The sequence below is a fragment of the Eleutherodactylus coqui genome, unplaced genomic scaffold, assembly GCF_035609145.1.
Source record: "Eleutherodactylus coqui strain aEleCoq1 unplaced genomic scaffold, aEleCoq1.hap1 HAP1_SCAFFOLD_27, whole genome shotgun sequence".
Taxonomy (NCBI): domain Eukaryota; kingdom Metazoa; phylum Chordata; class Amphibia; order Anura; family Eleutherodactylidae; genus Eleutherodactylus; species Eleutherodactylus coqui.
In genome coordinates this window covers 82969-153549 of record NW_027102368.1, presented here as the reverse complement: position 1 = coordinate 153549, position 70581 = coordinate 82969, and the positions used below count along the sequence as shown (strand labels likewise).

General features: G+C 49.8%; 6 protein-coding genes and 1 long non-coding RNA gene across 7 annotated transcripts; 3 read left to right on the top strand and 4 right to left on the bottom strand.

The window, feature by feature from the left end:
• The first annotated feature begins 17329 nt into the window (after nucleotides 1-17329).
• Nucleotides 17330-19782, top strand: LOC136602462 (uncharacterized). Its single transcript, XR_010789514.1, has 3 exons — nucleotides 17330-17420; nucleotides 19256-19436; nucleotides 19519-19782. It is a non-coding gene; the product is annotated as an uncharacterized lncRNA (long non-coding RNA).
• Nucleotides 19783-40985: 21203 nt separating this feature from the next.
• Nucleotides 40986-41344, top strand: LOC136602456 (histone H4). Its single transcript, XM_066588885.1, has one exon. It carries the CDS (start codon nucleotides 40986-40988, stop codon nucleotides 41295-41297), a length of 312 nt encoding a protein of 103 aa, XP_066444982.1. The 3' UTR covers nucleotides 41298-41344.
• A 1056-nt stretch (nucleotides 41345-42400) lies between these two features.
• LOC136602447 (histone H2A type 1-like) lies at nucleotides 42401-42841 on the bottom strand. The gene has a single exon (XM_066588877.1). It carries the CDS (start codon nucleotides 42839-42841, stop codon nucleotides 42449-42451), a length of 393 nt encoding a protein of 130 aa, XP_066444974.1. The 3' UTR covers nucleotides 42401-42448.
• A 332-nt stretch (nucleotides 42842-43173) lies between these two features.
• LOC136602446 (histone H2B 1.1-like) lies at nucleotides 43174-43591 on the top strand. Its single transcript, XM_066588876.1, has one exon. It carries the CDS (start codon nucleotides 43185-43187, stop codon nucleotides 43563-43565), a length of 381 nt encoding a protein of 126 aa, XP_066444973.1. The 5' UTR covers nucleotides 43174-43184; the 3' UTR covers nucleotides 43566-43591.
• Nucleotides 43592-45414: 1823 nt separating this feature from the next.
• On the bottom strand, nucleotides 45415-45740 carry LOC136602458 (histone H4). Its single transcript, XM_066588887.1, has one exon. It carries the CDS (start codon nucleotides 45738-45740, stop codon nucleotides 45429-45431), a length of 312 nt encoding a protein of 103 aa, XP_066444984.1. The 3' UTR covers nucleotides 45415-45428.
• A 616-nt stretch (nucleotides 45741-46356) lies between these two features.
• On the bottom strand, nucleotides 46357-46793 carry LOC136602444 (histone H3). The gene has a single exon (XM_066588875.1). The coding sequence runs from the start codon at nucleotides 46791-46793 to the stop codon at nucleotides 46383-46385; it is 411 nt and encodes a 136-aa protein (XP_066444972.1). The 3' UTR covers nucleotides 46357-46382.
• Nucleotides 46794-47429: 636 nt separating this feature from the next.
• On the bottom strand, nucleotides 47430-48086 carry LOC136602473 (histone H1B-like). Its single transcript, XM_066588899.1, has one exon. It carries the CDS (start codon nucleotides 48084-48086, stop codon nucleotides 47430-47432), a length of 657 nt encoding a protein of 218 aa, XP_066444996.1.
• Between the last annotated feature and the right edge of the window lie 22495 nt (nucleotides 48087-70581).

Below are 70581 nucleotides of genomic sequence, written 5' to 3'. Positions count from 1 at the left end.
GTTACAGGTGCGATTGGGTGGGGTTAGAGGTGTGATTGGGTGGGTTTACAGATGAGATTGGGTGTGTTTAGAGATGTGATTGAGTGGGGCTACAGGTCAGATTGGGTAGGGTTAGAGGTGAGATTGAGTAGGGTTACATGTGAGATTGGGTGTGATTAAAGATATGATTGGGTGGGGTTACAAGTGAGATTGGGTGAAGTTAGAGGTGGGATTACGTGGTGTTACAGTTGGAATTGGGTGGGGTTAGAGGTGGAATTGGGTGGAGTTACAGGGGAGACTGGGTGAGATTATAGGTGGGATAGCATGGGTTTACAGGTGTGATTGGGTGTGGTAAGAGGTAAGATTGGGTGGGGCTACAGGTGAGATTGGGTGGGGTTAGAGGTGCGATTGGGCAGGGATAGATGTGAGATTGGGTGGGATTGGAGGTGTGATTGGGTGGGGTTACCGGTGATATTGCGTGAGGTTAGAGGTGTGATTGGGTGGGGTTACAGTTGGAATTGGCTGGGGTGGGAGTTGCGATTGGGTGGGGTTAGAGATGCAATTGGGTGGAGTTACAGTTGAGATTGGGTGGGGTTAGAGGTGCGACTGCATGGGTTTACAGGTGAGATTGGGTGTGGTTAGAGGTGAGATTGGGTGGGGCTACAGGTGAGATTGGGTGGGTTTAGATGTGCGATTGGGTGGGGTTATATGTGAGATTGGGTGGGATTGGAGGTGCGATTGGGTGGGGTTACAGGTGGAATTGGGTGAGGTTAGAGCTGTGATAAAATGGGATTACAGTTGCAATTGGGAGGCGTTAAAGGTGCGATTGGGTAGGGTTACAGGTGCGACTAGTTGGGATTATAGGTGTGATTGGGTGGCTTTACAGGTGAGATTGGGTGTGGTTAGAGGTAAGATAGGCTGGGGCTACAGGTGAGATTGGGTAGGGTTACATGTGAGATTCGGTGGCCTTACAGGTGCGATTGGGTCGGGTTACAGGTGAGATTGGGTGTGTTGAGATTGGGTGGGGCTACAGGTGAGATTGGATGGGGTTAGATGTGCGATTGGTTGGGGTTACATATGCGATTGTGTGGCTTTACAGGTGAGATTGGGTGGGGTTACAGTTGGAATTGGGTGGGGTTACAGGTGCTAATTGGTAGGATTGGAGGTGTGATTGGGTGGGGTTACAGTGGAGATTGAGTGGAATTAGAGGAGCGATTGGGTGGGGTTACAGGTGAGATAGCGTCGGTTTAGAGGTGCAATTGGGTCAGGTTATAGGTGCGATTGGTTGGGGTTCCAGGTGAGATTGGATGGGGTTACAGGTGCAATTGGGTGGGGTGACATGTGAGATTAGGTAAAATTAGAGGTGCGATTGAGTGGGGTAAAGATGAGACTGGGTCAGATTAGAGGTGCGATTGGGTGGGATTAGAGGTGCGATTGGGTGGGATTACGGGTGAGAATGGGTGAGGTTAAAGGTGCGATTGATTGGGGTTAAACGAGCGATTGGGTAGGGTTACAGGTGACATTGGGTGGGATTAGAGGTGCAATTAGGTGGGGTTACAGGTGCAATTGAGTGGGGTTACAGGTCAGATTGGGTGAGGTTACAGGTGCGATTAGGTGGGATTACAGGTGAGATTGGGTGGCGTTAGTGGTGCCGTCCTGTGGGATTAAAGGTGTGATTGGGTGTGGTACAGATGTGATTGGGTGGGAATAGATGGGAATGATTGGGTAGCGTTACAGGTCATATTGCGTGATGTTAGAGGTGTGATTGGGTGGGGTTACAGTTGGAATTGTCTGGGGTTGAAGTTGCAATTGGGTTGGGTTAGAGATGCAATTGGGTGGGGTTACAGGTGAGATTGGGTAGGGTTAGAGGTGCGACTGCGTGGGTTTACATGTGAGATTAAATGGGGGTAGAGGTGCGATTGAGTGGGATTGGGTGGGTTTACAGATGAAATTGGTTGTGGTTAGAGGTAGGATTAGGTGGGGCCACAGGTAAGATTGGGTGGGGTTAGAGTTGCGATTAGGTAGAATACATGTGACATTGGGTGGGATTGGTGGTGCAATTGGGTGGGGTTACAGGTAGAATTGGGTTAGGTTAGAGGTGTGATAAGATGGGGTTACAGTTGGAATTGGGTGGGGTTTGAGGTGGGATTGGGTAGGGTTACAGGGGAGACTGGGTGGAATTATAGGTGTGAATGGGTGGGTTTACAGATAAGATTGGGTGTGGTTAGAGGTAAGATTGGGTGGGGCTACAGGTGAGATTGGGTAGGGTTAGAAGTGCGATTGGGTAGGGTTTCATGTGAGATTGGGTGGCCTTACTGGTGCGATTTGGTGGGGTTACAGGTGAGATTGAGTGTGGTTAGAGGTGAGATTGGGTGGGGCTACAGGTGAGATTGGGTAGGGTTACATGTGCGATTGGATGGGGTTACAGCTGAGATTGGGTGGGTTTAGAGGTGAGATTGGGTGGGGTTACTGGTGCGATTTGGTTGGATTAAAGGTGTGATTAAGTGGGATAACAGGGGAGATTGAGTAAGATTAGAGGTGCTAATGGGTGGGGTTACGGGTGAGATAGCATTGGGTTAGAGGTGCAATTGGGTAGGATTATAGGTGCGATTTTGTGGGGTTACAGGTGAGATTGGGTGTGGTTAGAGGTGAGATTGGGTGGGGCTACAGGTGAGATTGGGTGGGGTTAGATGTGCGATTGCGGGGGTTATATTTGAGATTGGGTGGGTTTAGAGGTGTGATTAGGTAGGGTTACATGTGAGATTGGGTGCGGTTACAGGTGCGATCGGGTGGGTTTACAGGTGAGATTGGGTGGGGTTTCAGTTGTTATTCGGTGGGGTTACAGGTGTGATTTGGTAGGATTAGAGGTGTAATAGGGTGGGGTTACAGGGGAGATTGAGTGGGATTAGAGGTGCGATTGGGTGGGGTTAGAGGTGCGATTGGGTGGGGTTAGAGGTGCGATTGGCTAGGTTCCAGGTGAGATTGGATGGGGTTACAGGTGCGATTGGCTGGGGTTACATGTGAATCTGGGTGGGATTAGAGGTGCGATTAAGTGGGGTAAAGATGAGACTGGGTGGGATTAGAGATGCGCTTGGGTGGGATTACAAGTGAGATTGGGTGAGGTTAGAGATGAAATTGGGTGGGGTTACAGGAGCGATTGGGTAGGGTTACAGGTGAGACTGGGTAGAGTAAAGATGAGGCTGGGTGGGATTAAAGGTGCAATTAGGTGGGGTTACAGTTGGAATTCGGTGGGGTTACAGGTGCTAATTGGTAGGATTGGAGGTGTGATTGGGTGGGATTACAGTGGAGATTGAGTGGAATTAGAGGAGCGATTGGGTGGGGTTACAGGTGAGATAGCGTCGGTTTAGAGGTGCAATTGGGTCAGGTGAGAATGGGTGAGGTTAAAGGTGCGATTGATTGGGGTTAAACGAGCGATTGGGTAGGGTTACAGGTGACATTGGGTGGGATTAGAGGTGCAATTAGGTGGGGTTACAGGTGCAATTGAGTGGGGTTACAGGTCAGATTGGGTGAGGTTACAGGTGCGATTAGGTGGGATTACAGGTGAGATTGGGTGGGGTTAGTGGTGCCGTCCTGTGGGATTAGAGGTGTGATTGGGTGTGGTACAGATGTGATTGGGTGGGAATAGATGGGAATGATTGGGTAGCGTTACAGGTCATATTGCGTGATGTTAGAGGTGTGATTGGGTGGGGTTACAGTTGGAATTGTCTGGGGTTGAAGTTGCAATTGGGTTGGGTTAGAGGTGCAATTGGGTGGGGTTACAGGTGAGATTGGGTAGGGTTAGAGGTGCGACTGCGTGGGTTTACATGTGAGATTAAATGGGGGTAGAGGTGCGATTGAATGGGATTGGGTGGGTTTACAGATGAAATTGGTTGTGGTTAGAGGTAGGATTAGGTGGGGCCACAGGTAAGATTGGGTGGGGTTAGAGTTGCGATTAGGTAGAATACATGTGACATTGGGTGGGATTGGAGGTGCAATTGGGTGGGGTTACAGGTGAAATTGGGTTAGGTTAGAGGTGTGATAAGATGGGGTTACAGTTGGAATTGGGTGGGGTTTGAGGTGGGATTGGGTAGGGTTACAGGGGAGACTGGGTGGAATTATAGGTGTGAATGGGTGGGTTTACAGATAAGATTGGGTGTGGTTAGAGGTAAGATTGGGTGGGGCTACAGGTGAGATTGGGTAGGGTTAGAAGTGCGATTGGGTAGGGTTTCATGTGAGATTGGGTGGCCTTACTGGTGCGATTTGGTGGGGTTACAGGTGAGATTGAGTGTGGTTAGAGGTGAGATTGGGTGGGGCTACAGGTGAGATTGGGTAGGGTTACATGTGCGATTGGATGGGGTTACAGCTGAGATTGGGTGGGTTTAGAGGTGAGATTGGGTGGGGTTACTGGTGCGATTTGGTTGGATTAAAGGTGTGAGTAAGTGGGATAACAGGGGAGATTGAGTGGGATTAGAGGTGCTAATGGGTGGGGTTACAGGTGAGATAGCATTGGGTTAGAGGTGCAATTGGGTGGGATTATAGGTGCGATTTTGTGGGGTTACAGGTGAGATTGGGTGTGGTTAGAGGTGAGATTGGGCTACAGGTGAGATTGGGTGGGGTTAGATGTGCGATTGGGGGGGTTATATTTGAGATTGGGTGGGTTTAGAGGTGTGATTAGGTAGGGTTACATGTGCGATTGGGTGCCGTTACAGGTGCGATCGGGTGGGTTTACAGGTGAGATTGGGTGGGTTTAGAGGTAAGATTGGGTGGGGTTTCAGTTGTTATTCGGTGGGGTTACAGGTGTGATTTGGTAGGATTAGAGGTGTGATAGGGTGGGGTTACAGGGGAGATTGAGTGGGATTAGAGGTGCGATTGGGTGGGGTTAGAGGTGCGATTGGGTGGGGTTAGAGGTGCGATTGGCTAGGTTCCAGGTGAGATTGGATGGGGTTACAGGTGCGATTGGCTGGGGTTACATGTGAGATTGGGTGGGATTAGAGGTGCGATTAAGTGGGGTAAAGATGAGACTGGGTGGGATTAGAGATGCGCTTGGGTGGGATTACAAGTGAGATTGGGTGAGGTTAGAGATGAAATTGGGTAGGGTTACAGGAGCGATTGGGTAGGGTTACAGGTGAGACTGGGTAGGGTAAAAATGAGGCTGGGTGGGATTAAAGGTGCGATTAGGTGGGGTTACAGGTGCGATTGGGTGTGGTTACAGGTGAGATTAGGTGGGATTAGAGGTGTGATTAGGTGTGGTACAGATGTAATTGGGTGGGATTAGATGGGAGATTGGGTGGATAACAGTTGCAATTGGGTGGGGTTACAGGTGCGATTGGGTAGGGTTACAAGTGAGATTGGGTGGGGTTAGAGGTGCTATTGGGTGGGGTTTCCAATTCGATTGGGTGGGGTTGGAGTTGTGATTGGGTGGGGTTACAGGTGATATTGCGTGAGGTTAGAGGTGCGATTGGGTGGGGTTACAGCTGGAATTGGGTGGGGTTGGAGGTGCAATTGGGTGGTGTTACAGGCGCGATTGGGTAGGATTACAAGTGAGATTGGGTGGGGTTAGAGGTGCTATTGGGTGGGGTTTCAAATGCGATTGGGTGGGGTTGGAGTTGTGATTGGGTGGGGTTACAGGTGATATTGCGTGAGGTTAGAGGTGCGATTGGGTGGGGTTACAGTTGGAATTGGGTGGGGTTAGAGGTGTGATTGGGCGCTAGGTTACAGGTGAGATTGGGTGGGGTTTCAGGTGCAATTGGGTGGGGTTACAAGTGCAATTGGGTGGGGTTACAGGTGAGATTGGGTGAGGTTAGAGGAGCGATTAGGTGGTGTTACAGTTGAAATTGGGTGGGGTTAGAGGTGCAATTGGGAGGGGTTACAGGGGGGACTGGGTGGGATTATAGGTGGGATTATAGGTGGGTTTTGGGTGGGTTTACAGGTGTGATTGGGTGTGGTTAAAGGTAAGATTGGGTGGGGCTGCAGGTGAGATTGGGTTGGGTTAGAGGTGCGATTAGGTAGAGTTAAATGTGAGATTGGGCGGGATTGGAGTTGTGATTGGGTGGGGTTACAGGTGATATTGCGTGAGGTTAGAGGCGCGATTGGGTGGGGTTACAGTTGGAATTGGCTGGGGTTGGAGTTTCAATTGGGTGGGGTTACATGTGAGATTGGGTGGGTTTAGATGTGTGATTAGGTATGGTTACATGTGAGATTGGGTGCGTTTACAGGTGCGATTGGGTGAATTTACAGATGAGATTGGGTGGGTTTAGAGGTGAGATTGGTTGGGATTACAGTTGGAATTGGGTGGAGTTACAGGTGAGATTTGGTAGGATTAGAGGTGTGATTGGGTGGGGTTACAGGGGAGATTGAGTGGGATTAGAGGTGCGATTGGGTGGGGTTACAGGTGCGATTGGATGGGGTTACAGGTGCAATTGGGTGGGTTACATGTGAGATTGGCTGGGATTAGAGGTGCGATTGAGTGGGGTAAAGATGAGACTGGGTGGGATTAGAGGTGCAATTGGGTGGGATTACGGGTGAGATTGGGTGAGGTTAGAGGTGAAATTGGGTGGGGTTACAGAAGCGATTGGGTAGGGTTACAGGTGAGATTGGTTGGGGTAAAGATGAGACTGGGTGGGATTAGAGGTGCGATTAGGTGGGGTTACAGGTGAGATTGGATGCTGTTACAGATGCGATTGGGTGGGGTTACTGGTGAGATTGGGTGGGGTTAGAGGTGCGATTGGGTGGGGTTATATGTGCGGTTCTTTGGGATTAGAGGTGTGATCAGGTGTGGTACAGATGTTATTTGGTGGGGTTAGAGGTGCAATTGTGTGGGCTTACATTTGAGATTGGGTGGGGTTACAGGTGCGATTGGGTGGAGTTAGAGGTGTGATTGGGTTGGTTTACAGGTCAGATTGGGTGTGTTTAGAGGTAAGATTGGGTCAGGCTACAGGTGAGATTGGGTGGGGTTAGAGGTGCGATTAAGCAGGGTTACATGTGAGATTGGCAAGGATAGAAGATGCGATTGGGTGGGGTTACAGGGGAGATTGGATGAAGTTAGAGGACCGATTAGGTGGTGTTACAGTAGGAATTGGGTGGGTTTAGAGGTGCAATTGGAAGGAGTTACAGGGGAGACTGGGTGGGATTGGGTGGGTTTACAGGTGTGATTGGGTGTGGTTAGAGGTAAGATTGGGTGGGGCTACAGGTGAGATTGAGTTGGGTTAGAGGTGCGATTAGGTAGGGTTACATGTGAGATTGGATGGGATTGGAGTTGTGATTGGGTGTTGTTACAGGTGATATTGCGTGAGGTTAGAGGTGCGATTGGGTGAGGTTAGAGTTGGAATTGGCTGGGGTTGGAGTTGCAATTGGGTGGGGTTAGAGGTGAGATTGGGTGGGGATACAGGTGCGACTGGGTGGGGTTACATGTGAGATTGGGTGGGTTTAGATGTGTGATTAGGTAGGGTTACATGTGAGATTGGGTGCGGTTACAGGTGCGATTGGGTGGGTTTACAGGGGAGATTGCATGGGTTTAGAGGTGAGATTGGGTGGAGTTACAGTTGGAATTGGGTGGGGTTACAGATGCGATTTGGTAGGATTAGAGGTGTGATTGGGTGGGGTTACAGGGGAGATTGAGTGGGATTAGAGGTGCGATTGGGTGGGGTTAGAGGTGCACTTGGATGGGGTTACAGGTGAGATTGGGTGAGGTTAGAGGTGCGGTTAGAGTTGCAATTGACGGGGTTCCAGGTGAGATTGGATGGGGTTACAGGTGCGATTGGGTGGGGTTACATGTGAGATTGGGTGGGATTAGAGCTGCGATTGAGTGGGGTAAAAATGAGACTGGGTGGGATTAGAGGTGCAATTGGGTGGCATTACAGGTGAGATTGGTTGAGGTTAGAGGTGAAATTGGGTGGGGTTACAGGAGCGTTTGGGTGGGGTTACAGGTGAGACTGGGTGGGTTTAGAGGTGCGATTAGGTAGGGTTACATGTGAGATTGGGTGGGATTGGAGGTGCGATTGGGTGGGGTTACAGGTGGAATCGGGTGAGGTTAGAGGTTTGATAAGAAGGGATTACAGTTGGAATTGGGTGGGCTTAGAGGTGCGATTGGGTAGGGTTACAGGGGCGGCTGGGTGGGATTATAGGTGTGATTGTGTGGGATTACAGGTGAGATTTGGTGTGGTTAGAGGTAAGATATGGTGGGGCTACAGGTGAGATTGGGTAGGGTTACATGTGAGATTGGGTGGCCTTACAGCTGCGATTGGGTGGAGTTACAGGTGAGATAGGGTGTGGTGAGAGGTGAGATTGGGTGGGGCCACAGCTGCGTTTGGGTGGGGTTCGATGTGCGATTGGGTGGGGTTATATGTGAGATTTGGTGGGTTTAGAAGTGGGATTAGGTAGGGTTACAAGTGAGATTGGTTGCGGTTACAGGTGCGATTGGGTGGGTTTACAGGTGAGATAGGGTGGGGTTACAGTTGGAATTGGGTGGGGTTACTGGTGCGATTTGGTATGATTAGAGGTGTGATTGGATGGGGTTACAGGGGTGAGTGAGTGGGATTAGAGGTGCGATTGGGTGGGGTTACAGGTGAGATAGCGTTAGGTTAAAGATGCAATTGGGTAGGATTAGATGTGCGATTGGGTGGCGTTAGAGGTGTGATTGGGTGTGGTTACAGGTGAGATTGAGTAAGGTTAGAGGTGCGATTTGGTGGGGTTGGAGGTGCGATTGTCTGGGGTTCCAGGTGACATTGGATGGGGTTAGAGGTGCGATTGGGTGGGGTTATATGTGAGATTGGGTAAGATTAGAGGTGCGATTGAGTGGCGTAAAGATGAGACTGTGTGGGATTAGAGGTGCGACTGGGTAGGGTTACAGGTGAGATAGGGTGGGATTAGAAGTGCAATTAGGTGGGGATACAGGTGAGATTGGTAGGGGTTAGAGGTACAATTAGGTGGGGTTACAGTTAATATTGGATGCGGTTACAGGTGAGATTGGGTGGGGTTAGTGCTGCGGTTCTGTGGGATTAGAGGTGGGATTGGATGTGGTACAGATGTGATTGGGTGGGATTAGATGGGAGATTGGGTGGATAACAGGTGCAATTGGGTGGGGTTACAGGAGCGATTGGGTAGGGTTACAGGTGAGATTGGGTGGGGTTATAGGTGCGATCGAGTGGGGTTACAAGTGCGATAGCGTTTGGATAGAGGTGCGATTGGATGGGGTTACAGGTGCAATTGGATGGGCTTAGAGGTACGATTGGGTGGGGTTACATGTGAGATTGTGTAGGATTACAGGGGCGACTGAGTGGCATTATAGGTGTTATTGCGTGGGTTTACAGGTAAAATTGGGTGGGGCTACAGGTGAGATTGGGTAGGGTTAGAGGTGCGATTGGAAAGGGTTACATGTGAGATTGGTTGGGATTGGGTAGGGTTACATGTGAGATTGGGTGGGGTTTGAGGTGTGATTGTGTGGTATTACAGGTGAGATTGGGTACGGTTACATGTGAGATTGGGTAAGATTAGTGGTGCGATTGAGTGGGGTAAAGATGAGACTGGGTGGGATTAGAGGTGCGACTGGGTGAGATTACAGGTGAGATTGGGTTAAGTTAGAGGTGAAATTGGGTGGGGTTACAGGAGCGATTGGGTAGGGTTACAGGTGAGATTGGGTGGGATTAGAAGTGCAATTAGGTGGCATTAGAGGTGCGATTGGGTGGGGTTACAGGTGAGATTGGGTGAAGTTAGAGGTACACATAGGTGGGGTTACAGTTGAGATTGGATGCGGTTACAGATGTGATTGGGTGGGGTTAGTAGTGTGATTGGATGGGGTTAGAGGTGCGGTTCTGTGGGATTAGAGGTGTTATTGAGTGTGGTACAGATGTATTTGGGTGGGATTAGATGGGAGATTGGGTGGATAACAGCTGCAATTGGGTGGGGTTACAGGAGCGATTGGGTAGGGTTACAGGTGAGATTGGGTGGGGTTAAAGGTGCGATTGAGTGGGGTTACAAGTGTGATAGGGTTGGGATAGAGGTGTGATTGGATGGGATTACACACAAGATTGGGTAGGGTTACAGGGGTGACTGAGTGGAATTATAGGGGTTTTGCGTGAGTTTACAGGTAAAATTGGGTGGGGCTACAGGTCAGATTGGGTAGGGTTAGAGGTGAGATTTGAAAGGGTTACATGTGAGATTGGGTTCGATTGGGTAGGGTTACATGTGAGATTGAGTGGGGTTGGAGGTTTGATTGGGTGGGGTTACAGGTGATTTTGGGTGAGGCTAGAGGTGTGATTGGGTTACAGTTGGAATTGCCTGGGGTTGGAGTTGCGGTTGGGTGGGATTACATGTGAGATTGGGGGGGATAGAGGTGTGATTGCGTGGGTTTACAGATGAGATTGGGTGTGTTTAGAGGTAAGATACGGTGGGGATACAGGTAAGATTGGGTGGGGTTAGAGGTGCAATTGGGTAGGGTTACATGTGAGATTGAGTGGGATTGGAGGTGCGATTAGGTGGGATTACAGGTGGAATTGGGTGAGATTAGAGGTGTGATAAAATGGGGTTACAGTTGGAATTGGGTGAGGTTAGAGGTGCGATTGGGTAGGGTTACAGGGAAGACTGAGTGGGATTACAGGTGTGATTGTTTGGGTTTGCAGGTGAGATTGGGTCTGGTTAGAGGTAAGATTGGAAAGTGTTACATGTGAGATTGGGCGGCCTTACAGGTGCGATTGGGTGGGGTTAGAGGTAAGATATGGTGGGGCTACAGGTGAGATTGGGTAGGGTTACATGTGAGATTGGGTAGGGTTAGCGGTGCAATTGGGTGGGGTTTCAGGGAAGACTGGGTAAGATTATAGGTGGGATTGGTGGGTTTACAGGTGTGATTGGGTGTGGTTAGAGGTAAGATTGGATGGGGCTACAGGTGAGATTGGGTGGGGTTAGAGGTACGATTGGGTAGGGTTACATGTGAGATTGGGTGGGATTGGAGGTGTGATTGGATGGGGTTACAGGTGATATTGTGTGAGGTTAGAGGTGCAATTGGGTGGGGTTACAGTTGGAATTGGCTGGGGTTAGAGTTGCGATTGGGTGGTGTTAGAGTTGTGATTTGGTAGGGTTACAGGTGAGATTGGGTGTGGTTAGAGGTAAGATTGGGTGGAGCTACAGGTGAGATTGGGCGGGGTTACACGTGCGATTGAGTGGGGTTACATGCGAAATTGGTTGGGTGGGTTTAGAGGTATGATTAGGTAGGGCTATATGTGAGATTGGGTGCGGTTACATGTGCGATTTTTGTGTATTTACAGGTGAGATTGGGTGGGTTTAAAAGGTGTTATTGGGTGGGGTAACAGTTGGAATTGGGTGGGGTTACAGGGGAGACTGGGTGGGATTACAGGTGGGATTGGGTGGGGTTACATGTGAAATTGGGTGGGATTAGAGGTGCGATTAGGTTGGGTTACAGGTGAGATTTGGTGGGATTGGAGGTGCGATTGTGTGGGATTACAGGTCAGATTGTGTGAAGTAAGAGATGCAATTGGGTGGGGTTACAGGGGAGACTGGGTGGGATAATAGGTGGGATTGGGTGGGGTTACAGGGGTGATTGGGTGTGGTTGGAGGTATTAGAGGGGAGAAAGGGTGATATTAGAGGTGTGGTTGGCTGGGATTACAAGTGAGATTGGTTGGGGTTAGAGTTGCAATTGGGTGGGGTTACAGGTGCGATTTGGAGTGGTTAGAAGCAATAGTGCGAATGATTAGAAGTTATATTGCGTGGGGTTAGAGGTGCGATTGAATGGGGTTACAGTTGCAATTGGGAGTGGTTAGAAGTAATATTGCAAATGATTAGAGGTTATATTGCGTGGGGTTAGAGGTGCGATTGCGTGGGGTTAGAGGTGTGATTGGGTGGGGTTACAGTTGCGATTGGGTGGGGTTAGACATGCGCTTGGGTGGGGTTACATGTGAGATTAGCTGGGATTGGAGGTGTGATTGGGTGGGGTTACAGGTGAGATTGAGTGGGATTAGAGGTGCAATTGGGTGTGGTTACATGTGAGATTAACTGGGATTGGAGGTGCGATTGGGTGGGGATAGAGGTGCGATTGGATGGGGTTGCATGTGAGAATGGGTGGGGTTACAGGTGCAATTGGGTAGGTTTAGAGGTGCGATTGGATGAAGTTAGAGGTGCAATTGGATGAAGTTAGAGGTGCAATTGGGTGGGGTTACAGGTGAGATTGGGTGGGCCTAGAGGCGCGATTTGGTGAGGTTACAGATAAGATTGGGTGGGGTTACAGGTATGTTTTAAGACTAAAACGTTTTCATGAAGACATTAATTCTTTTTTTTTAGACCCGCTTTCACACAGGTGACAATTGCGCAATTTACTTGTGACGCGACAGCGCTGCAAATCGCATGTATGTGAATCCCATGCTTTCCAATGGGTTCTTTCACGTTAGCGATGTTTTGTAGGCTGCTACATTGTGAGAAAAGAAATGCATGATGCAAAAATTGTTTTGATGATTTACGATGTTTTGTAGCCCAGGTTTGCCTATAAAGCATTTCTTTCTGTTTCATTGCACCGATCAAAAAAGTAGTTTTCGTTTGGTACCTGGCACTTGTCTTCAGGCAAATCTTCCTGGTTAGAAGTTCAAATTCTCTGCCACCAGGAGACTCTGGCTGTGATTGGTTCTTGAGTTCCGCTGCTCAGCCCATTAGGGCCAGCGCTCGAAGAACCAATCACAGCCATTGTGATTGCCCCAGCTGCAGCGGAAGAGCGAATGTCCATGCCGCTTCAAAACCAGCAACACAGGGTTTTGAAGCGGTCTGGTCACTCGCTCTTCCGCTGTGGCTGGGGCTCTCGGAGAGCGCGTCCGCAGCGTAATAAAAAAAAATGAACATGCTGCTGCTTGTGAATCCGGGCCGCAGCGCCGACTTCTGTTGGCTTTGCCGCGACAGATTGGTCGTCCCATATGGACGAGATTTCTGAGAAATCTCATCCACATGGCTGGCTAACTCCAGGATTAGCGGCCGCAAGCGGATATGCAGCGGAGAAATTCCGGACGGAATTTCCGCAGCAAATCCTCCCTGTGTGAACCCAGCCCTATGGGAGCACTCTGGCCTTCGGACCGTTGTCCTCCAGCTACAACTTACGATTTTTATGAACTATTTCAGCTTTTAGGGCTTATTTACACAAGCACATTTGTGCTGTGTATTAAGTGTGCAAAATTTGCACGCCATAGACAGTAAATAGAACCCATTCATTTCAATGGGTTCGTTCACTTGGGCGTATTTTGCTCATGCTTTCAGTTTGTGCAAAAAAATATGCAGCACGTTCTATTTTGTTGTGTATTGCACACGAGAATATCACAGAGCAAACTGAATCGCCCATTGAATTCAACGGGGGCCACGCTTGTGGGGTTTTTTTGCATGTGCGCGCAATGAATACAGTGAAATACGCACACATGCACTTAAAAACACCCAAATGTGCGCGTATTATGTCCGTGTGAAGTCAACCTGATGATCTATAATTTATAATATCAGATTCCACAGAGGGGGCAGCTAAGAAGTCTCCGTAATTTATTAAAGCCCTATCACAGAGGGGACTTAGAATAAAATAATAAACTCTATTGAATAATTTATGTAAAAATATTACACACTAGGGCCCAACAAATAACAAATGACAGAAATGACAGAAAGGCGGCACATCCAATTATTTTAGGACACACATTAGTCGGTCACGTATGGTTTCCAACCGCTTGAAGATATACGTGGAATAATCACTATATTGAAAGAGTATCATGCGGTTAGGTTGGTTGGGGATCTCAGAGTTGCACCGTATGCCGATCTTTCTGATACTGATCCCAAAAAGAAAGAGTGATATATTGGAAATAAAGATCCCTTAGGGGACAGAGATTTAGTTATTATCTGTCTACCCAAAACCACTTAGGTTCTGTTTTATCGGTGGGTCTTGTATGATCAATATTAGACCAAAAGTGATGGGTCATTGAAACCACGGAGTTCAATTCCAAGAGCGCAGAGCACTTTATGTGATAACTCTTGGGTGGATATACTCCTCCAAATAGATCTGCTGCAGTGTTTTGTTTAAGAAAGAGCTTATTCTGCAATTTCGCGATGTCTTTGCTCTGACCGGCAGATCTATATTGGAATAGTTAGGTCACTAACAGCTAGTGGACAGCTGATTGGTCTATAATATTTATTGGTGCTCAGTCAATAGTCCTAAACTTGGTACTCAGTCAATGGCACTAAACTTAGTCAATAGTACTAAACTCGACGCGTTTCCCCACTACATTGAGTGGATCCTCAGGAGAATTTCAGTACTTGAGACTTAGAAAAGATTTTTAAGGAGTATGTGTAACTAGAGCTTAATCGAAAAGAGTGTGCGCAGATAAAGCTTGATCATGTGTATGTCAAGATAGTGTATGTCCTAAAAGGGGGACAGAATACGTTTCCGATTGTAGGGAACCAGAAGTAGAAATTAGACAGAGACCCCGAAGAGTGCACAAGTACTGAGCTAATGTCACAGTTTATCTGTTCTCACAGGGCTTTTAGTGTGGTGAATGGACCCAGAGAGCTAGGTATATCCTGAACTAGTTCTCCAGTCTCACAGCTCTATCAGGTCTGTCTAGATCAGGGGTGTCAAACTCATTTTCACCGAGGGCCACGTCAGGCTTATAGTGACCTTCAAAGGGCCGATTGTAAGACAGTATAGTGAGGTCCTGTTCACACCAGCGTATTTGCGTACAAAATATGCATTGAATAGAAGCCATTGATTTCAATGAGTCATTCACATGAATATAGATTTTCACAAAGCATGACCTATTATGTTACATACTACGCACCGCAATAGGCCATTAAAGTGAATAGGCCGCGGAAATACATGGTGAATGCGCAGGAAACCTGTGTATTCACTGCTTATTTGCGCGCTCTTTCAGTGGGCCCATCTGCAGTTTTTTTTTTTCTCTATTGCGGAAATATGCAGTGTATTTGTACGACCGAAACACTATTACGCCCTCGTGAACGAGCCCTAATGGTGACACCCTCACCCCCCTCTCCCCCCTATAGTGGTCGCAGTAGTCATAGTGACTCTCATAGTAGCCCCAGTAGTAACAGGGTACCCCCACAGTAATAGTAACCCCCCATAGTAATAAATCCCCGTCAGTAATATTAACCCCATAACAATATTAACCCCAACCCATATACTTCCTCCTTGCTGTCAGCACCGCTCCCCCTCTGCTCGCGCTGAGCCTGGATGCACACTAACGTCAGTGTGTAGCCTGGCACACTTCCTCCCTGAGTCCTCTCCTGCGGAACTGAGGAGCAGAGGACTCAGGGGAGGAGGATCCCGGCTGCACACTGGTAATCACTACAGTGGTGAGCGTCTGTCGGCACGCCGCGAGCCACATAAAATGAGGCAGCGGTCCTTGTGTTTGATACCTGTGCCTTAAAGGCACTGTTTTTTTTTTTTTGCTTCTTCTCCAACTTAGGACAAATCTTAACTCTTATTTTTCCAACAATGTGGCTGTCTGAGGGCTTATTTTTGTGGGGCAAGTTCTATTTTTCAATTCTACTATTTTTAATGTATCATTCACATTAATGTAAACATTTATATATGGTGTAAAATGGAAGAAGACACAATTTTTAATATCTTTGTTGGGAGGGAATTCTTTTTACAGTGTACACACAGCGGCAAAAATGACATGATAACTTTATTCCGTGGGTCAGTAGGATTACGACGATACCAAATTCATACATATATCATTTTATTTTTTTTATTTTTTTTTGTGGGATGAACTGCAGATTCTATTGATACCATTTTGGAGTTCATACGACTTTTTGATCACTTCATTAAGTTTCTACTTGGAGATGGGATGACCAATAGAAGTGCAATTTTGCCTTTTTTTATTTATTAGTATTTAAATGTTTATTATGTTCACCATGTAGTGTTGATGTGAGGAGAGAGAACCGACCCCAACTTATTAAAAAAAAAAAGCAGGTACCCATTCACAATACAGGTGTTTTTCTATGCGGCCATCCGACTCTAGGATCACCGCACAGAGGTGCTTGATTGTGACACCCATGCGTATGTGGGGTGTATCTAGGCTAAGCCTTTTCTGGAGTAACTGCCTGCCAAAGAGTCTGTGGGGGGACTCCTTACCCCCCCTCCTCCTCTGGACTGTACTGATCCTGTGTATCCTCCCTACCTCTGAGCTATAGCCTGTCAGTACGTCAAGTGACTTGTACCTGTAATACCTGTTCAAGTCTTTTTTCAGGTAAAAGTTATACTGGGCCTTAACTGTTCCTAAGGACCCGAGGTTATATATCTATCTCTGTGTTTATTACTCCGCTGCATAGAATAATGGTATGTGGGAAAGGTTGCATCACAAGTGATATCTACTACAACACCCACACACACCACTATCATCCCCTTTATTGGCACTCCCAGCCAAAGGAGTATGGAAGCCTGGCATGCAATCTACACTGGCCTTGGCAGCATGTCATCCCTCTGGGACCAGAGCATGGCGAGTGACACGTCAGCACTTAACCTTCCCAGGTCTTCACGTTAGCCAGGTGCCCAGGGCCACCCCTCTGGAGTGTTGCATAATCCCATCACTGCGGGGCCATTCGGGACCCCTAATGCCGATTGGGTCATTTGAATTCTGCTGTCAAAAGTGGTGTGACTGCTGCTTGCAGTTGTTGTGGATGGTGTCAGAGGCAGTTGGCCCTCGCTGTGTATGGAGCAGGATCGGCTCACCATCCATACAAACCCCGCCGCTGCTGGGCGTATATGTATGCCATTTAGTGTCAAGGAGTTAAGGTGGTCATACACGTTCAATAGCTTTCTCCCCTCCTGTAGACCCTGATCACCCCCTGCTCCTATACCCAGGGCCATCTCTCTTGCGTAGAGCCTGGTTCATAACTCAATGTGTTCCCTCATCAGGCCGATCACATCTCTATCTCTAGTTCGCCCTCCTTTCATGGCAGAATCAGTAACTTCTTGTCGCCTTTTCTCCCTGCAGATAATTTACGTGGCTCGGAACCCTAAGGATGTATTTGTGTCATATTATCACTTTTATCTCATGTCCTATGTGCACCCAGATCCGGGGACGCTTGAAGAATATCTAGAAGATCCTAAAAGGAACAGGTACAAGTAATGTATCCTCTCATTATGCTGGTAGCATAAGGGTTAACTCCTATAGGGGTCTGCAGTAGGGGAACTGGACTGCAGCCTTCTCTGGTGCAAGGAAATGCTTCCTCTACCAAACACATACCAGTTACTAAACCGGTGGTCTGCAGCCTGTGAGACCCCCGCTGTTATAGAATTACGACACTCAGCAGGCACCTTCTAGATGTCCTGTCCATGCTCATACTTGTCCTTTCTCCCATAGTTGCCTTTGGGCCATGGAGTGACCATGTGAAGTGCTGGTGGAAGATCAGACAGCAGAAGGACGTCCTCTACCTGTTCTACGAGGACCTGTTAGAGGTAGCAATAGATATTTACTCATCCTAGGTATCCATTGTGGATTAGATCCGAGTGCAGAGCACCCTGGAAATGACCAAGATAATGTTCACTTTATATTAGACAGACGGGGGTTAGCCAAATCAGTAGCTATATTGTGCACACCAGGGGCCGATTACGGTTACCAAGGGTCTTGGCCTGTCTGGAAACTGTGGACCCCAAGGAGTCTAAAGTTCTATAATAATCTGATATTTACTACAGAGACAATACCAAAACCAAGCTCATTCCATAGATACGATAACAGAACCAAGATATCTACATACCAACATCTTAACAAGAAAAAGAGGACCCACCATGATCACATAGTATCACCATATAGTAACTAATACCACCATAGTGTTACTAAAGTAAGACCACTGCAAAGATCAGTACTGCTAATAGTGAAACTATATAAGAGCCAAATAATACCGCCATACTGTTACTGAGAAAAATACTATATAAAGACCAATATTCCCGCTATATAGTGGTAGATATCTGCTCTAGACAGGCTCTCTGCAGACCATATCAGTAATTACAGTACCGTTACCTCTAATGATAACAGGTTATGTCCTCTCTGACTGGAGTTGTTCACTTTCCCTTTTCTTCTCCATCCGACCCAGAATACCAAGATGACTTTACCAATTCCCCATAATGTCCCCTCAGTGGCCCTGCTTCCTAGTAGTGTCCCTTCTAAGGCCCAGCTTCCTATTAATGCCCAAATTTGTAATATTGCCCCATCTATGGCCCTAATTCCTAGTTGTCCCCACTGTGGCCCCAGTTACTACTAGTGTCCCCTCTGTGGCCCCATCTGCTTATAGTGCCCCTTCTTTGATTCTGCTTACTAAAGTGCCCAGCCGCCACCCAATACAGGCTTCAGCCTAACAATCCCACATGCGTTGCGCTGTCTGTTGCTTGATGCTGAGCGCTCTATGTAGAGTTTAACATGTCTCCTCTCTCCCGTCTCCTGCAGTCAGTACAGTGACCCAGGAAGCAGCAATGTTATAGCACCCCTGCTGCACAGTATGAAGGTACATTTAGTCACCGAGTAACCTTTGGTTTCATAGAATTGCACAGTCCCTGTTAGTAGTGATGGGCCGGCCGCTAACGAGCCGGCTCCTGTAAGTAAACGATGGGGGGGGGGAGTAGGACTTCATGGAGCGGTGCCACACACCCATAGATGCCGCTCTAAGCCCACATAACCTGCAATGATGACAGTTTTTTTCGCTTTTTGCTGAGCCAGATCATTTGGCTCAGTTCAACAAGAAGACGCTCGCTGTTCAACTAGTCCCAACTGGGGTCGTTACTGCGCAGAAGAGAATTTCAAGTTATCCACTAACGACATGATAGGGAATAACTGATTAATGGGAGTCTCACCTCTGAGACCCCCGCCAATCTTGAGAACAGGACTCCCATGTCCTGCTCTCCTGTCCTTATGGGGATCGCTTCTCTCCCCGCAGTGACGTCACTCTGAATGCAGCATTGGCTGCTCATGTGCGGTCAGTACTCCATTCACTTCAATGGGGCTGATGGAAATACCCAAGCGAGAAGTGAATGTATCACTGGTATACTTATATGACCAGCGCTTCATTCAGTCTCTTCCTTACTGGGGGGTGCAGTAACATCGCACTGAGGAGGATGGGGGACATGAGACCCATCGATCAGCAAGTTACACTTTGCCCTGTGGATAGGGAATAACTTGAAATTCTTGTACAGCTCCTTTAATGATACTCTACAAATTCTGTGCAACTTTCTTACCCTTGACGTACCCTTGGATGAGGGGTTGAGGCGGTTTTCTAAACTTCTCCATCTGCTTGGTACAGGACTCAAAACGTGAGATCAGGAAGGTGATGAAGTACATGGGGAAGTATCTACCTGAGGATGTTCTGGAGAAGATCCACCAGCGTACAACCTTCTAGACCATGAAGGAAAACCACATGGCCAACTACAGCTCCATCCCGACCCATGTTATGGACCACGAGGTCTCTCCTTTCATGAGGAAAGGTACCGTCTATTTCCGCGTTACTATTAACTACTGATAGCGTGTTTCTTATGGTCACTAAATCCTGCACTTCTGCCTTTCTAGGAATTTACGGCGACTGGAAGAACCATCTCACTGTGGCTCACAATGAATTACTTGATGCCTGTTATAAGAGGGAGATGTCTGACACCGACCTGACCTTCCGCTTCTAGGTCTGAGTCAATGACCTGCTGACCCTTCCATTCCCAGTCTCTGCCCGCATTGCACATGGACAGACATCCTAAAGAATACTATTACTGCCCCATGACTTCTTATCACCTTTTCTTCTGTATTTACCCCGTTCCAAAAATAAAGACATTTCATGATTTATAGCAGTGAAGGAATACGTCTTCTGGCAGGTAAATGGCAGCCAATTTGTGTACGGGTCATTGCTTAAAGTCTAGGCTGGGGGCGAGGAGGTAACAGCGCTGTCGGGCTTTCGGCACCTTAATGACCCCCACACCTGATTAGGTCTGTAGTGGAGATTACCTTCATCATTAATACACGCACTAGCTGTCTGATGCTGCGTGCGATGTGCACCGTATAGCTTTTTTACTCCTTCTCCTGGCTCCAGTGCTCGGAGTACAGCGAGTACCGGGGAGAGGAGGAGTAACGAAGCTATTCGTGTAACATTGCCAGACTGCTATTGTGTGTATTAATGATGAAGGCAATCTCTACCATGGATCAGATACCAGTTCTGGGGTGATAAAGGGAGTTCTGTTACTAGATGGGGCCACACAGAGGGTCCAATTATTAGGTGGGGCCACTAAGGGTGAATCTATGTAGAGGGATCCCTTTTACTAGATGGGCCTACACAGAGGGGCCAATTATTAGGTGGGGCCACTAAGGGTGGATCTATGTAGAGGGATCCCTTTTACTAGATGGGCCTACACAGAGGGTCCAATTAGTAGGCGGGACCACAGAGGGTGTCTCATTATAAAGGTGGGTCTACATAGTGGGATCTCTATTACCAAGTGGGGCCACATAGGGGATCCCTATTCCCGAGTGTCAGGAAAATACTGAATGTATGAATATTTAGATTCAATTTCATTTTAATTCCTTCAGTCAGGAGTATACAGTGTGTGATTCTTTCAGACATGACTTCTGAACCATCATTGTTCTGGACCGAGAGCCAAGGCAGATAGTCGTGTCTGGGGAGAGGTATTTATTGGTGTATGCACACACCAGAATCAACACGTTGAGTGTGTAGTTTGAGATATATCTTGTCTTGGGTAGAGAGACGTACAATGGATGGGGGTAAGTGGTGAGTCCCTATTACCTAGTGGGGCCATGCATAGGGGGGTAGTCCCTATTACCCAGTAGGGCCATGCATATGGTGAAGGGGGGTCCCTGTTATCGAGTGGGGCAATACATTGGGGGGGGGGAGACCCTATTACCAAGTGGGGCCATGCATATGGGAGGGGAAACCCTATTACCGAGTGGGGCCATGCATATGGGAGGGGAAACCCTATTACTGAGTGGGGCAATGCATATGGGAGGGGAGACCATATCACTGAGTAGGGCCATGCGTGGAGGGAGTCCCTATTACGAGTTGGGCTATGCATGGGGGCAGGGAAGTCCCTATTACCGAGTGGGGGCATGCATGGGGGGGTGTCCCTATCACCTAGTGGGGCCTACATATAGGGGAGGGAGGGGAGTCCCTATTACCGAGTGGGGCTATGCATATGGGGGGGGGGGATGTAAGTCCCTATTACCGAGTTGGGTCATTCAGGGGGTAAGGGGGAAGTCCCTATTATCTAGTGGGGCCATGCATATGGGGGAGAGGGGGGAGGGAGTTCCTTTTACCAAGTTGGGTTATGCATATGGGGGTGGGGGAGTCCCTAATAATGAGTTGGGTCATTTATGAGGGGTAAGGGGGGTGTCCCTATTACCGAGTGGAGCAATGCATATGGGAGAGTCCCTATTACCGAGTGGGGCCATGCATATGGGGGGTGGGGGTGGGGGTGAAGAGTCCCTATTACAGAGTTGGGTCATTAATGGGTGGTAAGGGGGGGGAGTCCCTATTACTGAATGGAGCCATGCATATGGGGTATCCGTATTACCAAGTGGGGCCATGCATATGAGGGGGGTCCCACACATTTGTTACCTCTAAAGCAGTATCCTAGGGTGTCCGTGTATATGAGGTAATTGTCACATCCATAAAAGGGACTGAGTCTTTATTGAGCCCATGTAAGAAAAGACAACGTTTCGGTTGCTAACTGCTTTGTTAAGCCAATATGTGGTTTATTTACATTGGCGGGAGTCCCTGTTATCTAGTGAGGCCATGCATGTGGAGGATGGGTGAATCCCTATTACTGAGTGGGGAAATGCATATGGGAGGGGTCCCTATTACCTAGTGGGGCGATGCATATAGGGATGGGGAAGGGGGGGGGGGGAGAAAGACCCTATTACTGAGTTTGGTCATTTGAGGGAAGGGGGGGGGGGAGTTCCTATTACCAAGTGGGGCCATGAATATTGGGGGGGGGGGGAATCCCTATTACCGAGTGGGGTCATTTATGGGGGGGTAAGGAGGGAGTCCCTATTACTGAGTGGGCCATGCGTGGGGGGGGGGGGGGGGGTTCCTATTACAGAGTGGGGCCATGCATATGGGAGTGTCATAATTACCCAGTAGGGGCATGCATATGGGGAGAGGGAGTCCCTATTACGGAGTTGGGTCATTCATGGGGGGTAAGGTGAAAGTCCCTATTCTCTATAGAGAGAAGAAAACCGTATATGGACGATTCCAAGCTGAAATGTCACCTGTGATCACTGGAGGTAACTGCACTGTAATGACTATCACTGTAGAGAGCTGTTAATTGAGTACATTATATGGTGACTGCATTATTTATAGGTAAACTAGAACAGATCCGCTGTACCTAAGCCTGCCACATTATAAGGTGGTTATATAGGGTGAGTTTAATATGTTCTTCTTTCCTGTAGTTCAAAATCAGCGCATATACATATTTATTCCCCTACCTCATGTTTTGAACAGATGACACGAAGAGTTAAAAGGTATAGAGCAGCCCTATAAAAGGGTCCTAAGCCCCTCCCCCTTTGTGTATTTTAAAAGAAGGTACCAGAAGCATTAACTAAAAAAAACTTGATTGGGAGGGAAGTTAAGTGCTGCTGTTTGGACTACAGCAACAAAGGCCAGCATAATAAATTCTACCATCTGAAACAGCAGCTCATATATATATATATATATATATATATATATATATATATTAGTGTGTATGTATATTATAGCACAATTTCTTAAGGGTGGGAAATACCAAAAATTTTATATTGAAGGTCCAACGGAAGATTCTTCCCTTGCTGAGAAGTCTAGTCTATAATGGCAAATGGAGGTATTAAGAGTTCTCCACCATGTCACCCGGCAGATGCTTTCAGTTGGAACTTGAGCACCTCCTGCTCATAAAGTTGCTGTTGGTCTAGTAGAATGAACCTGAATTCCATCAGCGGGAAATATTCCTTTCTGCTATAACAAGATCTGGTAGCCACCATCAAGCTATGGTTAATTTTTTGGGCCACTATTGAGCACAAAAGATGATCTGTCCTCCAGAAGTCTTCTGTCCGGGCCAGATAGATCCTTAGACTTCTGCTTACATCCAATGTCTAGTGTGATTGTTCTCAGTAAGAGAAACCAGGCAATCTTGTAGATATGATACCTTTTAATGGCTAACAAAAATACATGATGTTACAGCAGGCTTTCGGATGGTTCTGTTATCCACACTTCATCAGGCTAACATGAAACTGGTTTGGATGGCACACAATTATAACACACAGATGCGGAGGTGAGGGGGAGGGGTGGGAGATACACCTTTTGATCTAAATAAATGTTCACAAACAGAAATTTGAGACTTAAGGCTGACTTGGACACCGATTTTCCCTCAAATCGCTCAAAGCCGTCTTTTGAGCGATAATCGTTCGGTCTAACTGCACTGAGATTGTGCAGTTTTCGTTAACTGATTGCTGATCCTTCAGCAACAACTTATCAGTGATTCACAGTGGGATACAGCTGATACTATTGTTTCAGCTGTATCCCGCTACCTGAAGACAGGCGAGGTATGAAGAACACAGCTGTCCAGCTGCCTTCTTCATACCCCGCTCGGAGCGCTCAGCTGTATAACAGCTCGGCGCTCCAAGCAGAGAACAGCTGGATGCAGAAGACAAGCGATCCGGCTTGTCTTCTGCATCCCCTGCTTGAAGCGCAAGGTGATCGCTCAACGTTTTTTGGTTTTAGTTTATCGCTCAATCTAAACAAAGACACAGATGCTTAATTAGTCCACTGAGCTGCAGAATGTGACAGTTTTATGATGCCTCTTATTTTTACTTGAACTGCACATGGAAAGATGGTAATACTAGCTCTGTAGCACCACCTATTGGATGGCAACATTCCTACAATAAATTTCAGAATTTTTATTAGAAAAACAAAACACAGACAATGGTTGTGAAGAGGACAAAGTCTTGACTTTCTTCAGACCTTTCATATTCTCCACTTATGCAAGAATCCCGGGCTGAGGTTCATTCCATTCTTGAGGGTATCAGACATTGCCATAAATTTATACCCCCAAATTATTCTGTGACGCTGTGACTTGAAGGTGCCCTCTGAACGCCAGGGGGATGACTGCTCCAGTGAGACTGGGACGGGGAGCGCAGGGCAGGCTAGACAGGTTCTAGTGGTGGGGGACTCAATTATTAGGGGGACAGAGAGGGCAATCTGCCATAAAGACCGGGATCGTCGAACGGTGTGTTGTCTTCCTGGCGATCGAGTTCGACACATCGCGGATCGGATTGACAGATTACTGGGAGGGGCTGGTGAGGATCCAGCAGTCATGGTGCACATTGGCACCAATGAACAAGTTAGAGGTCAATGGAGGGCCCTCAAAAATGATTTCAGGGACTTAGGGTCCAAGCTCAGGGCAAGGACCTCCAGGGTAGTTTTCTCGGAAATACTACCTGTACCTAAAGCCACACTAGAAAGGCAGCAGGAACTTAGGGAGGTAAACAAGTGGCTCCAGAGTTGGTGTAAGAAGGAGGGATTTGGGTTCCTGGAGAACTGGGCTGACTTTGCTGTCGGCTACAGGCTCTACCGTAGGGACGGGCTGCATCTTAATGGGGAGGGTGCAGCTGTGCTGGGGGAAAAGATGGCTAGAAGGCTGGAGGAATGTTTAAACTAGGGACTGGGGGGGGAGGGCAAAATGAGAAATAGTGGGGTAGCCAGTGTAACTAGCGATCCGGGTCCAAGCAAAGGGAATGGGGGTCGAGCAGGGGGTGGGGTTAGTACAGTTAGAACTGATAGATCAGCCATAAGTATGAATAGCAACAAAACTAATTTAAAAAACAAAAAAAATGATATAAATTGTATGACCACGAATGCACGAAGTCTGATCGGTAAAGTGGGTGAGCTTGAAGCGAGAATGACTGATGAAAACTATGATATAGTCGGAATTACTGAAACATGGCTTGATGATAAGTGCGATTGGGCGGTGAATTTGCAGGGGTACAATCTCTTCAGAAGAGACCGAAGGAACCAGAAAGGGGGAGGGGTATGTCTGTACGTCAAATCAAACTTGAAGCCGAGGCTACGGGAGGATATAGGGGTAGGAGAAGAACAGGTGGAATATCTGTGGGTAGAAATACAGGGAGGAAAAAATAACAAAATCCTGATAGGGGTCTTCTATAGACCACCAAAAGCAACAGAAGAAACTGAAAACTTACTACTAAGGCAGATAGAAGAGGTGTCAAAGCGAAACGAAGTAATTATCGTGGGGGACTTTAATTATCTATATATATAAAATTGAATGTATGTCTGTCTGCGTGCGTGTCTGCGTGTCTGTTTGTCCTTTATGCGCTACTACACCATTCATCCGATCGCCATGAAACTTTGGGAAGTTGTTAAGTACACTCCTGGGAAGATTATAGGCATAGTACAAATATCCTACGATAAATGGCGCGCGAGCGTCGTCGAAAGTTACGCCCCCCCCCCCCCCCCCACGTAGATCGAATAAGTAAGCCACCTGCTATTGTGATGTCATCACTGATGTTATCAACATCGGACGCCCTTGAACATGCCCCAACATGTTCTCATAAGCTGCATTGTGATGTCATTAAGGCTCTATTATGACACGTACAGCTTGGAACCACTAGAGCACGCCAGCCAATTACCATTGGAGTTGGAAGTGGGTAAACAAGTACTAGGATATCTTCCTAAGAAGCCACAGCAGCCGGATAAATTGTATGTTCCACCCAACGGCTATTTTATTCAGCCCGCAAGGGGGAAGCAGCGGCCTACAAAATCTAATTTTCTCATTTCCTGATGTCATAGATAGATAGATAGATAGACTGTATGCAATAACCCTGATAGATAGATAGATAGATAGATAGATAGATAGATAGATAGACTGTATGCAATATCCCTGATAGATAGATAGATAGATAGATAGATAGATAGATAGATAGACTGTATGCAATAACCCTGATAGATAGATAGATAGATAGATAGATAGATAGATAGATAGATAGATAGATAGATAGATAGATAGATAGATAGATAGACTGTATGCAATAACCCTGATAGATAGATAGATAGACTGTATGCAATAACCTAGATAGATAGATAGATAGATAGATAGATAGATAGATAGATAGATAGACTGTATGCAATGACACGTACAGCTTGAAACCATAAATACTAGAGCACGCCAGCCATTTACAGTCAGTCTCCATTGGAGTTGGAAGTGGGCAAACATGTACTCGGCCAGTGATGGCGAACCTTTTAGGGACCGAGTGCCCAAACTACAACCCAAAACCCACTTATGTATCGCAAAGTGCCAACACGTCAGGGGGCGGGGCTTATCACAACGTATGATTTTACCCCCGTCGTTCTAAAAAGGACAAGGCTGTTTCAGAATAGACCGGGTGCAGATTCTGACTGCTTTTTGGACGCGGAAATACTGCAGAATGTCCTCAGCGGAGATTTCTGTGGAAAATTCTGCAGCATTTCCGCATCTAAAAAGCAGTCAAAATCTGCACCCGGTCTATTCTGAAAGAGCCCTGCCCATTTCTGCCACATGTACACATACCCCAGCGGTAATAGTGACACCTTCACCCCAGCGATAATAGTGACATTCCACAGCAGTAATAATAGTGACACTCCCCCCATTAGTAATAAGAGTGACATACCCCAGCGGTCCCCCAGCAGTAATAATGCCCGCTCCCCCCCACCCCAGCGGTTCCCCCAGCAGTCATAATACCCCCTCCCCCCCAGTGGTCCACCAGCAGTCACAATGCCACCCCCAGCTGTCCGCCAGCAATAATAATGCCCCCCTCCCCCCAAGTGGTTCCCCCAGCAGTCATAATGGCTCCCCCCCAGCGGTTCTCCTGGCAGTCATCATGCCCCCCTTCCCCCACAGAGATTTTCTTGGCAGTCACCATGCCCCCCTCCCCCCAACGATTCTCCCAGCAGTCATGCCTCCGCTCCCCCGCCAGCGATTCTCCCAGCAGTCAGAATGTCTCCCATCCCCCCCAGCGATTCTCCCAGCAGTCAGAATGTCTCCGATCCCCCCCCCAGCGATTCTCCGAGCAGTCAGAATGTCTCCCATCCCCCCCCAGCGATTCTCCCAGCAGTCAGAATGTCTCCCATCCCCCCCCCAGCGATTCTCCCAGCAGTCAGAATGTCTCCCATCCCCCCCAGCGATTATCCCAGCAGTCAGAATGTCTCCCATCCCCCCCCAGCAATTCTCCCAGCAGTAAGAATGTCTCCCCCCCCCCCCCCAGCAATTCTCCCATACTAGAGCACGCCAGCCATTTACAGTCAGTCTCCATTGGAGTTGGAAGTGGGCAAACATGTACTCGGCCAGTGATGGCGAACCTTTTAGGGACCGAGTGCCCAAACTACAACCCAAAACCCACTTATGTATCGCAAAGTGCCAACACGTCAGGGGGCGGGGCTTATCACAACGTATGATTTTACCCCCGTCATTCTAAAAAGGACAAGGCTGTTTCAGAATAGACCGGGTGCAGATTCTGACTGCTTTTTGGACGCGGAAATACTGCAGAATGTCCTCAGCGGAGATTTCTGTGGAAAATTCTGCAGCATTTCCGCATCTAAAAAGCAGTCAAAATCTGCACCCGGTCTATTCTGAAAGAGCCCTGCCCATTTCTGCCACATGTACACATACCCCAGCGGTAATAGTGACACCTTCACCCCAGCGATAATAGTGACATCCCACAGCAGTAATAATAGTGACACTCCCCCCCATTAGTAATAAGAGTGACATACCCCAGCGGTCCCCCAGCAGTAATAATGCCCGCTCCCCCCCCCCAGCGGTTCCCCCAGCAGTCATAATACCCCCCCCCCCCAGTGGTCCACCAGCAGTCACAATGCCACCCCCAGCTGTCTGCCAGCAATAATAATGCCCCCCTCCCCCCAAGTGGTTCCCCCAGCAGTCATAATGGCTCCCCCCCAGCGGTTCTCCTGGCAGTCATCATGCCCCCCTTCCCCCACAGAGATTTTCTTGGCAGTCACCATGCCCCCCTCCCCCCAACGATTCTCCCAGCAGTCATGCCTCCGCTCCCCCGCCAGCGATTCTCCCAGCAGTCAGAATGTCTCCCATCCCCCCCCCAGCGATTCTCCCAGCAGTCAGAATGTCTCCGATCCCCCCCCCAGCGATTCTCCCAGCAGTCAGAATGTCTCCGATCCCCCCCCCAGCGATTCTCCCAGCAGTCAGAATGTCTCCCATCCCCCCCCCAGCGATTCTCCCAGCAGTCAGAATGTCTCCCATCCCCCCCAGCGATTATCCCAGCAGTCAGAATGTCTCCCATCCCCCCCAGCAATTCTCCCAGCAGTAAGAATGTCTCCCCCCCCCCAGCAATTCTCCCAGCAGTAAGAATGTCTCCCCCCCCCCAGCAATTCTCCCAGCAGTAAGAATGTCTCCCCCCCCCCAGCGATTCTCACACAACGGCTATTTTATTCAGCCTGGAAGGGGGAAGCAGCGGCCTACAAAACCTCAGTGGTCGCTGCTGCCGTCATCTAGATATATAAAAACGAAGTATGTATGTATGTATGTCTTCGCAGCAACGCGCGACGGGTATGCTAGTCCAGATATAATATGGGAAAACGAAACCTGCAAATCTCACAGGGGTGATAAGTTCTTGAGAGTAATTAAAGACAATTACCTGAACCAACTTGTGCAGGAACCAACAAGAGGGAGGGCCATTCTGGACCTAGTACTAACCAACAAACCGGAACGTATAAAGGGGGTGCAGGTTGAGGGGCACTTGGGGAACAGCGACCACAATATAATCAACTTCCAGCTGTCAATCTATAGGAAGCCTTATCAGGGAGCGACAAAGAAACTAAACTTTAGTAAAGCAACATTTGATGAGCTTAGAACTACTATCGGTAACATTAATTGGGACAACATCCTCAAAAATATCAGTACGGAGGAAAAATGGGAAAAGTTCAAAAGGATCCTAATCGCCTCATGTGAACAGTCCATTCCCTTTAAAAATAAAAGAAACTCAGCTAAAAGGAAACCAATGTGGCTCGACAAGACGGTACGAGGGGCAATAAACGAAAAGAAGAAAGCGTTCAAACTACTAAAGCAACAAGGCAGCGAAGAAGCGCTAAAATCATACAGGGAAAAAAACTAAATTTGCAAAGATACGATCAAAACTGCCAAGGAGGAGGCAGAAAGACGGATCGCAAAAGAGAGCAAAAACAACCCGAAGCTATTTTTCAACTACATTAAAAGCAAAAGGATTTGCAGGGAGAGCGCTGGCCCTTTAAAAAACAATGCAGGGGAAATCATTGATGAAGACGAAGGGAAAGCAAATCTACTAAACAGTTTCTTCTCAAGTGTATTCACCAAAGAAAAGGAAATGCCACACGAGATGCAGGGGAATAAAACTAACCCCTCACAAAATATCTCATACCTGACGCAGGAGGAGGTGCGGAAGCGTCTAAAGAAAACTAAAATTGATAAATCGCCGGGCCCAGATGGATTACACCCAAGGATACTAAAGGAACTAAGTGACGAAATAGCTAGGCCGCTATACCTAATATTTCTAGACACTATCAAGACCGGAGTAGTACCATTGGACTGGCGCATTGCCAACGTGGTTCCAATTTACAAAAAAGGGAGCAAAAGTGAGCCTGGTAACTGCAGGCCAGTAAGTCTCACTTCAGTAACGGAAAAAAATTTTGAGGGGATTCTGAGAGACGCCATCGATGAGTACCTCAAGGAGATTAAGGGAATAACTCCTCACCAGCATGGATTCATGAAGGGTCGCTCATGTCAAACAAATCTGATCAGTTTCTATGATGAAGTAAGCTCTAAGCTGGACCTGGGAGAAACTATTGATCTTGTATATCTGGACTTCTCTAAAGCCTTTGACACCGTGCCACATAATAGGCTAATATAGAAAATGAGGCAGCTCGGACTGGGCGAAAACGTGTGTAAGTGGGTAAAAAATTGGCTCAATGATAGAAAGCAGAGGGTGGTAATAAATGGTTCGTACTCTGATTGGACCACAGTCGCTAGCGGGGTGCCACAGGGTTCAGTATTAGGCCCCACTCTGTTCAACATATCTATCAATGACCTGATAGAGGGGCTGCACAGCAAAATATCAATATTTGCAGATGACACAAAATTATACAATATAAATAATGCAACGGAGGACAACGTGCGGCTACAAACGGACCGAGATAAGCTGGGGGCTTGGGCAGAAAAATGGCAAATGAAGTTCAATGTTGAAAAATGTAAGACTATGCACATGGGCAGGAGGAACGGATGTCACCAATATACACTTAATGGGCTACCACTAGGGAAAAGTGATATGGAAAAAGACCTGGGGGTATTAGTGGATAATAGACTAAACTGGAGTAACCAATGCCAGTCAGCTGCTGCAAAGGCAAATAAAGTCTTGGGGTGCATTAAAAGAGGTATAGGGGCGAGGGGCGAGAACATTATCCTTCCATTATATAAGGCACTTGTCAGGCCTCACATGGAATACTGCGTACAATTCTGGACACCGGTGCTCAGGAAAGATGTCACAGTGCTTGAGGGGGTTCAAAGAAGGGCAACTAAACTAATACATGGAATGACGGGGCTGGAATACCCAGAGAGGCTATCCAAAATTGGGACTATTTACTCTAGAAAAAAGAAGGTTAAGAGGCGACCAAATAACCATGTATAAGTACATGAGGGGACAAAACATGGATCTCTCCCGCGATCTGTTTACACCCAGGACCATGACGGTAACAAGAGGACATCCGCTACGATTAGAGGAAAGTAGGTTTCATCACCAACATAGAAGGGGATTCTTTACTGTAAGAGCAGTTAGACTGTGGAACTCTCTGCCGGAGGAAGTGGTGATGGCAAAATCCATAGAGGAGTTTAAGAGGGGACTTGATGTCTTTCTGGAGAGGAAGGATATTATAGAATGTAAATCTTAGGTTAATTATTAATCCTGGTATATAGGCAGGTAGGAACTATTAGGGGTTGGTCCAGGGAACAGTCTGATTGCCATTAGGGAGTCGGGAAGGAATTTTTCCCCCAAAAGGGCTAATTGGCTTCTGGCCTTGGGGTTTTTTGCCTTCCTCTGGATCAACACAGTAGGATAGACAGGCTGGACTAGATGGACATTGTCTTCATTCGGCCTTACATACTATGTTACTATGTAGTATATCATGTATTTAGCATCATGTATTTTTGTTGGCCGTTAAAAGGTATCATAGCTACAAGATTAACTGGTTTCTCTTAATGAGAACAATCACACTTTGCTCTGTTGGCTAACACAGTACCAAACCCCCTTTTTTTCATACATTCAGTGTCTGTAGTGCCTTTCCTTCTCCAAGAATGGTTCAATGTTGGTATGGGAAGGACACTTGGGTTTGAATGAGAGGAGAGTTCTTAGTAGCACCTTGTCTTGGTGAAACAATAGAAAGGGTTCTTTTGCAGCTAGTGCTTGCAATTCACTCATCCTCTTGGCCGATGTAATTGGTACTAAGAATACAACCTTTCTGTAAGAGATGATAACTCTGCTTCTGCAATGGCTCAGAGTGGTTCATGCAATCTTCTTACTACCAACAGCAGGTCCTGTTTTGAAAAAAAGATTGGTTGTGGATTGACAAAGCTTTTGGATGGCCACCAGAAACCCTTTTTTTACCATGGTTGCTTGGCAAGAGATTTTCCAAAGAAAGCTGATAAAGTCGAGCCCTGAACCCTAATAGTATTAAGTCTAAGCCCTTTTTCAAATACATCCTATTAAGAATTGTAACAGGCTTGCTATTGAGGGTTGTTCTGCTGAAAGCCTTCTTTGGTCACACCATATTTAAAGGTGGACACCATAATGGAGTAGGCCTTATTTTTTGCAACACCTCTGGCAGCCATCAAGGTTGAGACTACTGAGTCTGACTGGCCTAGGTTTCCCTAATAGGGACCCGTCAATCTCCAGGTCGTCAGGCTGAATATATTAATGTCCTTGGACAACAACCTGTTCTGATACACCATGTGCGGTCTAAGCGGAAGACTCCATTAGGTTTCTTGTCTCATCCTCAGGAGCAGGGGAAACCACGCTCTTCACGGCCAAAATGGTATGACGGCAAACACTGGGGCTTGGTCTTGCCTGACCTTTGCCAGGACTCTTGAGACCATCGGCACAAGAGGCAACACAGAAGCCAGCTGAAAGTTCCGCACGATGGAAAAGGCATCTAGCAAGTATGGTTTCTCCCGGTGATAGAGTTAAATTTCTCAAGCTTAGTGTTGGCCCTCATTCAACAGCTGGTGGGCAGATGGGATCTGCCCAAAATCGACCTGACAACAAACACTTTTGGGTATAGTGCCGACTTACCTGGAATCAGTTGAAACCAGCTTAGATAATCAACCCATATGTTCAGCTTTTCCTGAATGTGAACCATTTCTGTAGGACCCTGAAGTGCCATATAGTCCATGAAACAGCCTGTTAGTTGCAGACATCATCCCTGGACCTGTCATCACCTAGCGAAATGAGACTTGACCCGGTATCAACAATGCCTGTACCTGTGAGTTCAGGCTTTTAAATCTTCTCAATGTGATCAAAAGGAAATTGCAACTCTGTTAGCTCCTCACCTCTGAAGAGGAGCAGCCAACTTCATTTACTGACTTGAAAATCTCTTTCAGAGGGGCAGGAAGTTAGACTTTTACCCCATCGGCACTCTTGAGAAGATCCCTGGTCTTGCAAGTTCTCGCGTAGCTCCCTCATGGATGTGCGAACAAGGTCCTTTACCCAGGATATCATCCCCTGATAGGTGGTAGAGGAAGCTAGTGCTGACTCCCAATTTAGAAAGTCCCCTAAGGAGAAGGATAGGATTATAGATTAAAATCTCTTACCTTCAATACTAAGGAAGGTTAGGCAAAAAAGAAAAAACCTTTACTGCAAAGCCAATCTTGACAGCCATCTGGAAGTGGTATTACACAATTCTTACAAGATGCATGATGTCTTTTTGAAGTCCTCACTAGATATAATTCTACAAAAGAATCACTGATCAGCAATAGGCAGAGAGAGAAGGATGCTTACCTTGCACACATCCTATGGTTTAAATAGCTCCCCCCCATTAATTGGGATGCAGGCTCTACAGCACAGCGTTCTGCCCCAGTGTTGGCACAATGTGCCCATAAAAAGACCAAACACAGCACATAGAATGCAGAACAATGAATGCCTGTCTGATTAGGAAGCCTAATGTGCTTCTCCCATTATAGTGCACCACTTTCCAAGTTGGCAATGAGGCAAAAAAGGTAACTTTTTAACAGTGCGACTTTTAGCAAGAAGGCCACTGCTGCTTCACCCATAGACTCCCTAGCAGGGACACTGACAATTTACTTTTTGCTTATCTGATCACTGCTGTCCAGCTTTAGCAAGATGGCTATGACAGCTCCACAGTCCAATATAGCACAGCTTTGATGTAGAACCATAATGGAATTATCAGCATAGCTGGATATATCAGCGCCGGCTTGTCATCCTCAGCTGTAGTGAAAACACTGTAATGCCCTTTACGTGGGCCGAGAATCTCACAATTCTCGTTTGTCCCATGGTACGAGCTGTTGACGAGATCACCAGCTCACTCGCACTAGCGTCGCTCGGGCACTCATCGTTCAGTGTTTAAACTGCCCGACCGACACACCGCCTGGCGTTGATTTTCATGTCAGCTGAAACTCAATGACGAACAAAAACCACACAATTCTCGTTCGCGTCCAGTCGTTGGCTCATGTTTAACCCTATTCAAATCCAATTTCCCTGCAACCTGCAAATTCCACAGCGCTTATATATTTTGGGTGGGAAATAGCATTGTGGATTCCTTGGAGTTACTCAACAGAGATGCATAGAAATGATGGCATGATGATTTTATTAGCACTTTTTTGAAAATTAAACGTGAATTATGAGATTTTCACGTTGGGAAACTGATTTATAATAATCCTGTAAATATATTGTGAGACGGTGACTGGCAAGGTGCTGGAGGGCAGGTATGTGTCACCGAGGATGCTCTCCTATGCTGCCTTGGGGAGCGCTTGGTCAGATGCGTGCCACCGAGCAGCCTGGGCTCGGTGGAGGAAGCCGGCAGTATAGTGTTAGTGGCATTAAGCTACTAACACGCTGTAGTATGTAAATGGCTCCAAGCCACATAATCCGGGCCGGCTTTTCCTGGAGTGACCAAAGTGAAGGGTGGGATGGTCACTCCCACGTACCAGGTGGGGCTGGTACCAGGCCATATAAAGCCTGGGCCTACAGGGCCAGGAGGAGGGCTGAGACCCCTGCAGGTCTGAGAGTCCTGGCTGGCTGTGTGCAGGAGCCACTTTGTTACCAGTGTGTAGACAGGGACGCTACATGTATAGTAAGTGCTCAGACGAGCAGGATTTACTTTGTGTTTGCCTGATGTTAAGGCCTGTATTTTGCTTTTGTTTGCTTGGAAATAAACCCAGGCAAAGCCTGGACTAAAGACTTTATCCTATGTGTCACTGTCTCTGACTGCTTATGCCCAGGGTGCAACCGATCCTAAACGCTAATCCCTCACATATGGTGTTTGGATGCGGGCATCGGTCTTAAAGCGACATACACCAATTAATGGACATTTTACTGCGGCAGCTGGTGAACCGTTGCTAAGGGCAACCGCCCAAGAGAGATTGACTGGAGAGTGCTGTAACCCCCATGTCCTGGGTGAAAGCTGCAATGTCACAGCCATCAGATACTGCCAAGATGGAGGAACTGATAAAGCAGCTGGTACAAATGAACGTGCAGCAACAGCAAGCGTTGGCCCAGCAGCAAAAGATCCATGAGGAGGCCATGAGAGCTCAGGCCGAGCCTAATGCTCTCCTGGCGCAAGGTGCGCAGAGGTCGTCTGGTTCGCTCCCCACCACCCGTACCGCGGTACAGGCGGCCTTACAAAAGATGACGGCCACCGATGACATCGAGGCCTATCTCGCGGTCTTTGAGAGAGTGGCCGAGTGGGAGAAGTTACCGGTGCCTCAGTGGGCTGAGGTAGTAGCGCCTTTCCTGACGGGAGAACCCCAAAAGGCCTACTTTGACCTCGGTGACCAGGATGCCAAGGACTATAATAGGCTCAAAGGTGAGATCCTGGCACGCTTGGGCGTGGACACCCATGTGCGGGCCCGACGCGTACATGCCTGGACTTTTGCTGACCACCTGCCAGCTCGCTCCCAGATGTACGACCTGTTCCACCTGGTGAGAAAGTGGCTGCAGCCGGAGGAGTCGTCCCCGGCAGAGATCGTACAGAAAGTGGTTCTGGATAAGTTTATACGCTCGCTGCCCACCGCAATCCAGCGCTGGGTGGGACAAGGAGGTCCCCAGGACGTGGACCAACTCGTGAGCCTCGTTGAGAAGTATAAAGCCACAGAGGACTTACTGCAAGCCGTGCCTCCTCGACGTTCCAACCCCGGGTACAGCAAGTCGGCCGGAGCACCGGGTAAGACTGTTCCGTATGTAAGGGGTGTCAAAAATGTCCCAAAGGGAGGCGGCTCAGAGGGGGATCATGTGGGACAGAAGAGGAGTCCCAACGGGACAGTCCGGTCCCGGGTAGAACCCCAAGGGGTACTATGTTGGCGCTGTCGTGAGCCCGGGCATATTGCCGCCAACTGTCCACTTACCGTGGAACCAATGGACTGTGACTCTGCCCGGCGGAGGTCAATGTTCGCCCAGCCAGTATGTTCTGCAGAGACTGCGTCACAGACTGATCGACCATTATGTCACCTAAAGGTGAATGACTTTGCGGTGACAGCTCTACTGGACTCAGGGAGCTTGGTTACGCTGGTGCACTCCAGCCTGGTCGATCCCACAACCTTCACCAGCCGACGCATGGGGGTTGTTTGTGTGCATGGGGACACCAAGGAGTATCCTATTGCCCTCGTACGACTTGATACTCCGTGTGGACTTGCCACCCATGAGGTGGGCGTCGTAAAATCCCTAATGCACACTGTGATCCTCGGGAGAGACTTTCCCCTATTTTGGGACTTGTGGCGACACCGAGGGTCGTCTGCAAATAAGGTTCATGATGATGCAAATGTGCATGATGTGTGTCCCGAACCGTTTGACCCTGAGGGTACGGTTCCAGCAGTAGGGGTGACCCAAGAGAATGGGGATAACTTTCCCTTAACAGTATTGGCGGGTGAGATGGAGGTACAGGATGAAGTAGTTGCTATGCCTGACTTAGAGGTCTCACGTGCCAATTTCGGAACTGAGCAGCTCCGAGACCCCACCTTAGTAAAAGCTAGGGAAAATGTTAAAGTACTAAATGGGGAGCCTCAATTCCCGGGGGCTGATACTGTGTTTCCACACCTGGCAGTCAATCAAAAATTGTTGTATCAGGTTAACAAGGTCCGTGGGGAGGTTGTGGAACAGCTGGTGGTAACTCAGGCCTATCGTAGGATGGTCTTAGACCTGGCGCACAAGCATGTGCTGGGAGGTCATCTCGGGAGCAAAAACACTAAGGAACACATCCTTCAGCGTTTTTCCTGGCCGGGGGTACATGGTGATGTAAAACGTTACTGTGAGTCGTGCCCGGAGTGTCAGATAACAGCTCCTATGCCCCATTACCGGAGCCCCTTAGTGCCCTTGCCCATCATAGAGATGCCGTTTGAGCGGGTCGCTATGGACCTAGTTGGGCCCTTGGTAAAGTCTGCCCGGGGTCACCAACATATATTAGTGGTTGTAGACTATGCCACCCGTTACCCCGAAGCCAGTCCTTTACGCAATACGTCATCCAAGGGTATTGCAAAGGAACTACTTCACATGTTCTCCCGCACGGGCATACCAAAAGAGATCCTGACGGACCAAGGAACCCCCTTTATGTCAAAGGTCATGAAGGAATTGTGTAAGCTGCTGAATATTAAGCACTTACGGACGTCGGTGTACCACCCACAGACGGATGGTCTGGTTGAGAGATTTAATAAGACCCTGAAAAGCATGCTAAAAAAGGTAGTCAATAAGGATGGGAAGGACTGGGACTGTCTGCTGCCATATTTGATGTTCTCAATCCGTGAAGTCCCACAATAATCCACTGGGTTCTCTCCCTTTGAATTAGTGTATGGTAGACATCCCCGAGGGCTCCTTGATGTAGCTAAGGAGACCTGGGAGCACGAGTCCACCCCCTACAGGAGTGTTATTGAACACATCTCCCTCATGCAAGATCGAATCACGGCGGTCATGCCCATTGTTAAAGAACATTTACAGCAGGCTCAAGAAGCCCAAAGCCGGGTATATAACCGGTCCGCCAAGGTGAGAACCTTCAACCCTGGGGATCGGGTACTAGTGTTGGTGCCCACCCTAGAAAGTAAATTCCTAGCAAAATGGCAAGGGCCCTATGACATAATTGAGAAAGTCGGAGAGGTAAATTATAAGGTATACCAGCCAGGTAGGCGGAAACCAGAACAATTGTACCATGTAAACCTAATTAAGCCATGGAGGGACAGAGAAGCCCTGACTGCAGTGAGCACCCCCCATGGTACGGTCCCAGAGGTGTGTGTATCAGGGTCCCTGTCCAAATCCCAACAACAAGAGTCAAGGGAATTTATACAGCGTAATTCAGATGTGTTCTCGGATATACCAGGGCGTACTGGTGTCATAAAACACGACATTGTAACTGAACCAGGGGTAAAGGTTCAGTTGAAACCGTACAGGGTTCCAGAAGTCCGCAGACGAGCCATCTCAGAGGAGATCAAGAAAATGCTAGACCTCGGAGTAATTGAGGAGTCGAAAAGCGAATGGTCCAGCCCTATCGAGCTGATACCAAAACCTGATGGCTCTCTGCGCTTCTGTAACGACTTCCGGAAGCTAAATGACGTGTCAAAATTTAACGCATACCCAATGCCGAGAGTGGACGAGTTGATTGAGAGACTGGGTCATGCCAGGTACTTTTCCACTCTCGACCTTACTAAAGGCTACTGGCAGGTTCCCCTTACAGAGAGCGCGAAAGAAAAGACTGCGTTTGCCACACCAGAAGGGTTGTTTCAGTACATCTGCCTACCCTTCGGTTTGCATGGAGTCCCAGCAACCTTCCAAAGATTGATAGATATCATACTCAAACCCCATCGTCAATATGCGTCAGCATATTTAGATGATATCATCATCTTTAGCGAAGACTGGGACAGCCATCTACCCAAGGTACAGGCAGTACTGAACTCCCTTAGAAAAGCAGGGCTCACAGCAAACCCAAAGAAGTGCGCCCTGGGTCTTGAAGAAGCACGATACCTGGGGTATGTAATAGGCAGGGGTATTATAAAACCCCAGGTCAATAAAGTTGAAGCCGTTTAGAACTGGCCACAACCCACAACTAAAAAGCAGGTGAGAGCCTTTTCAGGCATCGTAGGGTACTATAGGCGGTTCGTGCAAAACTTTGCTAGCATAGCAGCGCCCCTAACAGACTTGACCAAGAACAGTAAGTCAGTCATGGTCAAATGGAACCCTGACGCAGAGAAGGCGTTCCAAGAGTTAAAACGGGCCCTCTGTAGACGTCCAGTGTTAGTCACACCCAATTTTAAAAGGGAATTTATTGTCCAAACAGACGCGTCCGATGTGGGACTGGGAGCAGTTCTGTCCCAAGAAGTAGAGGGAGAGGAACATCCCGTAATTTATCTGAGCAGGAAGCTCACGCCACCGGAAAAAAAATTACAGTATTGTTGAGCGGGAGTGCCTAGCCATCAAGTGGGCCCTGGAATCCCTAAAATACTACCTGCTAGGTCGGCACTTCAGGCTGATCACAGACCACTCCCCCTTAACCTGGATGTCACAGGCAAAAGAAAGAAACGCCAGAGTCACTAGATGGTTCCTGACCCTTCAAAATTTTAGTTTTTCAGTAGAGCACAGGGCCGGAAAGCTACAGGGCAATGCCGATGCCTTATCAAGGACGCATTGCATGACGGCGAAAGGTGTCCGACCCCACAGGCTCGAACAGAGGCGGAGGGTATGTGAGATGGTGACCGGCAAGGTGCTGGAGGGCAGGTATGTGTCGCCTAGGATGCTCTCCTATGCTGCCTTGGGGAGCGCTTGGGCAGATACGTGCCACCTAGCAGCCTGGGCTCGGTGGAGGAAGCTGGCAGTATGGTGTTAGTAACATTAAGTAACTGACACATTGTAGCGAGTAGGTGGCTCCAAGCCGCATAATCCGGGCCGGCTTTTCCTGGAGTGACCAAAGTGAAGGGTGGGATGGTCACTCCCACGTACCAGGTGAGGCTGGTACCAGGCCTTATAAAGCCTGAGCCTACAGGGCCTAGAGGAGAGCTGAGACCTCTGCAGGTCTGAGAGTCCTGGCTGGCTGTGTGCAGGAGCCATTTTGGTTACCAGTGTGTAGACAGGGACGCTCCACGTATAGTAAGTGCTCAGACGAGCAGGATTTACTTTATGTTTGCCTGATGTTAAGGCCTGTATTTTGCTTGGAAATAAACCCAGGCAAAGCCTGGACTAAAGACTTCATCACAAGTGTCACTGTCTCTGACTGCTTATGCCCAGGTTGCTACTGATCCTAGACGCTAATCCCTCACACATAGTATATCTAAAGATAGATAGACAGACAGACATACAAACATATTGCATGCTAATGAGCCTGCCTGTCTGGCAGTTGACTGTGCATTGTGATGTCATCAATCTGGTGTGACACGTGCAGTATAGAATGATGAATACTGGAGCTTGGTGGCCATCTGAAGTCAGTCTCCACTTCGGACGGGTTACAGATTAAACAGTATTGTATTGTCGTAAATGTGCCCGGTCATATCTCCGCTTGCTGCATGTGGTGTGCTATATTGTTGCAGCGTGTGCATCTTCCATGCTGGCACTTATAGGATCCTCCCAGTAGGGTAGATAAATTGCCCCTATGTTTTTGATGTGTCCTTACAGAATACTATATTGGGCCTGGGGGTTATGGTATCTATTAGGAAAATATCACTTTTAAGTATCTCCCAGTGTTTACTGAAGATCATTCTAAAGGCCCATTTAGACACAACGATTATCACCCAAAATCCACGCACACGGCAGTTCATGGGGCAGTTTTGAGCGTTCGCTTTGCATAAGCGTGTAAATGAAGGCTCACGCTGTATGCAGAATACAAGCGGGACCGCTATCTTCTCCATACAGCTGTTGTCTTCTCAGATCGCTCAGCTGATATCCGGCTAAGCACTCCTAGCGGGGTATGCAGAACACAGCTGGAGTGCTTGTCTTCTTCATATTCCGGCTGTGTTCCCCAAGCAGGATACCAGCTAAAACAATAGTATCAGCGGTATCCCGCTAAGAATGCAGCATGCAGCATGGATAAGGCTCATCGTTGTCTTTCAGCTAGCTAAATGGGCCATTATTGAAACATGTCTGCTTGTTGTAGCCAGTATAGCTACTAGGGAAGGACAATCATTTTAATAAGACACTTTCTTATTGAGGGTAGGGGAGGCGAGGAGAGGGAGAATAGTGCCCGTGTAGTCATGCATGCCATGTATTTTATGTGGATGTGCCGTGCTAAGGCCACTGTATGCCCTGTGCCGGGGACTGTCACAGGTTATGGGGCCTCCTTGTTATACACGGTGCCCTGATGTTCCTGCCGCCCACAGCTGTCTGTTGTGGCTCCTGAGTGTCTCTCTGCTCCGGCAGGGGAGCGCTGATGCAGCAGAGCTCTAGTACTCCCCTTCACCGAAGCCTCCCTGCGCGCTCTCCCCTCGCCCCCACGTGTTTGTGGCAGCAGCTGCACTGCTCGCTTTACAGGAGGGATTCACGCTCCAGCGGCTCTCTGCTGCATGGCCCTTGTCTCCTTCACCCCTCCTCCGTCTTCTCTCCCACTGCTTCAGGAGCTGACAGGCCAATCGGCTGCACAAGATGGCAAGGGCTCTTGTATTCAGCCAATCAGCAGGGAGAGGGGATGGGCCTTCACGCTAGACAACTAAAAGAAACGCCCCTCAATGACGGCCCTGATCAGTAGTTCCCTCTCTAGTCCGCTCACTGTCTATATAGAGTAGGGCTCTGCGCTGAGCAGCTATCGCTTTCTGCTTACAACGTTGAAGATGTCTGGTCGCGGTAAAGGAGGGAAAGGTCTTGGGAAGGGCGGTGCCAAGCGGCACAGGAAGGTGCTCCGTGATAACATCCAGGGCATCACCAAGCCTGCCATCCGCCGTCTAGCTCGCAGGGGAGGCGTCAAGCGTATCTCCGGCCTCATCTATGAAGAGACTCGCGGCGTCCTGAAAGTCTTCCTGGAGAACGTGATCCGCGACGCCGTCACCTACACCGAGCACGCCAAGAGGAAGACCGTCACCGCTATGGACGTGGTGTACGCGCTCAAGCGCCAGGGCCGCACTCTCTACGGCTTCGGAGGTTAATAATTCTGCTCTTTCTCCATAACACAAAGGCTCTTCTCAGAGCCGCCCACCTCTTCCAAGGAAAGGCTGTAATCCAACTCCCTGTGGGGTCGTCAGCAGCGGTGATAGTCTATGCGCTCTGATATGATACAGCGGGGGTGTAGCAGCCTCCCCGTCAGGGTGCGCTTCAGGCTGCGGTCACGGCACGCTTTTAAACCCCTTAACCTGTTTAGGGCAGGCAGGTTATGTTTATAATACGCGAGGAGCTGGGCCTGAATTACTGAGTGCGGTGAAGGGTTAACAGACCTGCCGTTGGAGGTCGGGTGGTTTTAGTGCCGCCTATGGGCGGGGCTATAGTCAGATTCTTCCCGCTCATTGGCTGATCCCCGGAGATTTTGAACTTCCCGCTCAGTTGATCGCGTCTCCCGCTCTTCCTGTCCTCCATCCATCCGTGTAACACGTGTAATCAGTGACCAGGCCGCCTGATATAGAGGCGCTCGGGGCTGGAGGTAAAGAACCCTCAGATACACCCCCTAATCCCAGCCCTACGACGGGCGGTGGAATCCTCTACCTGCTCCACCCGTAACGCAAGAGGACGTCTAATCCCTGTAGGTTTACTATAATCCAAAACCAGCCTGTGCCGTGCAGGGCTCTGGTAAAGCTGGGTGATATAGCTCCACCTCCATAAAAAGGGCATGGCTGTGGAGTGACATGATGAGCGCACTTCTAAGGGGGCGACCGTGCAGAGCTCTGAGAGGGCTGGATGATGCGGCTGCAACGCTTTGTAAGCATACGGCCCACGCAGGACCCTGAGAAAGCTGGGTGTTCTATCCGAAACACAACTGAAGCGTTCCGATTCTTGTATATACGTGCCCAAACAGAGGACTCTGTTAACCCGTTATCGCAAGGACTGGTGAGCGAGTCCTACAGCCGCCCGTCCTCTGGACATGGTCACCTAGAGCAGGACGATTGTCCGCTTCTGCCGGTGACAGGGATGGCCAAATTGGCATCCGCCCCAATCTCTGCCGCCTTGTGGAAAGTCCTGTACAGTTATAGTTTCCCGGTGCAGCCGGCCGCCGAGTATCACAGCATAGAAGCGGCGCAGCTCTGTTGTAAGGAGCATGTGGGTGGCTCTTAGAAGAGCCTTTGGTTCTATGGAGGGATCGGCGCGATCACTTGCTCTTGCTCGTCTTGCTGCTCTCGGTCTTCTTGGGCAGCAACACGGCCTGGATGTTGGGCAGGACGCCTCCCTGGGCGATGGTCACCCCACCGAGCAGCTTGTTCAGCTCCTCGTCGTTGCGCACAGCCAGCTGGAGGTGACGGGGGATGATGCGGGTCTTCTTGTTGTCCCGGGCGGCATTGCCAGCCAATTCCAGGATCTCAGCGGTCAGATACTCTAGCACTGCTGCCATATAGACCGGAGCGCCGGCGCCCACCCTCTCAGCGTAGTTGCCCTTGCGGAGAAGCCTGTGTACACGGCCGACAGGGAACTGCAGTCCTGCCCGGGATGAGCGAGTCTTGGCCTTAGCACGGACTTTGCCTCCTTGTTTGCCGCGTCCAGACATCTTCTAGCACAGGAAAGCAGAACTAGGAAAAAAAAACCAACACTTTGAACGTTGCAATAACGAGGAGGCGCAGTTCTGTTGATTTTTATAACCTGCTGCTCCGCCCTCCTCTCCTCCAATTGGGTAGATTTGAATCCCCCCAATAGAGGCCAGACTTGAGGAAGAACCAATAAGCGGCACTGGGCGTGGCTAATGACGCTCACAGGGGTCACATGTTTTGCTGCTCCAGTCGAACAGCAAGCAGACGGCGGTACTCATTTGCATGGCCCCGCTATAAATACCGCAGCGCTGGGAGGTGCAGGAATATCGTTCTCTCTAGTTGGGAAAGTATCTCTACGTTACCATGCCTGATCCCGCCAAGTCTGCTCCAGCGCCCAAGAAGGGCTCCAAGAAAGCCGTGACCAAGACTCAGAAGAAGGACGGTAAAAAGCGTAAGAAGACCAGGAAGGAGAGCTATGCCATCTACGTGTACAAGGTGCTGAAGCAGGTCCACCCTGACACCGGCATCTCCTCCAAGGCCATGGGCATCATGAACTCCTTCGTCAACGACATCTTCGAGCGCATCGCAGGGGAAGCCTCCCGCCTGGCTCACTACAACAAGCGCTCCACCATCACCTCCCGGGAGATTCAGACCGCCGTTCGCCTGCTTCTGCCTGGAGAGCTGGCCAAGCACGCCGTGTCCGAGGGCACCAAGGCCGTCACCAAGTACACCAGCGCCAAGTAATCTGTTCCGTGGCCCGCCGTGCACGATCACCCCAAAGGCTCTTCTAAGAGCCCCCCACCCCATCTACAGCAGAGCTGCCACCTCCTAGTCGGTGTGTAGGTTATTGTAATACGTTGCTGTAGAGTGAATGATAACCAGATTGTGTGCTAGTTCTCTCTGGTGTCTCTTCTGCATCGTGCAGTATAAATGGCATTATTGGGGGAGGCAGCAGCGGAACACAGATGGTCATCTCAGACTCCACCGCCTGCTGCGGTTTGGGGCTCCGTTTTCTTCCCCGTGTCCACAAGCGCTCGGGGGGGCTCTGTCCTATTGCCTTCCAGCAATAGCAATCATGTCTTCTGCTGGCAGTAGGTGGGGATAGACCGCCGTTATGTCGGCGCGGCTGCCGGGTGTTGATGCATTGCTCCCGGTGTGAGGACAAAGCGGCCGCAGCATTGTTATGGACGATGCCCTGACGGACTGCTCAGAACCCGTGGTTTATATCAGCAGTAATGCAGCTGGGATGAATTAGAAGAAAGCTGCGGATGGTAAAGAGCAACTAGGAGGATCACCGACGGGGAGAAACCCTGACAAGGTGCAGTTCCAGCACACTTTAGGGAATATTTAGAAACCCAGCGCGGGAGTTCGGGATATTAACCGAGTGTGATCGGTGGAGTGTACAGCGCCGGCCGCATGCTTCTCCCGATATGTACCCGTCCCGGCAGCTCGCTGATAACCCCAACTGTTCTCAGAAATGGTGAATACGTGCCAGCCGGGCCGGGGGGCTGATAGTGAGCGGACCTGGAGCTTGTGTCCTGGGAATAGGCAGATCTCTTTAAACCATCCGGGTGACCCGCGGACAGAAGAGCCGTCACTCTAGAGCACCCGCGGACGCCTCCATACTGGTGGGCACTGTGCGGCGCTCTACCTAGATTTAGTGGCGCCGCACCGGACAATAAAGCCATCAGATAATCGGCGACTGTTGCTGCTCGCGGTACTCTGAGCACAGTGTATCCCCTGCTGATTAGATACCGGCAGCCCTGATCGCCGCTCTATCAGATGCCCCGTCAGTGATTACACGGGTTACATGGAGTGTGTGTGACCGAAGCAGTGGGGTGCACAAAGGGTCGGAGGCAGACGACATAGTTGTCCAAGGATGACATGCTGGGGGCTGTAGTGCATTGTAGTGGGTACAAGGGGGTAGCGGAGGCAACCCGGGATGCCTGACAATGAGAGGCTTGAAGCGCCAGGAAAGGGGAGGAGGAGCATGCCGAGAAGAGCCTCACACTCCCCAGCTCCGCATGTAGAGGTGTCCAGGCGCCTCTTGACTCCTTTTACTCCAGCGGCCGCAAAGGGAACGAGAGCGGTGCAGGGACCAGAGTAGCAGCAGCAGTGGGAATGGGAGCAAAGATAGCCTGGCGGGGACCAGAGTGACAGCGGTCATCCCCTCACATAGAGGCGCAGACTGTATCTCTCAGAGATCTGCAGGGCCACCCTCTTGCCTAGGTTAATTTAGTGCTGCGGCTATATCATTCAGCTCTCCCAGAGTCCTGCAACACGATGTCAGTGCAGCACTCTGGGAGAGCTGGGTGCTATGACCGCAACTCTATATAAAATAATGGCTCCGCGGGTCCTTGGGAGATCTTGGTGCAATTGCAGCACTTCTATATGAGAGGACGGCCGTGCAGGACGCCTCCAATATGGTAGCATTACACGGATTAGCGGGCAGGCCGTATGCTTTAGTGCAAGGAGGACACACAATCAGTGCGCCGCAGCCTGCTTCCTCCTCTCTAACGGTAACAAGGAGTTGTATTACAGCCTTTCCTTGGAAGAGGTGGGCGGCTCTGAGAAGAGCCTTTGTGGTATGGAGAAAGAGCAGAATTATTAACCTCCGAAGCCGTAGAGAGTGCGGCCCTGGCGCTTGAGCGCGTACACCACGTCCATAGCGGTGACGGTCTTGCGCTTGGCGTGCTCGGTGTAGGTGACGGCGTCGCGGATCACGTTCTCCAGGAAGACTTTCAGGACACCGCGAGTCTCTTCATAGATGAGACCGGAGATACGCTTGACGCCTCCCCTGCGAGCTAGACGGCGGATGGCAGGCTTGGTGATGCCCTGGATGTTATCACGGAGCACCTTCCTGTGCCGCTTGGCACCGCCCTTCCCAAGACCTTTCCCTCCTTTACCGCGACCAGACATCTTCTACGTTGTAAGCAGAAAACAATTGCCAACCAGTTCGAGCGTCCTCCCTTTATCTACGCGACGAGCGGACCAGATTGAAAACAATAATAAATGACGCAAGTTTAGGGCGTTCCTAATGGGGCAATTACATGTTGGCCACTCCCCCTCCTTGCTGATTGGTTGAGCACAGAACCGTTTGAAATTTGGAATTTACCCGCTTCCTCTACAACTCTCAAAAGCCTCCTGGCTAGGTGCCTCATGTCATTGTGTAGTATTATTGTTGTTTCTGTATTGCTTTCTTTCTCCTTGGTACAATGAGATAACATCCACATATAAAATACATCCTCAACACTAATCCCTTCCCTCCCGGCGGACTACAGGAACCAATAGATGCCTCTCACTGACAACTTCATCGCTTTGTCTCTTTCTACAATATGGAAATATGAGAAAATGGCATAAATTACCCGAGGTACTGACTAGGTCACTGAAGGGGTTAACAGACCACCTCCTGCTGACACATTATTGGGGACAGGCTGGCTGTGAACCCGAGTGGGGAGGGAATCGGAAGAATAACAGCGGAGGACAGGATGCAGCTCGTTTGAGGAGGATTTGGTGGCTCTGAAAAGAGCCTTTGTGTTCCATGCGGTGCCCAGAGCAGATCTAAGCCCTCTCTCCGCGAATCCTGCGGGCCAGCTGGATGTCTTTGGGCATGATGGTGACCCGTTTGGCGTGGATGGCGCACAGATTGGTGTCCTCGAACAGTCCTACCAGGTAAGCCTCGCTGGCCTCCTGCAGGGCCATGACCGCTGAACTCTGGAAGCGCAGGTCAGTCTTGAAGTCCTGGGCGATCTCTCTCACCAGGCGCTGAAAGGGAAGCTTACGGATCAGCAGCTCGGTGGACTTCTGGTAGCGACGGATTTCACGGAGAGCCACTGTACCTGGACGGTAGCGGTGAGGCTTCTTCACTCCGCCGGTGGCAGGAGCGCTCTTCCTGGCGGCCTTCGTAGCCAGCTGCTTGCGGGGAGCTTTCCCTCCGGTGGATTTACGAGCGGTCTGCTTGGTTCTGGCCATAGCTCTACTGTAGCGATGCACACAAATGTGATATGATGGGAGCCGTAGAAAGAGCAGAGCCTTTATACCCTACTTGCTCTTCCCTATTGGCTCTTAGAAACAACGCCCCCTACATCTCATTGGCTTTTTCGAACAAACCACTAGCCCGCCAAAACGCTTGATGCTCGCGACCAATCAGCGTTCGGCAGAGGCTGGCCCCACCGCAGCCTATCAGGCCACTGCATGATACGTACGGGTGTCTGTGAAATCATGTTCTCAGCTGCTTCCCTGCATTGATATGTCCGCAGAAACACACACTCCACGCTGCACGGCAGTCTCCCCCATTAGAAGCTGCGCTGCTTTTATGGGAAATGCATTAGGTCGGCGAGTCCCCTCCCTCTTCACACTCAGCCCGGCATCCATACACGCGTTGTATAGGTCACACTCCCCAACAGGAACGGGGATGATGCGGCGACAATGTCTCGTATTACTCCCCCTCGCTCCCTAGACTCCCAACTGATATGAAGTCCCCTGTAGCCGCTATGGGGCCGCTGCTATCTAGAACAGAATCCGAGGCAGTGATAATACAGCTCTGCGGTGAGAAGGTGGCGGCTCTGAAAAGAGCCTTTGTGGGGTAAATGCATGGGCGGCTTCAGCTTATTTCTTAGCCGCACTCTTCTTGGCTTTAACAGCCTTCTTAGCTGGACTCTTGGCAGCTTTGGGTTTGGCCGCCTTCTTAGCCGGACTCTTCGTCACCTTCTTGGGCTTTGGGGCGGCCTTCGGCTTTGAGGCTTTCTTCGGGCTCTTGGCCACTTTCTTGGCGGCGGCCGCTGCAGGTTTCTTTGCTTTTTTCGGGCTTTTGGCCGGAGCCTTCTTGGGCTTCTTAGGAGATTTCGCCGCTTTCTTGGCTCCAGCGGGCTTCTTGGGCTTGGCCGCAGACGCTGGCTTCTTTTTGGCCGGCTTGTCCTTAGTCTCCTGCTTCTTGTTCAGCTTGAAGGAGCCGGAGGCGCCGCTGCCTTTCACCTGGAGCAGGCTGCCCTTGGTGACCAGAGACTTGACGGCCAGCTTCAGGCGGCTGTTATTCTTCTCTACATCGTACCCTCCGGCAGCCAGAGCCTTCTTCAGGGCGGCTAGAGACACCCCGCTGCGCTCTTTAGAGGCGGACACGGCTCTGACGATCAGCTCCGACACGCCGGGACCGGAGGACTTCTTGCTTTTCTTGGCGCCCCCTGCGGCGGATTTCTTCGGCTGCTTCTTGGATTTGGCAGCCGGCTCGGCGGCAGGAGGAGCGGCGGCTGGCGCGGTTTCTGCCATTGTGTGCTGCGGAAAACAAATAGTAAAACTCTCCTGGAAGAGAAACTCTGAGAGCGGCGCTGGTGGCGCCTCTTATATGTACAGCGGCCGCGCTCTGATTGGCTCGTGAGCAGGCCCGTCCTGAGCTGCTATTGGCTGACACTGAGCACAGCTAGTGCCATATCCCATCCGGGCCTCCTCTCCGCTCCGTTCTCCTCTTGTGCTTCCCTGCCCGGGATAAGAGTCCGTTACCGGTCAGAACCGGACAGGAGAGCTCGCTTTCAACGTGACTCCTCACTCTCTGACATCTCATGCAACCGTTTATAGCCGCCGCTGGCGGAGGTTCCGGGGAGGAGCGGAGAGGAGGCCACGAGATCTTCGCCATAGTTCTCCCGATCTGCACATCACCGCGTATCTGCGGATATAAAACCGCTGCGGGAGCGCCTTCCCTCTATTCCCGGCCCTTGTCACCATCCCCGGGATCTACTCCACAATCTCCATCGTGCAGAAGCTGATTGCACAATGTGAGGACGAGCTGGAGCTGCCGAGAGCCCAGAGGTGTAGCACAGGCGGCGCCTCCGCTCACTGCCAGCTCCCGGGTGCTGAATGTATACTGTATATACTGCAGACTTCTCTATACTGCGGCGCAATGTAAGATGAGGAAACCCAGTACCCCCCTGTACACTCAGACGATCGGGAATGCCACACGTTATCGTCCCTTTAATACCCCGGACATGATGGGTGTGGTTGTCCACAAGAAGAAGCGATTCTTCTTCTCTGCAGGTTCATCTCCTCCCGCGGGCTGCTGCCCGTTCTATATCATCCCAGGGATACCATGTGCTGGACGTGACGGCCATTGCATCGGCTCTGTAGTTCCCATCAATCGTTGACGGTGAAGATGGAACTTGGGATTTGGCTGAAGAGCGGTGGCATCTAACAACGCTCTAATCGGGATGTAGATCGCCAAGAAATGGCTCCTGAACAAAGCCTTCTACCCGCGGTTCTCCTGCAGCCGGCGATGGCCTGTCAGTCACTGATGTCCGAGCGGAGCAGTGATACAGCGGGACTCTCAGCGCCAGATCCAGTGCCGCAGCCGGTGACATCGTACATAACCCGCAGGGAGTGTTCTACTGTAGATCCCCGGGGAAGCAGATGTTGTACAGTGTCCGCTGGGATTCCTACGGGAGAGCGTGTTGGTCCAGAAAGCTTTCACAGACCCTGAAGGACCATCGGTGCTGTGAGACCCCCGCTTCCCCCACAACCCGGTCCCATATACCCCTCCAGATCGCTAATCAGCTCTTCTATTTAGCGCCCAAGGAGGCGACCCAGAAAGAGAGCAGTGCAAGGGCAGCTAGTGGAGCTCTTGTAGGCAAGCCGCTGCTCCGACCGAACAGCAGCTCACAGTCATCGGCAGAGCTGGCCACCAGCGGCGCCATGGACAGCGAGAGCGGGGTTCGCCGTGGCAGCGGCGCTAGTGCCATCGGTGTACGGGAGCGGAGGCCAGCGCGTAGGGTGACAGCGGCGCCGGCTGCTGCGGCCGACGGGGACAGGAGCTGGGAGCAGACAAAGCTGTCCAGCGAGCGCCCGGAGGGGAAACGAGCGTAGATGTCAATCCGGCGGGGAGATGTGTGAGACAGGACCAGAGATGGGAATCCGCCTGGGAGATATGTGAGCTTGCCAGGGGAATGGGCGGTACATGTGGGGAGGTGTGTGTGTGCGGCAGCCGGTCCACCGCTGTGCCCCTCGCCTAGACGTACCATCTAACTCAGGGCTCCCAACCCATGTTTCCACCCTTACATCCGCTGGAGACATAATGCACCAGGGCCGCTCAGCTGTAAGTGAATAGGAGCAACGCAGATGGTACGGCATCAGTACAACTGTAGCTGAGCTCCGTCTCACGGCCGGCCTCCAGCTTCCTTCTCAGTACAGTAGGGTCACTCCGGCTTTGCTGCACGTCATGCCCTCCCATGAACCCTCCTCCGGGCAGGTGTGAGGGGAGGGGGCAGCGCTCTCTAGGACGGGCTCTCCTAGCTGCCTCGGACGCTGCTCTTGTTCTATGTCTGTGTGATGCCTCCGTGGGGAGGAGAGGATAATAAATACCATCGGGTGCCATCAAGAAGCTTCACGGAAGACAGCTCCCTGTCCGGGCTGCCCCATGCGTGACTTCCCACGGGACACCGGCCTAGCTATGTACATTTAACCCTTAACCCACTAGTCTCCGGTCACTGTATCTACCTGCAGTCATACATGTAAAGGCAGTAGCCGCAGTACACAGTGCGGCCGGCGGGTCAATAATCTGCTCACAATGAACAACATGGACATACAATGGAGAACAATACAATAAATCAGTTCTGAATGTAATGTTTATGTAAAGGTCACCGTGTCCGTACAAAGGGTCTAGTGTTCTTGTGTCACATTGTGTGCAAGTAGTAGCGGCAAAGGGCAACCTTTAGGCAGGTATCTTGTCACGGAGTGTTGTTCAATCTTTGGCAATCCGGACTGATGCCCCAATAATAGTCGGCCCTGATATATGCACCCCGTCTACCCTGATACCCTGCCTCCATGACCTTCACATCTTGGTGGGATCGTCCACCTTGCTCATGGCTGAGGGCACCAAGGTTTTCCGGGAAGTTACCACGATGGCTGAGCAGAAAATGCCCCTCGCTGCTGATGTTGCAGCATTGTGTAGCTCCGGACAAACTGCGGACAAACCCTCATTAGCAAGGCACACTTTAGCTAAGCACCACACTACCTCCAACCAAGCACAAGCACTGTCTGCGGGACACACCGTTGCCTCTTCTCCTGGGTCACATGGAGCCCAGTAACATTTCCGTAACAGCAGTATAGGCAGAGCCCAGTATTAGTAACATTTCAGTAGCAGCATTATAGACAGACCCTAGTAACATTTCCGTAGCGGCAGTATAGGCAGAGCCCAATATTAGTAACATTTCAGTAGTAACAGTATAGACAGACCCCAGTGACATTTCCGTAGCAGCAGTATAGGCAGAGCCTAATATTAGTAACATTTCAGTAGTAACAGTATAGACAGACCCCTGTAACATTTCCGTAGCAGCAGTATAGGTAGAGCCGAGTATTAGGTACATTTCAGTAGTAACAGTATAGACAGACCACAGTAACATTTGAGTTGCAGAAGTATACACAGACCCCAGAAACATTTATGTAGCAGCAGTATTGGCAGATCCCTGTAACATTTCTGCAGCTGAAGTATAGGCAGGCCCCTGTAACGTTAATGCAGTTACGCTACTCTCCTTTGGCCCAAACAAGTTTCTCTGATAACTGTGGTAACACTAGAGAAAGCACATGATGCGCATTGCTGATCCCCTGACCCCAAGCGGGAGGAGGTGGCGTTACAAGGCCAAGACACCAGGACCAGGACCCGCTATAGTCTGTGTGGGAAGCACGTTAGCGGGCCCAGGGTCAGGCTCGGTTCCAAGCCTCCACCTTTGTGACCCAAGGTGCCCTGAGTTACATAGCAACAAGAAATCCATGTGTCGCAACATAGATAGCTCAACACTGGAAGAGGCAGTCTTTGCGTTCCTTGGCCTAGCCTATGCTGTAAGTGCACGAAGATGGTATTACACAGGAAGAAATCGGAGTGCCCAACCATGGGAGAGTTTTGCCCCGCCAAGCAACTAGGCCTCGGGCAGCAATTCAGGCCTAGTCAGCCACTGTACTATTTGTGCCACACAGGTAAAACACTGCAATGGGAAGACTTAGTGCACCCATAGTATAGACAGACCGCTGTAACATTCCTGTAGCAAAGGTATATACACACCCTAGGAACATTTCTGTAGCAGCAGTATAGGCAAACCCCTGTAACATTTGTGTAGCAGAAGTATAGACCGACCCCAGTACCATTTTTGTAGCAGCAGTATAGGCAGACCCCAGTACCATTTATGTAGTGGAAGTATAGGCAGACCCCAGTAACATTTCTCTAGCAGCAATATACGCAGACCCCAGTAACATTTCTCTAGCAGCAATATACGCAGACCCCAGTACCATTTCTGTAGTGGAAGTATAGGCAGACCCCTATAACATTTCTCTAGCAGCAATATACGCAGACCCCAGTACCATTTTTGTAGCAGCAGTATAGGCTGTGAGGAAGGAGGAGCAGCAGCCAGAGGATTCAGAGTTTCAGCAGTGGACGGCCTAGAAGACTGGGTGGTCGATACATTGCTGGATGCATTTTCTGCCATCCACGACAGGACCTGCTCACACTGCTCTGCTTGCAATAAAGGTCTACCACGTGGACCCACAAATTGTGATATGAAGCTGGGGACCCCAGAAATTTGCCTCTCTCCTAATCCCGCAGCAGCCGGCTGGGATACACCTGGACCAGGAACTTGGCCTGTGCCCACACCCTCACTTGGAACTCCGCATCCTCGCCCACGTCCACATCATCTACCCCTACCCCTCAGCATGGTGGATTACAAATAGAGCAGACACCGACCGCTGTAAATAATTATGGAATCATATGCGTACACTTTCAGGCAGGGAGCGGAATCGTAACGCTAACTCCAGGCAGAAAAAAATGGAAGCAATGCAATAGTGATGCACCAGAACTCCCGCCAGGCACCCAGTAAAATGCAGACGCGCAGCGGTAGCCCTAAGTAGGAGCTTGTTGTTTTGTTTTTTTTTGGTCAAAGAATACAGGCTATATAGTGTGTATATCACTTTCCCTCTATCAGTCGCTGTGGCCGCATGTTGTGCGTCTCTAATTCACTGCAGACACAGCCCGGTGTAAATGATCTTGGAATTATGTGCGTAGACTTTGTCACTGAGAGCGGTATAGTAAGGCAAACTCCAGGCAGAAAAAAATAGTCAGGAAGGCCGCAAACAGGCCTAAGTGCAATAGTGATGGACTACAACTCACATCAGACAACCTGTAAAATGCACACGGTCACAGGTAGCCGTAAGAAGGAGCTTTTATTTATTTATTTTGAAAAAAAAAAAATACCAGTTATATAGCGTGTATATGACTTCCCCTCTATCAGGGGGGCTGTCGCCGTACGTTGTGCGTGAAGTTGACCGCAGACACACAGTGGTGTAAAAAATTGGAATTATTGGCGTACAGTTGGAGGCTGACAGCGGTATTCTAACGCCAACTGCAGCCAGGAAAAAAAATATATATATATATTATATACACATATACACACACACACACACACACACATACACATACACAAGGCTGCAAACAGGCCTAGCTGTGCAATAGTGATGGACTACAACTCCCATCCGACAACCTGTAAAATGCACACGGTCACAGGTAGCCCTAAGGACCGTTGGGGTTCTTGTACACAGGATGCTACACTACCACTCTCCCTATCTCTGCAACGCTGTCCCTATACTATGCAGTACAGACTGCAGCCTGAGAACCCTATAGCTGTAATGGGGCTGCACGCCCGATATACAAAAAAAAAAAAATAATGCAAAACTGCTACCAGCAGCCACAACAGTAATGCAGACGGTCAGATGTGGCCCTAAGAAGGACCGTTGGGGTTCTTGTACACAGGTTCCTACACTAACACTTTCCCTATAGCAGCAGCAGCACTGCCCCTGATCTCTCCCAGTGTGTGTCTGAGGCGAGCCGCAAGCGGACCCACTTTAAATACTCGGGGGTCACTTGATCTTGCCAGCCACTCACTGCAGGGGGGTGGGATAGGGCTGGAACGTCACAGGAGGAAGTGGTAACGCCTTCCCTGCGTGTCTATTGGCCAGAAAATGGCGCTAACATTTCAGGGAAGGAAATTGAATTGCCTCGAGTACCGCGTGGTGCTCGTCTCGAGTAACGAGCATCCCAAGTACCCTAATGCTCGGACGAGTACGCTCACTCATCTCTATTAGTTAGAATATTTAAAGCGGGCCCGCTCGCTGCTCGCCTCAGACACACACTGGGAGTGTATAGGGAAAGTGCTGCTGCTACTATAGGGAGAGTGTTAGTGTAGGATCCTGTCTTCAATAACCCCAACGGTCCTTCTTAGGGCTACATCTGACCATGTGGATTTTACCGGGTGGCTACTGGGAGTTGTAGTGCTTCCATTTTAGTATTATGCAGCTAGGCCTGTTTGCAGCCCTCCGTAATGTTTTTTTTTTTTTTTTTTCTGGCTGGAGTGTGCGTAAAAATACCGCTCTCAGCGTGAAAGTGTACGCAAATAATTCCTTGCTTATTTATAGCGGTCTGTGTCTGCAGTAAATTAGACGCACAGCGTAGGGCCACAGCCACTTCTAAAGGGAAAGTGATATACGCTATACGGCCTGTATCCTCTGCGCAAAAAAAACCCAAAAGCTCCTTGTTGGGCTACATCTGACCGTGTGCATTTTACTGGGTGGCTGATGGGAGTTGTAGTGCTTCCATTTTAGTATTACGCAGCTAGGCCTGTTTGCAGCCTGCCGTGTTATTTTTTTCTGGCTGGAGTGTGCAGTAAAATACCACGCTCACGATAAACAGTACTGTAATATCACCGGGCTATTGCGAAGTACTTCAGCTCAGCCGCTGTGCAGAGCGTCTCACAATACCCTTCCCTTGGTGGGGTTGAGATCGCCGCAGTTACCGGCACCTATCCGCTGGCTTTACAGTCTTCTCCCACTCCACACAGCCTCTCTTATCTACAAGTCTCTGCCAAGACAGCAGGTTACTTTTTTCAAGCCACAGCATAGAGTCTCCGCTACCTACAAGTCTCTGTGTGCGGTGAATTAAGGCCAAGTCGTCAGTGCTGTACAGTGGGGTAATTTATTTAGACCCTGCTTTATTTGTAATCCGCCATGATGAGGAGTAGGTGTAAGGGTCGAGGAGGTGGACGCGGACGTCCAAGTGAGGGTGTGGGCACAGGCCGAGTTCCTGGTCCAGGTGAATCACAGCCGGCTGCTGCGGGATTAGGAGAGAGGCAAGTTTCTGGGGTCCCCAGCTTCATATCACAATTTGTGGGTCCACGTGGTAGACCTTTATTGCAAGCAGAGCAGTGTGAGCAGGTCCTGTCGTGGATGGCAGAAAATGCATCCAGCAATGTATCAGGCACCCAGTCTTCTACGCCATCCACTGCTGAAACTCTGAATCCTCTGGCTGCAACTCCTCCTTCCTCCCAGCCTCCTCACTCCATGAAAATGACATATTCTGAGCAGACGGACTCCCAGGAACTGTTCTCGGGCCTCTGCCATGAGTGGGAAAAAAATGGTTCCTCCCTCACCTGAGGAGTTTGTCGTGACCGATGCCCAACCTTTGGAAAGTCCCCGGGGTCTGGATGATGAGGCTGGGGACTTCCGGCAACTGTCTCAAGAGTTTTCAGTGAGTGAGGAGGATGATGATGATGAGACAGAGTTGTCTATCAGTGAGGTAGTAGTAAGGGCAGTAAGTCCGAGGGAGAAGCGCACAGAGGATTCAGAGGAAGAGCAGCTGGACGATGAGGTGACTGACACTACCTGGTTTGCTAAGCCTACTGAGGACAGGGATTCAGAGGGGGAGGCAGTGTACCAGCAGGACAGCTTGGAAGAGGCAGTGGAGTGGCCAGGGGTAGAGGCAGGGCCAGAGCCAAGAATCCCCCAACCGTTTACCAAAGCACCCCTCGTGCCAAGCCTCCAAGCAGAGGGCTAGGTGTTCAAAGGTGTGGATGTTTTTCAGTGAGAGCGTGGACGACCGGTGAACAGTGGTGTGCTACAGCGGGTCCTACCTCGGTGCTGGTATCTGCATCGCACTATGCCACCTACTCTAAACCCTCCTTCTCCTCCTCCTACGCAACCTCTACCTCTCATTTAAGAAGTGTGAGCAGCACGTCACCAGCAGTCGGTGTGGCGCAGCGCGGCAGTACAGTGGTGGGCAAGCGTCAGCAGGTCGTGCTGAAACTACTCAGCCTAGGTGACAAGAGGCACACGGCTCACGAACTGCTGCAGGGTCTGACAGAGCAGACCGACCTCTGGCTTTTGCCGCTGAGCCTCCAACCGGGCATGGTCGTGTATGACAACGGCCGTAACCTGGTGGAGGCTCTGCAGCTCGGCAGCCTCACACACGTGCCATGCCTGGCCCACGTCTTCAATCTGGTGGTTCAGCGGTTTCTTAAAAACTACCCTCACTTGCCTGACCTGCTCGGCAAGGTGTGCCGGGTCAGCGCACATTTCTGCAAGTCCAAGACGGACGCTGCCACCCTGCGCACCCTGCAACATCGGTTTAATCTGCCAGTGCACCGACTGCTGTGTGACGTGCCCACACGGTGGAACTCTACGCTCCACATGTTGGCCAGGCTCTATGGGCAGCGTAGAGCTATAGTGGAATACCAACTCCAACATGGTGGGAGTCAGCCTCCTCAATTCTTTAGAGAAGAGTGGGCCTGGTTGGCAGACATCTGCCAGGTCCTTGGAAACTTTGAGGAGTCTACTCAGATGGTGAGCGGCGATGTTGTAATCATTAGTGTCACCATTCCTCTGCTATGCCTCTTGAGAAGTTCCCTGCAAGGCATAAAGGCAGACGCTTTGCGCTCGGAAACGGGGCCGGGGGAAGACAGTATGTCGCTGGATAGTCAGAGTACCCTCATGTCTATATCTCAGCGCGTTGAGGAGGAGGAGGAGGGGGAAGAGACAGCTTGGCCCACTGCTGAGGGTACCCATGCTGCTTGCCTGTCATCCTTTCAGCGTGTATGGCCTGAGGAGGAGGAGGATCCTGAAAGTGATCTTCCTAGTGAGGACAGCCGAGTGTTGCGTACAGGTACCCTGGCACACATGGCTGACTTCATGCTAGGATGCCTTTCTCGTGACCCTCGCGTTACACGCATTCTGGCCACTACGGATTACTGGCTGTACACACTGCTAGACCCACGGTATAAGGAGAACCTTTCCACTCTCATACCTGAAAAGGAAAGGGGTTCGAGAGTGATGCTATACCACAGGACCCTGGCGGACAAACTGATGGTAAAATTCCCATCCGACAGCGCTAGTGGAAGAAGGCGCAGTTCCGAGGGCCAGGTAGCAGGGGAGGCGCGGAGATCAGGCAGCATGTACAGCGCAGGCAGGGGAACACTCTCCAAGGCCTTTGCCAGCTTTATGGCTCCCCAGCAAGACTGTGTCACCGCTCCCCAGTCAAGGCTGAGTCGGCGGGAGCACTGTAAAAGGATGGTGAGGGAGTACGTAGCCGTTCGCACGACCGTCCTCCGTGAAGCCTCTGCCCCTTACAACTACTGGGTGTCGAAGCTGCACACGTGGCCTGAACTTACACTGTATGCCCTGGAGGTGCTTGCTTGTCCTGCGGCTAGCGTCTTGTCAGAGAGGGTGTTTAGTGAGGCTGGGGGAATCATCACGGATAAGCGTACCCACCTGTCAACCGACAGTGCCGACAGGCTTACACTCATCAAGATGAACAAAGCCTGGATTTCCCCAGACTTCTCTTCTCCACCAGCGGAAAGCAGCGGTACCTAAACAATACGTAGGCTGCACGCGCGGATGGAAGCATCGTTCTCTATCACCATCAAAAACGGGGACCTTTTAGCTTCAATCTGTCTATTATATTCATCCTCCTCCTCCTGCTCCTCTTCCTGAAACCTCACGTAATCACGCCGAACGGGCAATTTTTCTTAGGCCCACAAGGCTCAGTCATATAACTTTTGTAAACAATGTTTATACGTTTCAATGCTCATTAAAGCGTTGAAACTTTCACCCGAACCAATTTTTATTTTAACTGGGCTGCCTCCAGGCCTAGTTACAAATTAAGCCACAGTAACCAAAGTGAATAATGGGTTTCACCTGCCCTTTTGGTTGGGCATGGGCAATTTTTCTGAGGTACATTAGTACTGTTGGTACACCAATTTTGGGGGGCCCTCGCCTACAGTGAAATCTTAGTAATTTTTATGGGCTTCGCCTGCACTCATGCTACAGCAAGGTGTGCGGGGTTGGCCTACACTTTTTCTACATAAATGTAACTGGAGCCTTGTCTATACTGCAACTACTGAAACGTGAAAGATACTGTTATCTCCCTAAACAGCTGCAACGGGAATGTTACTGTGGCCTGACTTGACTGCTACTACTACTACTACTACTACTACTACTGAAATGGAACTAATACTGTGCTCCCCCTATACTGCTGCTTCGGAATTGTTACTGGGGCCTGTCTTGAGTGCTACTACTACTGAAATGGAACTAAGACTGTGCTCCCCCTATACTGCTGCTAGTAATATGTTACTGGGGCCTGTCTAGACTGCTACTACTACTGAAATGGAACTAAGACTGTGCTCCCCCTATAATGCTGCTAGTGATATGGTACTGGGGCCTGTCTAGACTGCTACTACTACTGAAATGGAACTAATACTGTGCTCCCCCTATAATGCTGCTAGTGATATGTTACTGGGGCCTGTCCCTAATGCTACTGCTGAAATGTTACTAATTCTGGGCTCTGCCTATACCGCTGCTAATGCTAATCAATAGAAGATAAAAAAATAAACCAGCGCTCCGGTGTATCGGAAGATGACAATCAGAAGATGCAGAGGTTTGTGTTAGAGATTATGGTTTGTATAGTAATAAGTATTACTTACTTTACAGGGATGCTTATAGTGAAATGCTATGCCACTGGGGTGTGGAAACAGAGGCTTCCCCCCGCCACGGCCCACTTAATCCTGGCCACATTCAAAAAACCAACTAAATAAAACTGCGCTACTAGGTCCGCAGTCGCCACCACATTCCCACCAACGCGGTTACTGTTAAGGTACATATTACCAGTCTGACTGGGGCATGCAGTGTGGGCCGAAGCCCACCTGCATTTAATCTGACGTTAGCTCTGCTGTCCAGGGCACTGCAATGGGATACATTTATGTACCGCCGATGGGTTCCAGGGAGCCACTCATGCTGTGGGTCCACAGGGACTTCACATTAGGGATTTGTACCTGCCAGTGTCTATGTATTAAAAACCCCGGTCAGACTGGGGCATGCAGTGTGGGCCGAAGACCACCTGCATTTAATGGGACGTTACCTTAGCTGTGCTGGGCAATGCAATGGGATATATTTATGTACCGCCGGTGGCTTCCTGGGACCCACCTATGCTGTCGGTCCACACAGAGTTGTAACTGCATGTGTCCGCTTCTAAAGAACCCCAGTCTGACTGGGGCATGCAGTGTGGGCCAAAGCCCACCTGCATTAAACCTGACGTTACATCAGCTATGCTGGGCACTGCAATGGGATTTATTTATGTACCGCCGGTGGGTTCCAGGGAGCCACCCATGATGTGGGTCCACAGGGACTTCACATTGGGGATTTGTACCTGCCTGTGTCTATGAATTAAAAACCCCGGTCAGGTTGGGGCATGCACTGTGGGCCGAAGCCCACCTGCATTTAATCTGACGTTACCTCAGCTGTCCAGGGCACTGCAATGGGATACATTTATGTAACGCCGATGGGCTCCAGGGAGCCAACCATGCTGTGGGTCCACAGGGACTTCACATTAGTGATTTGTACCTGCCAGTGTCTATGTATTAAAAACCCCGGTCAGACTGGGGCATGCAGTGTGGGCCGAAGCCCACCTGCATTAAACCTGATGTTACCTCTGCTGTGCTGGGCACTGCAATGGGATATATTTCTGTACCGCCGCTGGGTTCCAGGGAGCCACCCATGCTGTCGGTCCACACGGACTTCACAATAGGGAGTTGTACCTGTCTGTGTCTACTTATAAAAAAACCCAGTCTGACTGGGGCATGCAGTGTGGGCCGAAGCCCACCTGCATTTAATCTGACGTTAGCTCTGCTGTCCAGGGCACTGCAATGGGATACATTTATGTACAGCGGGTGGGTTCCAGGGAGCCACCCATGCTGTGGGTGCACACGGAATTCCCATTGCGGAGTTGTACCTGCCTGTGACTATTTATAAAAAAAAACCCGGTCTGACTGGGGCATGCAGACACCTTGACAGAATGAATAGTGTGTGGCACATAGGTTCCCCATTGCTATGCCCACGTGTGCAGCTCCTGATGGAGGTGGCACAGGATTGGATTTCTCATTGCTTCTGTACAGCATTGTGGGCTATCGCCCCGCCCCTTGTAAAGAGGGTCGCTGTCTGGCCGTGCCAACCCTCTGCAGCGTGTGCCTGCGGTTCCTCCTCATGGCAGACACACTTATAAATAGACATGAGGGTGGTGTGGCTATGAGGCCAGCGTGTGGCATGAGGGGAGCTGAAGGCTGCACATGGACACTTTGGTGTGCGCTGTGGACACTGGGTCGTGCAAGGGGGGTAACCCAGGAGAAGTGGCAGCGGAGTGTCATGCAGGCAGTGATTGTGCTTTGTTGGAGGTAGTGTGGTGCTCAGCTAAGGTATGACTTGCTAATGAGGGTTTTTCTGAAGTAAAAATTGTTGGGAGGGGGGGGGGCACTCTTGCCGCTATTGTGGCTTAATAGTGGTATCTAGGAACTTGATATGCAGCCCAACATGTAGTCCATCGCCTGCCCTATCCGTTCCTGTGTCGTTCCCATCACTTTCTTGAATTTCCCAGATTTTCACAAATGAAAACCTTAGCGAGCATCGGCGATATACAAAAATGCTCGGGTCGCCCATTGACTTCAATGGGGTTCGTTACTCGAAACGAGCCCTCGAGCATCGCGGAAATTTCGACTCGAGTAACGAGCACCCGAGCATTTTGGTGCTCGCTCATCTCTATTATCTAACTATTTTTTCCGGACTTCGCCTACACTAATGGTACACCAATGTTTCAGGGGTTCGCCTATACTTCTACTACAGAAACGTTACAGGGGTCTGCCTATACTGCTGCTATAGAAATGTGACAGGGGTCTGCCTGTACTTTTACAACAGAAATGTTACAGGGGTCTGCCTATACTGCTGCTACAGAAATGTTACAGGGGTCTGCCTATACTGCTGCTACAGAAATGTTACAGGGGTCTGCCTATACTGCTGCTACAGACATGTGACAGGGGTCTGCCCTTACTTTTGCTACTGGAATGTTACAGGGGTCTGTCTATACTATTGGTGCACAAAGTCTTCCCATCACAGTGTTTTACCTATCTGGCCCAAAAACACTGACTGTCTAGGGCATGAATTGTGGGCTGAGGCCAACATGTATTTTCTCTTGCGTTACCACAGTTATAAGCGGGACTGGTTTGGGCCAAACAAGAGGAGCGATACTGCACAAATAAGATGTTCACAGCTGCACTAGCATTGAAGTCCGCTCTATGCCCGCCATTGCTGAGGGTTTGTGCAGAGGCCTAGTTCATGATGGAAATGCAACTGCACCAGGTTGGGCCCGTGGAACTTGGCCCTGGTTAATCCAGTCTTTGGAACGGTTAAAACAACCGCAACAAATTAAATGAGACGTTCACTGCTGTACTAGCATCAGAGTCAGCTCTATGCCCACGATTGCTGAGGGTTTGTGCAGAGGCCTATGTCCTCGGTGCAGTGAAAGTCTGCCATGTTTGGGCACTCTGATTTCTTCATGGTTCATGTCTTGGGATTCCTTGGACTCACCTATGCTTTGGGTGCACACAGACTTCCCATAGCGGTGATTTACCTGTCTGGCACAAAGGCACTGACTGACTTGGGTAGGCTGCAGAGTGCAGATGGCTTTCCCCCTGCGTTGTCGATGAGGTACCCGACACCCAAACACAATGAGTAGTGTGTGGACACATCGAGTCCCCACTGCTATGTCATTGGCGGTACCTTGGGTCACATAAAATGGAGTCTGGGACCAAGCCTGACCCAGGGCCCGCTCACATACTTCCCACGCAGAGTATTTCTGCATTGTGGAAATGAGTAGAAGTGCTGGGCTGGCACCTGAGTCCCCTTTATGCCCACGTTTGCGACTCCTGACAATTTTGCGACAGAAGTGGCACGGGATTGGAATTCAAAAAGGGTTTCTGCCTGACCCTTCCAACCCTCTGCAGTGTGTGCTCCCGGTTCCTCCTCATCTCAGACGCACTTATAAATAGGCATGAGGGTGGTGTAGCTATGAAGCGAGCGTGTGGCATGAGGGCAGCTAAAGGCTGCGCAGGGAAACTTTTGTGTGTGCTGTGGACGCAGGAGTGCAGTGTGCGTTGGATTGGGCAGCATGTAACCCAGGAGAAGAGGCAGCAGTGTCACCTGCAGGCAGTGATTGTCCTTGGTTGCAGCAGGTAGTGTTGTGCTTAGCTAAGGTGTGCCTTGCTAATGAGGGTTTGACCAAAGTAAAAATTGATGTGTGTGTGTGTGTGGGGGGGGGGGGGGGGGGTCCAGGCTCTTGTCCCCATTGTGGCTTTATTGTGGAACCTGGCCCACTTTCCACCACACAAAGATTTCCCTTCCCTTCCTTTCCTCAAAAAACTTAGGTAGCAGTTAAGCAGGGATCCTGACTACATGAACTCAACAGTCCTTTCTAGGACTACTCTTATTGTGTGCTTTAGCATTTTGGCTGGCTGGGACCAGTAGTGCACCATTTTTTCCCCAGGCATTCCAGCTGTATTCTGCCCACTGTTAGAGGCTTTATGCTGTGTACTACTAGGGTTTTATATTTAGTTTTTGGGAGGCTCCAAGTGCTGTTGCTGTATTGGAGCATACTGTATCTACCAGTCTATGCGTGCTTTGAATTAGCCCTAGTTCTCAGCGCTATACAGTGGGTTATTTTTTTCTGGCCCAGCTCAAGGCCTCTCAAATTTACGAGTCTCTGTGGGCGGTGTATTAGGAATAGATTTCAGTGCTTTACACTGCTTTAATTTTTTTTCTAGCACTGCATTGAGCCTCTCATATCTACCACTCTCTGTGGGCGGTGAATTAGGCCTAGATGGCAGTGCGTTACACTGGTTCAATAGACACGTGGCACAAACTGGCGCTGTACGCCCTGGAGGTGCTGGCATACCCTGCCGCTAGCATATTATCAGAGAGGGTGTTTAGTGCTGTTGGAGGGATTATCACGGATAAGCGTACCTGCCTGTCGACTGAGAGCGCCAACAGGCTTACACTCATTAAGATGAACAAAGGCTGGATTTCCCCTGACTTCTCTTATCCACCGATGGGGAGCAGCCGAGCATAAAGATTATTTAAGCTGGAACTAAAAAACCATGCATCCTATATCACCCCCAAAAATGGAGGGAAGTAGCTTGGTCTATCCTTCTCTGATCTTCCTCCTCTTCCACCTTCTCCTAAACCAGCATGCCATCACACTGAGCAGCCAATTTTTCTGCAGGCCAAACGGCTCTGTAAAAACTATTGTTTTATTTTTATTTTTTTTCCGGAGGGCTAAACACATTTTTCAGGGGTACACCTGTACTCTTGGTACACTATTTTTTTCAGGCCTACACCTTTACTCTTGGCAAACTATTTTCTTTTTTCGGGCTTCGCCTATACCTTTGCTAAACAAATGTTTCCAGGTGTTCGCCTGTAGTCTTGGTCCACCAATTTTCCAGTGGTTCGTCTAAACTCTTGTTACACAACGGTTTCCCAGCATGGTGTTCAGCAATCTGACACATACACAGATTGAATTGTCCTGCTTTGCCCATTAAAATTTCTTCATGTTTCATGTTGTCTTTGGAGCGATGAAAGGAACCGTAACTGATTTAATGTGACTTTCACAGAAGTACTAGCATTCAAGTCCACTTTATGCCCACGTTTGTAGAGGGTGGGTGGAGAGGCCAAGGTCCTGGGTGATGGCAACTGTGCCAAGCTTGGCCTGTGGAATTTCTTTGTGGTTCATCCAGTCTTTGGAGTGATGAAACTAACTGTAACTGATTTTCTGGCCCTGAACAGAGTCTCTCAAATCTCCAAGTCTCTGTGTACGGTAAATTACTACTAGGTATCATTGCTTTACACTGGTTCAATTTTTTCTGGCCTTGCTCAAAGCCTCTCAAGTCTACAAGTCTCTGTGGGTGGTGAATAAGCCCTGCTTCTCAGCGCTATACACTAGTTATTTTTATTTTTTTTCTGGCCCTGCTCAAAGCCTCTCAAATCTACAAGTCTCTATGTGCTTTGTATTAGGAATAGTTTTCAGTGCTTTACACTTCTTAAATTTTTTCTAGCACTGCATTGAGCCTCTCATATTTACCAGTCTCTGTCTCTGTAGGTGGTGAATTAGCCCTAGGTATCAGCGGTATACATTGATTAATTTTTTTTTCTGGCCCTGCTCTGTCCTTTACCCTACACGACGAGGATTAGGGGTAAGGGTCGAGGACGTGGACGCGGGCGTTAGAATGAGGGTGTGGGCACAGGCCGAGGTCCTTGGCAGGGTAAAACAGTGCCTGCTGCTGAGGGATTGGTAGAGCGCCGCTTGTCTCCACTCCCCAGCTTAATGTCATATTTTGCAGGTCCGCATGGTAGACCATTATTTAAAGCACAGCAGTGCGATCAGGTGCTGACATGGATAGCGAATAACACCTCCAGTACTTTATCCAATACGCAGTCTTCCACACAGTCCACTCACGCCACCCAAGGGACTGCACCTCTATATCCTCAGGCTGCTCTTCCTTCCTCCCAGCCTGGTCACTCCAGGAAAAGGGGAGTTTGTGTTGAACAGGCATACACTCAAGAACTCTTCCTGCGTCCCTGCCTTGAGTCTAAAAAAAACTGGTTCCACAGCAACGTGAGGAGTTTGTCGTGACCGATGCCGAAAATGTGGAACTTTCACAGACTCAGCGTGATGAGGGTGGGGACTTTGAATAACTGTCTCAAGAGCTATTTGTGGATGATGAGGATGAGACAGTTGTCTGTCAGCAAAGTGGTTGTTAGGGCAATAAGTCTGAGGGAGGAGCAGACTGAGGAGTAAGAGGAAGAACTGATGGCTGATGGACGATGAGGTGACTGACCCCACCAGGCTTGCAAACCCTACTGAAGACAGGTCTTCAGAGGGAGGGGGGGGGGGCAATAACAAGCAGCAGAGCAGGTAGGAAGAGGCAGTGTGGTGGCCAGGGGGAGAACCAGCTCCACAGCAAATAATCCACCAACTGTTCCCCACAGCACCCCCTCGCGGCAAGCCTCCATGCAGAGGGATAGGTGTTCGAAGGTCTGGAGGTGTTTTTATTGAGAGCACAGACGACCGACGAACAGTGGTGCGAACCTGTGTTGCACCAAGATCAGCCGGGGAGCCACCGCTACCATCCTGACCACCACCAGCATGCACAGGCATATGATGGCTAAGCACCCCCACAAGGTGGAACGCAAGCCGTTCACCGCCTGCGGGTCACACCACTGCCTCTTCCCCAGTGTTACATCCTGGCACTGAGATGCAACCCCCCTCCCAGGACGCATGCACAAGTGTTTCCCGGCCTGGACCCACACCCTCACCTCCACGGTCCTCCACCAATGTGTCCCAGCGCACCAGCGCAGCGTTCAGCTGTCGCTAACCCAATCGTTGGAATGAAAGCGGAAATACGTGGCCACCCACCCACATGCACAATCTTTAAATGTGCCTATCACACAGCTACTTAGCTTGGAGATGCTGCCATGCAGGCTAGTATAAATTGAGGCTTTCCGCAACATGATGGCGGTGGCGGTCCCTCAGTACTCAGTCCCCAGTCGCCACTATTTTTCCCTGTGTGCATGCCCGCCCTACACCAGCACGTCTCACTCAACATAAACCGTGCCCTCACAAACGTGGTTACTGGAAAGGTCAACTTAACCACCGACACATGGACAAGTGCTGGCGGGCAGGGACACTACATCTCCCTCACTGCACATTGGGTGAACTTCATGGAGGCAGAGACCGAGTCTGACCTTGGGTCTGCTCACGTGCTACTCACACCGAGAATTCCGGGTCCTACGTCCGTGAAGGTTTCTCTGGCTTGGGATAGAAGAGGCACACTGCCCAAGAGCTGTTGCAGGGTTTGACAGAGCAGACAGATCTGTGGCTTTTGCGCTAAACCTCCAACCAGGCATGGTCGTGTGTGATAATGCGCGTAACCTGGTGGCGGCTCAGTAGCTTGGCAGACTAACACACGAGCCATGCCTGGCCCACGTGCTAAATCTGGTGGTCCAGCGATTTCTGAAAAACTACCCCCATTTGTCTGACCTGTTCAGCAAGGTGTGTCGCGTGTGCGCCCATTTAAGGAAGTCCACCACAGATGCCGCCACCGTCAAGACGCTGAAACATCAGTTCCAGCTGCCAGAGCACCGACTGCTGTGCGACATGCCCACATGCTGGAATTCTATGTTGCACATGTTGGCCAGGCTGTACGAGCAGCATAGAACCATTGTAGAATACCAGCTGCAACATGGCCGGCGGAGTGGTAGTCAGCCTTCGCAGTTCTTCACAGAGGAGTGGGCTTGGATGGCAGACATCTGTCAGGTTCTAGAAAACTTTGAGGAGTCTACACAAATGGTGAACGGTGATGTGGCCATTATCAGTATAACCATCCCGCTGCATTGCCTGCTGAGAAGTTTGCTGCTAAGCATAAAGGCCGACGCTTGGCGGTTATGACAGGAGATGGGGGATTGCAGTATGTTGCTTGATAGCCAGACCACCCTCATGCCTGTTTCTCAATGCATATTGGAGGAGGAGGAGGAGGAGGAGGAGGAGGAGGAGGAGGAGGAGGAGAGGGATGAGACTGCCGCCCACACTTCATAGGGTACCCATGCTACTTTCCTCACATCTGCTCAGCGTGTATGGGCTGAAGCGATGGAGGAGGGCGAGGATCATGAAAGTCATACTCTTAGTGAGGACAGCGATGTGTTGCGTACTGGGACTCTGGCATACATGGCTGACTCCATGTTAAGCTGCCTTTCCCGTGACCCTCACATAAGATGCATTATTGCCAACCAGGATCACTGGCCGTTCACCCTTCTCGACCCACGGTATAAGGAGAACCTTTCCACTCTCATACCTGAAAAGGAAAGGGGTTCGAGAGTGATGCTATACCACAGGACCCTGGCGGACAAACTGATGGTAAAATTCCCATCCGACAGCGCTAGTGGAAGAAGGCGCAGTTCCGAGGGCCAGGTAGCAGGGGAGGCGCGGAGATCAGGCAGCATGTACAGCGCAGGCAGGGGAACACTCTCCAAGGCCTTTGCCAGCTTTATGGCTCCCCAGCAAGACTGTGTCACCGCTCCCCAGTCAAGGCTGAGTCGGCGGGAGCACTGTAAAAGGATGGTGAGGGAGTACGTAGCCGTTCGCACGACCGTCCTCCGTGAAGCCTCTGCCCCTTACAACTACTGGGTGTCGAAGCTGCACACGTGGCCTGAACTTACACTGTATGCCCTGGAGGTGCTTGCTTGTCCTGCGGCTAGCGTCTTGTCAGAGAGGGTGTTTAGTGAGGCTGGGGGAATCATCACGGATAAGCGTACCCACCTGTCAACCGACAGTGCCGACAGGCTTACACTCATCAAGATGAACAAAGCCTGGATTTCCCCAGACTTCTCTTCTCCACCAGCGGAAAGCAGCGGTACCTAAACAATACGTAGGCTGCACCCGCGGATGGAAGCATCGTTCTCTATCACCATCAAAAACGGGGACCTTTTAGCTTCATCAATCTGTCTATTATATTCATCCTCCTCCTCCTGCTCCTCTTCCTGAAACCTCACGTAATCACGCCGAACGGGCAATTTTTCTTAGGCCCACAAGGCTCAGTCATATAACTTTTGTAAACAATGTTTATACGTTTCAATGCTCATTAAAGCGTTGAAACTTTCACCCGAACCAATTTTTATTTTAACTGGGCTGCCTCCAGGCCTAGTTACAAATTAAGCCACAGTAACCAAAGTGATTAATGGGTTTCACCTGCCCTTTTGGTTGGGCATGGGCAATTTTTCTGAGGTACATTAGTACTGTTGGTACACCAATTTTGGGGGGCCCTCGCCTACAGTGAAATCTTAGTAATTTTTATGGGCTTCGCCTGCACTCATGCTACAGCAAGGTGTGCGGGGTTGGCCTACACTTTTTCTACATAAATGTAACTGGAGCCTTGTCTATACTGCAACTACTGAAACGTGAAAGATACTGTTATCTCCCTAAACAGCTGCAACGGGAATGTTACTGTGGCCTGACTTGACTGCTACTACTACTACTACTACTACTACTACTGAAATGGAACTAATACTGTGCTCCCCCTATACTGCTGCTTCGGAATTGTTACTGGGGCCTGTCTTGAGTGCTACTACTACTGAAATGGAACTAAGACTGTGCTCCCCCTATAATGCTGCTAGTGATATGGTACTGGGGCCTGTCTAGACTGCTACTACTACTGAAATGGAACTAATACTGTGCTCCCCCTATAATGCTGCTAGTGATATGTTACTGGGGCCTGTCCCTAATGCTACTGCTGAAATGTTACTAATTCTGGGTTCTGCCTATACCGCTGCTAATGCTAATCAATAGAAGATAAAAAAATAAACCAGCGCTCCGGTGTATCGGAAGATGACAATCAGAAGATGCAGAGGTTTGTGTTAGAGATTATGGTTTGTATAGTAATAAGTATTACTTACTTTACAGGGATGCTTATAGTGAAATGCTATGCCACTGGGGTGTGGAAACAGAGGCTTCCCCCCGCCACGGCCCACTTAATCCTGGCCACATTCAAAAAACCAACTAAATAAAACTGCGCTACTAGGTCCGCAGTCGCCACCACATTCCCACCAACGCGGTTACTGTTAAGGTACATATTACCAGTCTGACTGGGGCATGCAGTGTGGGCCGAAGCCCACCTGCATTTAATCTGACGTTAGCTCTGCTGTCCAGGGCACTGCAATGGGATACATTTATGTACCGCCGATGGGTTCCAGGGAGCCACTCATGCTGTGGGTCCACAGGGACTTCACATTAGGGATTTGTACCTGCCAGTGTCTATGTATTAAAAACCCCGGTCAGACTGGGGCATGCAGTGTGGGCCGAAGACCACCTGCATTTAATGGGACGTTACCTTAGCTGTGCTGGGCAATGCAATGGGATATATTTATGTACCGCCGGTGGCTTCCTGGGACCCACCTATGCTGTCGGTCCACACAGAGTTGTAACTGCATGTGTCCGCTTCTAAAGAACCCCAGTCTGACTGGGGCATGCAGTGTGGGCCAAAGCCCACCTGCATTAAACCTGACGTTACATCAGCTATGCTGGGCACTGCAATGGGATTTATTTATGTACCGCCGGTGGGTTCCAGGGAGCCACCCATGATGTGGGTCCACAGGGACTTCACATTGGGGATTTGTACCTGCCTGTGTCTATGAATTAAAAACCCCGGTCAGGTTGGGGCATGCACTGTGGGCCGAAGCCCACCTGCATTTAATCTGACGTTACCTCAGCTGTCCAGGGCACTGCAATGGGATACATTTATGTAACGCCGATGGGCTCCAGGGAGCCACCCATGCTGTGGGTCCACAGGGACTTCACATTAGTGATTTGTACCTGCCAGTGTCTATGTATTAAAAACCCCGGTCAGACTGGGGCATGCAGTGTGGGCCGAAGCCCACCTGCATTAAACCTGATGTTACCTCTGCTGTGCTGGGCACTGCAATGGGATATATTTCTGTACCGCCGCTGGGTTCCAGGGAGCCACCCATGCTGTCGGTCCACACGGACTTCACAATAGGGAGTTGTACCTGTCTGTGTCTACTTATAAAAAAAACCCAGTCTGACTGGGGCATGCAGTGTGGGCCGAAGCCCACCTGCATTTAATCTGACGTTAGCTCTGCTGTCCAGGGCACTGCAATGGGATACATTTATGTACAGCGGGTGGGTTCCAGGGAGCCACCCATGCTGTGGGTGCACACGGAATTCCCATTGCGGAGTTGTACCTGCCTGTGACTATTTATAAAAAAAACCCCGGTCTGACTGGGGCATGCAGACACCTTGACAGAATGAATAGTGTGTGGCACATAGGTTCCCCATTGCTATGCCCACGTGTGCAGCTCCTGATGGAGGTGGCACAGGATTGGATTTCTCATTGCTTCTGTACAGCATTGTGGGCTATCGCCCCGCCCCTTGTAAAGAGGGTCGCTGTCTGGCCGTGCCAACCCTCTGCAGCGTGTGCCTGCGGTTCCTCCTCATGGCAGACACACTTATAAATAGACATGAGGGTGGTGTGGCTATGAGGACAGCGTGTGGCATGAGGGGAGCTGAAGGCTGCACATGGACACTTTGGTGTGCGCTGTGGACACTGGGTCGTGCAAGGGGGGTAACCCAGGAGAAGTGGCAGCGGAGTGTCATGCAGGCAGTGATTGTGCTTTGTTGGAGGTAGTGTGGTGCTCAGCTAAGGTATGACTTGCTAATGAGGGTTTTTCTGAAGTAAAAATTGTTGGGAGGGGGGGGGGGGCACTCTTGCCGCTATTGTGGCTTAATAGTGGTATCTAGGAACTTGATATGCAGCCCAACATGTAGTCCATCGCCTGCCCTATCCGTTCCTGTGTCGTTCCCATCACTTTCTTGAATTTCCCAGATTTTCACAAATGAAAACCTTAGCGAGCATCGGCGATATACAAAAATGCTCGGGTCGCCCATTGACTTCAATGGGGTTCGTTACTCGAAACGAGCCCTCGAGCATCGCGGAAATTTCGACTCGAGTAACGAGCACCCGAGCATTTTGGTGCTCGCTCATCTCTATTATCTAACTATTTTTTCCGGACTTCGCCTACACTA

Coding starts and splice junctions, on each gene's coding strand:
- LOC136602456 (XM_066588885.1), top strand. CDS start 40,986: ATGTCTGGTCGCGGTAAAGGAGGGAAAGGTCTTGGGAAGGGCGGTGCC.
- LOC136602447 (XM_066588877.1), bottom strand. CDS start 42,841: ATGTCTGGACGCGGCAAACAAGGAGGCAAAGTCCGTGCTAAGGCCAAG.
- LOC136602446 (XM_066588876.1), top strand. CDS start 43,185: ATGCCTGATCCCGCCAAGTCTGCTCCAGCGCCCAAGAAGGGCTCCAAG.
- LOC136602458 (XM_066588887.1), bottom strand. CDS start 45,740: ATGTCTGGTCGCGGTAAAGGAGGGAAAGGTCTTGGGAAGGGCGGTGCC.
- LOC136602444 (XM_066588875.1), bottom strand. CDS start 46,793: ATGGCCAGAACCAAGCAGACCGCTCGTAAATCCACCGGAGGGAAAGCT.
- LOC136602473 (XM_066588899.1), bottom strand. CDS start 48,086: ATGGCAGAAACCGCGCCAGCCGCCGCTCCTCCTGCCGCCGAGCCGGCT.